Genomic DNA, 72,089 nt, shown 5'->3' on the forward strand with positions numbered 1-72,089 from the left:
AGATAGACATGGGAACAGAGAATTGGTGTAATTTATTCTGGAGAATAGCTGGGATGATGGTGTTGAAAGCTGAGCTGAAGTCCACAAAATGGATCCTTGCATATGTCCCTTGTCTGTTCAGATGTTGCAGGATATGATGCAATCCTATGTTGACTGCATCATCCACAGACCTGTTTGCTCGATAAGCAAATTGAAGGGGATCTAGAAAGGGTCCAGTGATGTTCCTCAGGTGGGCCAACACCAGTCTCTCAAATGATTTCATGACCACAGACCTCAGGGCGACAGGTCTGTAGTCATTAAGTCCTGTGATTTTTGGTTTCTTTGGGACAGGAATAATGATTAAGCATTTGAAGCAGCATGGGACTTCACACTGCTCCAGTGATCTATTGAAGATCTGTGTGAAGATGGGTGCCAGCTGGTTAGCACAGGATCGAAGACACGCTGGTGAGACGCAATTTGGGCCTGAAGCCTTCCTCGTCTTTTGTTTCCGAAAGACGCGGCTCACATCATCTTCACAGATCTTAAGTGCAGGTTGAGTAGCAGGAGGGGGGAGGAGGGGGGTTGCAGGAGGTGTTGGTGTTTGTGTGAAGTGAAGGTCAGAGTGGGTGTGGGGTGTGAGATTGGGCATTTCAAATCTGCAGTAGAACACATTCAGGTCGTCAGCCAGTTGTTGGTTCCCTACAGGGTTGGGGGTAGGAGTCCTGTAATTTGTGAGTTGTTTCATGCCACTCCACACTGATGCAGGGTCGTTAGCTGAAAACTTGTTTTTCAGCTTCTCAGAGTATCTTCTTTTAGCCACTCTGATTTCCCTGTTCAGTGTGTTCCTGGCCTGATTATACAATACTTTATCCCCACCCCTGTAAGCATCCTCTTTGGCCTGACGAAGCTGCCTGAGCTCTGCTGTAAACCACAGTTTGTCATTGTTGAACTTTAAATAAGTCCTAGTAGGAATGCACATATCCTCATAGAAACTGATATATGATGTAACAGTATCTGTGAGCTCATCCAGGTCTGTGGCTGCAGCCTCAAAAACACTCCAATCCATGCAATCAAAGCAGGCTTGTAGTTCCTGCTCTGCTTCATTGGTCCATCTCTTTACAGTCCTTACTATTGGCTTGGTTGATTTTAATTTCTGCCTGTAGGTTGGAAGAAGATGAACCAGACAGTGATCAGAGTCCCAAAGCTGCTCTAAGGACAGAGCGATATCCATCCTTTATTGTTGTGTAACAATGATCCAGTATGTTCCTGTCTCTGGTGGGACATGTGATGTGCTGTTTGTATTTGGGCAGTTCACATGTGAGATTTGCTTTGTTAAAATCCCCAAGAGTAATAATAACTGAGTCCGGGTATTGTTGTTCCATGTCTGTGATTTGATCAGCCAGCTGTTGCAGCGCTGTGTTCAAACACGAGTTTGGTGCGATATACACACTCACCAGAATAAATTAGGAAAACTCCCACGGCGAGTAGAAAGGCTTACAGTTAATAAAGAGCGCTTCCAAATTAGGACAGCACATCCTTTTTAACGTTGTTACATCTGTACACCAACTTTCATTGATATAAAAGCATGTTCCACCGCCTCTCGTTTTCCCCGTTATCTCCGCGTTGCGATCCGCTCTGAACAGCTGGAAGTCCGGCAGATGTAACGCGCTGTCCGGAATAGCTTCACTCAGCCAGGTTTCTGTGAAGCACAAGGCAGCAGAGGTTGAAAAGTCCTTGTTTGTGCGGGTGAGGAAATGTAGTTCGTCCGTTTTGTTAGGAAGAGAGTGGAGATTCGCTAAGTGAATACTCGGCAGCGCTTTTCGAAATCCGTGCTGACGGAGTTTGACCAGCGCACCGGTTCATCTCCCTCGCCTGCGTCTCTTGAACAGCAGAGCTGCGCCTCCAACTAAAATGTCTAGCAAAACGTCTGAATATTCGAAAACCGGGAAAAGATTGTCTGGTACATGCTGTCGAATGTTCAGCAGTTCATCTCTGTTAAAACTGACTGGAAAAAGATTACTAAACACAGGACCAACAAACAAAAACCACAAATGAACTGAGGAGCTCCACACCGAGGTAGCCATCATGATGATACAATCATGCGCACGTTTTTCTTTTTTCTGTTTTTTTGTTCTGGGGGCAGTTCGGGGTTCGTGATTGTTGCAATAATGTTGGAATTTGGTCTTTATAATTTTGTTTTTGACACACAATCAATTTTTTCTCATATATCAAAATGTCAAGTGTTAATATGAGCGGATTGTCCCTCTCCATGTGGAATGTGAATGGGTTGGGGCACCCCATAAAAAGAAGGAAGGTTATTTCTCTTCTTAAGCGTAAGAAATATGATATAGTGTTTCTTCAAGAAACGCATCTTTCCCCGCAGGAAGCTAAAAAATTTGGGAAGAAATGGGGTGGACATGTTTTCTTTAGTGCTGGCTCAAGTAAGAGCAGGGGAGTCATTACACTGATAAATTAGCATCTACAATTCAAATGTCTCAAACAGATTAAAGATAAATTAGGAAGAGTCATTATTGTTTTAGCAGAAATTCAGGGGCAAATTCTTATTTTGGCTAATATTTACACACATAACATTGATGATCAGGGCTTTTTTATAGATCTTGAAGGGATGTTGCAAGACGCTGGCACCCCTCATGATATAATATTGGGAGAAGACTTTAATCTTTTGATGGACTCAGTCCTTGATCATAGTGAAGCAAAAGTGTGCAAGCCCCCTAGAGAAAAATTGACGCTTCACAGGATGGGTAAAAATCTTGGTCTTACAGATATTTGGAGACTTTTGAACCCATCTGGTAGGGACTATAATTTTTTTTTTTATCAGTCCATAAGATCTATTCTAGAATAGATTTTTATATATATATATATCTAAGTCTCTCATTTCATCCATTGTTGATTGCTCAATTGGGAACATTTTAGTCTCAGATCACACACAGGTGAGTTTAGAGGTGTTGCCACATATGGAGAAAAGGAAATCATATAGTTGGCGTTTTAATGTATCCCTTTTGCAAAATTCTGAATTCCAACAAATGTTAAAGGCTGAAATCAATGTTTATATCGAGACCAACTGGTCTTCATTATCCTCTGTGGGTGTGGCTTGGTAGGCATTGAAGGTGGTTCTTAGGGGACGGATTATACAGTATGCCTCATTCATCAAAAAACCCAAAGCATGAGAACTCGTGGAGTTGGAAGGGAATATTAAAAGTGCCGAGGCAGAGCTGAACTGAATGTCATCTATAATGCTTTTAAAGAATTCTATCTTGATCTCTATAGTTCCACATCTTCGTCTACTAATGAGGATATTAGAAACTTTGTGGAACCATTAGAACTTCCTAAATTGATGGCTGAGCAAAAACATTCTCTTGATTCTGAGATAAACTTGGAGGAGTCTGGTGAGGTTATCAAGGCCTTGCATACAGGCAAGGCTCTGGGGCCAGATGGCTTTGCCGCTGAGTTTTTTGGATCTTATGCTACAGAATTGGCTCCACTTTTGCTAGAAGTTTATAAGGAATCATTAAATGGAAAGCTTCCACCAACCATGACGCAAGCCCGGATCAGTCTGTTTCTTTTTTTTTTTTTTTTTTCTGTTAATATTTTTTATTGATTCAAATAGTTGACAAAGAAAAACAAAACAAATATACATTGAATCAACATTTAACTCACTCTATTACCCCTCCCTGATCACCAACTCCACCCAACCCCCAACGAACATCCCCATGGTCACACATATGTACACACACACACAAAAAAGAAAAAAGTAATAAGAAGGGGGAAAAAAAAAAAGAATATAATAATCATACACATCTAAATCTACACCTCTCTCTCCACAGCTCCTCTTCGTGAGTCCCCCAAAAACTCCAAATAACTGGTGGAGGGGCAGTGGAGAGAGACGCATAGTTTTAAATGTGTGTGTGATAAAAAAAAAAAAATATATATATATATATATATATATATATATATATATATATATATATATATTTTTTTTTTTTTTTTTTTTGGTTTATGCAGGGTTGTTTGTTGAGGGTCAGGGTTAGGTTGGGGATTGAGGACAGGGAGGGGTAATAGTGGGGGTTAAATGTTGATTCTGTGTATATATGTTTTGCTTTTCTTTGTTATATGTATGAATCAATAAAAAATTATAATTAAATTAAAAGAATTCTGTCCTCTCAGCTGCATGTACTGCCAGTGTTACTGAGCAAACCAAAGTCATGAACATAATCCTATATTGAAACTGTACATGAAAATTAACTACTGTAAAAGAGGTTTCCACTCACTCATGGTGTGTAAATAACATCAGATTTATTGCTGAAACCATTACGTTCCTTCAGCCCAACACATTAACAGCTGTGACAAATAATGCTGTCAGGTCAGTTTGACACTCTCCTGTGGAAAGTCCATGCAATCCCTACAAAAACCACAGGACTAAATTCAATTAGCTCTATGCATGGGGATTTATATTTTGTGCCAACAAGACAACATTTGGTGCCATAATGCTGAATTTATAAAGCTGTCTGAAGCAATCTCTAGTCAAAAAATCCTAAAGGCATGTGAAAAATATTCCTATAGGATTCCCAGAATCATAATTTGGAACCAGTTCTAAAGCATCGTAATGGGAATTAAATTCAATAGCCCCGTTCACACATGCAACCAGGTAAATTACAGGAAAATCGTTGGATTGCCTTTACTAGTAAATGTACCACATGTGCTGTTCACACATACCAGCAATATAGAAATTTATAGGAAACTGACAGAGCAAAATTTACCAGTATTTTCAAAAAGGTAGTGTTCACACATGACTTCTAACCTGAAAAATGCATTAGATTTTCTGGAAAAGGCTGTATGTGTGAAAGGGGCTAATGGGAATTAAATGATATTCTGCTGGATAAACTGAAATTCCTTAAGAATTTTGTGCATTTCTTTTTCAAAACTTGTATTGTAGTGCAATAATATCCTGCTCCTGGAGCAACAGAGTTTTAAAATCCTGAAAGATATTCTTTAAATTCCTTTTGGTGTCAATGGCAACTGCATTTTATCTGATCTGGAATCACATTTTAAGAGTTGGTAATAATTGTCAAGTTGTGTTCTTAAAGATGGAGTTTTTGTTTTGTGTTGAAATCTGTCTTGCTTCAAGTACTTTGAGATCAATAATTCAACTTTCATAACAAATTTACTTCAAACGTTACAAATGAAAGATAAAATGTGCATATTAGGTTAAATTAAAGTGCATGCAGAATACGTTTTTAGCTGAGTTGACTGGAGGGTTAATAATAATAAAAAATACTGGACATGGTTGAACAAATATTATAATTTTATATTCTCTTAATTGGCAATATCAAGTATTTTGTGCACATGCTGACACTTTGACCTTTCCAAAAGCTCACTGATTTTACGATGTCTCTGTTAACACATTAATGTGAATTTTACCCCTTGGCAACTCTAAACATGGTTTAAAATAAAATGTATAATAAAAATTATAACCTCAATGCAGAGTCTACTTACATGACAAATGTAGCAAACTGCTTGTCATTAAAATACTTTACAGTACTCAAGAGGAGCTGCAGTATTACCACAGCAGAGTATTCATATACAGTGGAATCAAAAGTATTTGGACACTTAAATCACACTTAAAAATGTCTCATTGTCATTGCATTAAATAACAATACATCAAATCAAGCATATTTAAAATTATATAAATTATAATAATTATTAATAATTCATTAAGTGTATAAAAATATATATTTTTATGTTTTGTTATGTAATGCAATGAAATATGTGCATTTTAAAGTATGACCGCAGTGTCCAAATACTTTTGGGTCCATTGTAGGGACAGAAAAAATGAAGACGAACATTTTATTAATCAACGTAGTTAAAATTCCTAAAGTCCCTAACAAAGAACCGACAGGACAGACACAGTTTGGAGAGGAAAATAGTTAATCAGTCTATCATCTACATACATTATAGACCAACCCCCTTCATGTGTATGACGTGGTTCATAAAAATAACTTCAACAAAGACCTAAAAACAACCAAGCAGAAAAGAGTGCGTGATTTAAGTTCTGAAATATCTATATCCTAAGTACAGCAAAACAATCAAGAGTTATCAAGAAGAACTGATGAATGTCTATACTGTACCTTACTCACTGCAATGAGTCATTACAGACCTGGATAAAATCAACCAGCTCTTGGTCGGTGCAAATATTCAGATAATCACTGAGATGTTGCAAAAAGGTCTTTGATGATTTACAAGAGCAACTTTGACATTATTCAGTCCCTAGTAATAAAATACTCATTGCAGCACTAATAAACAGTCACACTGTCAAAGCCTATGGTTTGTAATCACTTTCAAAACAACACAATCGAATCATTAGACATGTGATCTTAATTTGCCTGGTCATTATTAAACAGCTCATGCTGTAGTGTTCATTAAACGTCAGAAACATTGCTATGACTTACAAATGGCTGTCAGTGTTTAAACCCTGCAATACCATCTGTAGTTTGTATTTGTACTATAAATATAGTGAAAATCTACATTACAATGCGTTTATCAGTTTACCCTTAAAAATAAATAATATAAAACAACAAAAGTAAAAAAAGACACAGACAGGCGAAATAATAAATAAATGCTCTAACATTTACAATAATAATATTAATAATTATAAAACTAATATTTATAATTAATTACTTTTGGGACATTTGCCTGCATGAATATTGCTTAGTCTGAATAACATTAGAATTTTTTTTTAAAACACTCAAAAAAAAAGAACAAATATAGAAGCAGACAATTGATGTGAAACTGCTCAAAATTATATAAAAATAAATAAAAAACATAATATGCACACATGGACAGCTCTATAATTTGTTTTTGGTTGTGCTGGATTTTAAGTGATTAAACCAAATGATGCTCATCCAAAGAACTTTTCATAAAAAGATCAACAAGAAAAGTACAGACATTAAAATAAAATTAATTTTAGATAAATAATAAACTGATTTATCAATCACCTCTGTATGTTTCATCATGAGCTTTTCTTAAGCAAGCCCTTCTGTTTCCATTCTTTGAATAATGCACATTAAAAATATCCTTATAAATAATGTCATATAAACATCATGTACATTTGAATCAAGCACCAACAAATGACTCCAGATTTTCTAGAATTCACAGTTTGCCATGGAGATCCATGTAGTCGGAACGACGAGGATGTCGAGATGATGAACTAAACCTTTTTACTTGTAATTATTTTGATGGCTACGATGCATACGAACCAGCATGGGGCACAAGAACATTAAAATCCAAGAGAAACAGTGGGCCTCATTCGTGAAACACAAGCATCGCATATCTGCATAAAACATTCGTAAAACTGTTGTTTTATAAATTGCTACAACAAATCTACGTAAATAGTCAATAAACCCATTGTTGTGTAAACTGTTGCAATGTTTCCTGCATAAATCATTCGTAAAATGATTTTTGCCTAAATCGTTGCAACGTTTTCTGCATAAATCGTATGTACAACCATTCTTTTGTACACTGTTGCAAAGATTTCAGCGTAAATTGATCATAAAAACATTCTTGCATAAATCATTGCAACAATTTCTGTGTACATTGTTCGTCAAACCATTCTTGTTTAAATCGCTGCAACAATATGTCAATCGTTCGCATAACCATTCTTGCATAAAACGTTTCAACAATTTCTGTGTAAATCGTTCGCAAAACCGTTCTTGCTTAAACCATTGCAACGATTTCTGTATAACCCCTTCGTAAAACCATTCTTGCAATTGATGCACGGGTTTTCTGCATAAATCGTACATAAAACCATTCTTTCATAAAATGTTGTAAAGATTTCTGCGTAAATTGTTGGTAAAACCATTCTCTATATATCGTTGCAACAAGTTCTGTGTAAATTGTTTGTAAAACCTCTTACGAAAACTGTTGCAACGATTTCTGCATAAATCTTTCATACAACCTTTCTTGCGTAAATCATTGCGACAATTTCTACGTAAATCATCTGTAAAACAATTCTTGCATAAATCATTGCGACAAGTTCTGCAAAGATTGTTCGTAAAACCATTCTTACGAAAATTGTTGCAACAATTCCTGCATAAATCTTTCATACATCCATTCTTGAGTAAATCGTTGTGACAATTTCTATGTAAATCATTTATAAATACTTCTTACATAAACTGGTGCATCAATTTGTGTAAATTCTTAAAAGAAAATTCTTGCACAAATTGTTACATCAATTTCAGTGTAAATTGTTCATAAAACCACTTATGTAAATTGGTGCATCAATTTGTGTGTACATCCTTCATAAAACTAATAGCTACACGACACACAGAATTACACACATTCGTACAGCTCGTATTTCACGAACGAGTCATAAAACCATCTTACGTAACTTGTGGCTTCAATTTGTGTAAACTGTTCATAAACAATTCTTGTGAGAACTGTTGCATAAATGTCTTCAACCTTTGGTTTCACAAACCATTTATCCAGAAATTAGTTCTGCTCACGTTTCACGAATGCAATACATTGTATGCAAATGCAGTCTGTGCAAAAGTATGCCATGTTGCAGAAGTGCTTCTAAGTGCTGAAAATGGCGCCCGCACACAACTTGGGAATCAGATACAGATTAAGGTCTTTTTCTGATGTCTGCCGGCGTCGTTGCGAGGGGAAATGTAATTTCCGCACAAGCCGAGCTGTCAATCAAAAATGCCGTTATGGAGATTAATGTATTAAATGTAACTGTATGGATGCTAATAAAGGTGACTGCCATTGCAGATGTTCACAGGAGGTGGCGTGGGACATTGCTAATATGAAAGCTCATCTTATGGTGATGGTGGTGTCCCGAGGAGTTTTGCAGAAGGCATTTAAGATGTCTTGTTCTTTGTGAAGTTAGGCGCTGTTCACTGTCCAGCATTGTGTTTGATGTGGGAGAAATGGCCATCAGGCAGCAGTCCTCCAGACAGTGGTGGTCTATGGTCTGTGAAACCTACAAGAGAGATCATAGAGACACTGGCATGAAAACACAACCTCCACTTAATAACCTTGTGAGACGTCTGAAGTAGGACGAAGCAATGATTTTCTGATTCCATTTGATTCTGATTCAGCCTCTATTTGATTTGACTTTTGCCACTGATTCAGCAAGGAATATTTTGGTTACAATGTAAATTTTATTTCGATATGAATTTGCTGTGAACCATACAAGGAACTAGAGTTCGACCGATAGTGGATTTTGCTGATACCATAACTAAGGTGGTGGGAAAGCCGATAACCGATTAATCTGCCAATAGTTTTTAAAATTGATTTATAGAATGTAAAAAAAAAAATTAAAAAAAAAATCTTATTCTTTCCTTACTATGATGGGCACAGACAAAGAGTCCTAAATGAAACAAATCCCAGAGGCAGTTTATTGTTCAACCAAAATCCCCCCCCCCCCAAAATAATTACGATTTGGTGCATAACGCAGAACACACCAGGGACTCTTATTTTGAAATGACAAAATGATGTCCATCAACTATCACCATAGATTTTTTCCAATAACGATAGTTCCAAAAAGCAACTATCGGCACCAATTAATCGGTAAAACCGATGTATAGGCCTACCTCTACAAGAAACCCTACCACTTGGTTCATTTCTAAAATTGTAAGTCATATCTGAAGTCACATAGTGAGAAAAGGACCCAAATTCGTTATTCACTGAAATCAGGGCTCCAAGCTGTGACTAAATGGTCATATTTTGAGAATGAAAAGACAAACAAAATAAAGCTAACTGGAACAATAATCAGCAGAGTCCAATGAACAGAGCTCTCTGTTACGAACTCCTGTGAGAACCCCCAAAATGTCTCTTTGATTAAACTAGTTTAAAACGAAATGCCCTGACATTCTAAACATCTTTAAAAAGGAAAGCAGGAGGGGCCTGGGAAGCACAGTGAGTAAAGATGCTGACTACCACCCCTGGAGTCGCGAGTTCGAATCCAGGGCGTGCTGAGGGACTCCAGCCAGGTCTCCTAAGCTACCAAAATGGCCTGGTTGCTAGGGAGGGTAGAGTCACATGGGGTAACCTCCTCGTGGTCGCTATAATGTGGTTCGCTCTCGGTGGGGCGCGTGGCGAGTTGTGCGTGGATTCCGCGGAGAATAGCGTGAAGCCTCCACACACGCTAGGTCTCCACGGTAATGCGCTCAACAAGCCACGTGATAAGATGCGCGGATTGACGGTCTCAGAAACAGAGGCAACTGAGATTCGTCCTCCGCCACCCAGACTGAGGCGAGTCACTACGCCACCACAAGGATTTAGAGCGCATTAGGAATTGGGCACTCCAAACTGGGGAGAAAAGGGGAGAGAAAAAAAAAAAATAACAAACAAAATAAAAATAATAATTACTAAAGCAAAACGTGTACATTTTTACAAAAGATCGCTGCAAGCAGCAATGATTGGGGCCAAGCCTCATTGGCATTCACTAAGCACAATGCAAAGTGCTCCAGTACAACAGATGAAAAACTGCAAGACAAGTGGAGGCGGGGTTCGAACACCCAACCTGCTGATATCGTCCGATTCCGCATAACCCAAGAAATCCCAAAAGACACTTTTACGTGGCGCTGTCACCAATCTTGTCAAGTATTCTCAATTCATGGATGCAATGATGCATTCCAAATTTTGTTATGATAGGACAAAGTCTTGCTGAAACACGGCCTGACGTGACTTCAACTTTATTCAGTAATGGTTGCGAAAATCGAAAATACATTGTATTGTGTGGCTTGGCCTGAAGATCATGAGAAAAATCTGGTGAAAATTAGACAGGATGAACCAGAAGAAAAAATAACTATTGTTCTAGGCCAAAGGGTTCAAAAGTAAGAAGCGAAAAAAAAAAGTGAAATTTTGCACTGATGGTGGCGCTATAGAGTTTGACTGGGAGACCCCAAATTTGGCCTGATGACTTTTGAGACCACCCCCAATCAGTGTGACAAATTCCAAAATTTTTCTACCTATGGTTTTATGGGCTGCCATTGACTCCCAGCCTGAAAAAGAATAATAATTGGTGCATGGCCCCTTTAAATAATAAATAATAATGCTAACAGATACAATTTAAAAAAGTAACAGTTCAAATTGTTAAATAGAATTGGTTGAAAAAGGATTTCAAAGTCAGTCTACTGGTGATTTCATGTAGGATTTTACATTTTTAACCAAATAAAACCTGTGATGTTATTCAGATTGTTGTCGTTCACCTGGTCAGATGTCTGCTGGACTCATGTACCTCCATCTCATGGCTCTTAAAATCATTCAGCTCTTTTCTGATGGCAGCCTGCAACGTCAAGAAATAACCAAGTAAAAAACAGTGAAGCTTTCAACACAGTTCGTGCATCACTACATCTGCCTGAAACCCCTTATAATATGCATACACACACAAAACATATGGTAAGATGCAGTATGTTGTTGTTGTTGTTTTTTATTTAACCACGGTTTTAGGCTTCTTGTGCAATCCCAGTAGTGCTAAGCATCTCTGTTATCCCTTCATTTATATAACAGTGTCATCATTACATAATGAAAGTTCAGAGTCGCAATCATCAGTACATGTACGTGTCTCTGAACACACTGCTGTCACCCGTGATCCATGATGTCTGCAGGATTTCTATTCAATTCTATTCTGTCCTGACCCTCAGTCAGCTTAAACCGTCATGACCGAATTATTGAATTTTTATGAAAGATAAACCCAGAAGTCATCCAGTAAGGTTCAGTGAGCTCAGACTGTATTTTGAGAAGCAGAGATGAAACCAGACGGGTGGATTTATCTGATTTGACATCCGGCACTTTCCATGAACTGGGTACAAACTGGAGAGCAACTCTTGAGTTCTAAAGAACGCAGTATGTTTTCATAAAAATGTAACTCTTATTTCAAAAGCTCAAGGAAAATATGATTCCTCACGACATGGCCCCTTAAAAATAAAGCCATGTTTTTAATGACAATGTGTCCTTTTTAAGTCTTAATATTTTAATAAATCAAAAAGGCACTCAAGGCAGTGCTATATTGTGAATATAGTTATTCCATTGCATGTCGTGTCTAACAACACCTGATTATACTCACAATATAGCACAATATTGAGCGCTTTATTGATTAATTCCTTAAACTCTCTGTGGGCAGGGTCAATAGTGTGTAATATGTCTACACTTAATCACTTGATCAAGTCCCTGGAGACATAAACAGTCATTTTTTGAGCTGGGTAATATAGCCAAAAATATTATCACAATATATTTTGTCATATTGTTCAATATCAATATTTATCACAATATATATTTCACACCATTAAGGGGGAAGGTAATAGTAAGAATGGATTAAAAATAACTTGTTTGTTTAAAAGTGAACTCAGGGTAAGCTAACATTTAATATGAAGTTCAAGAAGTATACTCCGTTTAGGATTTAATCCTACATAAGATGTGTGACCTCTTTTCAATTACGTTTAGCCCATTTCATCATCTTCAGTGGACGTTTGACTCTACTGAAAGACTTTCTTGTCACACTCCACACTCCAGCTCAGTAGGTGGCGGTAATGCACCATAAATTGGATTACCAACTGCCAATAAACATCAAAAGATAACGACAAAAATATTTTCTTGCCTTTGACACTGATATGGATCATCATTTTTTTTAAACTAAATAACACATAAATATACAGCAATGATGTTGATGTCAGAATTGTTGTGTTCAGTCGAAAGCTTATTCAGGAAACTAAAGCATCTCTTCCTTAGGCATCCAGTAAAAAAAAAAAAAAAAAAAAAAGAAAAAACATTTTGACCCCTGGTCTCCTAGCCAGTGTACCGCCTATAGAATGTCAATGGAACCTCAGTGTTATGCATCGCTTTGCTAATCTTGTAGGCTCCCTTGATAGAAGGGCTCTGATATAAAACAAAATCATATTAGCTGGATAGCTAGCTGCTAGCTAGCGGCTACCTAGCCTCATTACTGGTTTCCATGACAGCAGGGCTTATGTAGCCACTAGCGAGCTAATACTTCCTAACCATCTGATTTCATGACTGTGATTCAGTTAGCTAGTTGTGTGTATAACTTTGCCAAACTGCTTGCATTTTCAGTGACATGTACCTGATCTGATTGTCTAGATGTAGAACACAAGCAAAATATATCACCCAGCCCTTGTAATATGTGGTATCATTTGAAAGCTTAGATTGTGAATTTTCACAAATTTGCATTAATTAAATTGCATTTATGTTAAATAAAATAACAAGATCTGAAAACCTTTACTTGTAGTCCACTCAGAAGCCGAGATTTTTGACGAAAGAGTGGGGAATCGCAAAATAGACAATGTCTAGGGAGGAGCACATGGTGGTCTGTTTATTGTGATTTTAGATCTGTATATTGTTTCCTAGTATTTGCTGCCATCTAGTGGAATAAATAAACTTTTTGCAGGGACAGAGAGCAAACAGCCTGAATCACAGGCTTTCAAAGACAGGAAAAAAAAAACTAAACAAATGCATACTCATTATAATATTGTCAATATATGCAAAATATAATTTAAGAATTACAAGCTTTTTTCTGTAAAATGAGAATTTTGCCATTAGTCCACAGTATGTGTAAGGTGAGCTTTTAGATTTGGCTGTGAAAAATAGCAGGCAGTAGCCAAAATAATCTTGATGATCAAAATTATTGAAGTGGCACCATTCACACTCGCCTTGTCAGCTGCAGTGAGTCGTGTCCAGGGTTTGTCTGTGCGTCTGTCGTAATCCTGAGCGTCTGCCACCTCCACGTAATCGCAGAACTGGATCAGGATCTTGGCTTGACGTAGCTCCCCCACTGTGGGTCTCTGACTCAACTGAAACAAAACACTTCAGTGAGGTCACCACTAATCAAAAATTTCCTTCCCATTTTACAGCACAGACTCAAATCACACGGTCACTAGACACTGGAATGATCTGTTCATGTTTGTTCGTCATACCTTGCATGCGAGTCTGCGCCTAATCTCTCTCTTTTCCTCCAACTGCTCCTGCTCATTACGAGCTGCAGGACAGAAACAGGTCAGAGCTCAGACAGGGTCACATGATGATGAGATGACCCAGTACCAATAATCATGGAAAAACCTAAATTTCAATAACACACTTTGTTTTTACACTCTTCATTTTATTCTATGAGACAGCAGGGTTCTAAATGACCCAGGGCTTGGGCCAAAAATGCAACAAATTTGCTAAAAATGTGCTTGATATTTAAAATATCCAAAACTGTGTTAAAGTGCTATTAAATGCCATTTATCGTGAGAACAGCAGTGTTGGATCACGATTTAATGATTCATCAATCGTTTATTATTTGCTGTTGATAATTGAATTGATCAAAAATAGAAATTAAACAAACAATAGTAATTAAACCAGCTTTAGGACCCCAGAGCAGCCGACTTCTCTTTAGCTACAGAGCATGTCAAGTCACTCTGTGAAGATAATCTCAAGATCTACACATCGTATCACGCTTGCATGTGGGCTTTTTTTTTTTTTTAACAAGGAGCATCTGCTCTAAGTAACTGGTGCATTCATATTCTGCTTATGTTTCATGATGTTACTCGTGAAAATGTAACAAAAACGCAACTTCTGTTTAACTTGTATGTAATTGTGGTTTCACTTACAAATATATGGCTAATACTCGCTATACTTTGGTGTGCAAGTGCTTGTTGTATTCTACTCATTTAAAACGTTTCCTACAACATCTAACACATCATGACTAGCTGAACTGTATGATGTTTCGACATATATGGGTGTTTATTCAACTTCATGTTTCACGGGTTGATTTTTTTATTAAAACAACTTCAAATAATTAAACATTTTTTGGAAATCTATTATAAAAATACAAATTATTTTTGTACAAATTATCTAAAAGAGTGAAATAAACAAACCATTTCACTATTTAGTCTGTGAAATTATTTATATAATTATTGTGCTGATTGTATCTGTTAGTGTTCTTATTCTTCTGCTGTTGATGTCTATGGCAGCCCTTAGAACTGTACATAGGAAAGTTATGAAATTTTGCACACTGATAGAGGACACTCTCAAACTGACTGAAATTTGGTGTCTCTCACTCAAACTCTCTAGCGCCACCAACAGTTCAAAGCTTTACTTACGTTTCGGCCTATAACTTTTGAACCACAAATCCTAGAAACCAAATTATTTTTCCTCTGATTCCTTGGGTCATGCCACATGGGGACATATTGCATTGTTTTTCAGCTCCGCCCACTCGATTCTCTGCCATTTCAAATTTTCAGAAAAAAAACTCCCCCTAAACTATATGTCTGATTAGCAAAAATGAATCATGTAACATCTAAGGACACTCACGATAAAATGTTATGAGAATTATTAAGATAGACCTGACCGTTCTCGATCAAAAGCTTCAAAGAATTAGATTGTGAACATGCCAAAATAGACATGGACATGAGCACTGTTTTAACGTATTGACAAGAAACTTGACATGTCATCACAAGCATGATCTGACGGTACCTGTAGCGTTTCGGCACAGTGCCACCTAGTGGTCAGGAGAAATGAAAAATGGCTATTTTTGCTTATACTGTAACTCCTGAATAGTTTGGCCTAAAATTGAGGCTGGTCTCTTTAGATTTCTGGGGTCATGTCGAGTACGGTTATACCCAGTTTGCCATGGTCTGCCATAATTCCTGTCCGCCATTTTGAATTTTACAAAAAAACAACTTTTCCAACCTCCTCCTAGACCGTTTGTCTGATTCGCTTGAAATTTGTTGTGTATCATCTAGGGAGACTGCAGACAAAAATGTATTAAAAGCTTTTTGATAGACACACTGTTCGTGAATTAAACTTCAACGAATTAGACTGCAAGCACGCCAAAATGGACGTGAGGCTATAACTACGCAACGCTTTAGTGTAATGGCACAAAACTTTTCATCATAAGCATGACCTGAGTATACAGTCATATGAAAAAGAAAGTACACCCTCCTTGAATTCTATGATTTTATGTATCAGGGCATACTAAAAATCATCTGGTCCTTAGCAGGTCTTAAAATTAGGTAAATACAACCTCACATGAACAACAACACATGACATATTACAACATGTCATGATTTATTTAACAAAAATAAAGCCAAAATGGAGAAGCCATGTGTGAAAAACTAAGTACACCCTTACTGCTTCCATGGGAATCAAGAGGCTAAGTAGTAGCCAGGTGCTGCTAATCAAATGCCCTTGATTCATTGATCATCAGCAAGTGTGACCACCTCTATAAAAGCCGAAGTTTTAGCAGTTTGCTGGTCTGGAGCATTCAGGTGTGTGTTAACACAATGCCAAGGAGGAAAGACATTAGCAATGATCTTAGAGAAGCAATTGTTGCTGCCCATCAATCTGGGAAGGGTTATAAGGCCATTTCCAAAAAATGTAAAGTCCATCATTCTACAGTGAGAAAGAGTATTCACAAGTGGAAAACATTCAAGACAGTTGCCAGTCTTCCCAGGAGTGGACGTCCCAGCAAATTCACCCCAAGGTCAGACCGTGCAATGCTTAGAGAAATTGCAAAAAACCCAAGAGTTACATCTCAGACTCTACAGGCCTCAGTTAGCATGATAAATGTTAAAGTTCATGACAGTACAATTAGAAAAAGGCTGAACAATTATGGTTTGTTTGGAAGGGTTGCAGGAGAAAGCCTCTTCTCTCTAAAAAGTAGTCAGAAGATATGAAAAATATCTATTTTTGCTTTTAACTTCTGAAAAGTTTGGCCTAAAATCATGAGACATTTTTAGATTCATTAGCGCATACCAAGTTGAATGATACCCAGTTTTCCTATGTCAGCCATTTTGAATTGTCTTAAATTGCTACCTGTTACAAATGCAAATTTGGTATGTGTCTTCGGGGCCATGTCCTGAAGGTACTCAAAATGTTTGGGGACAGCACCACCTAGTGGTCAAAAGATATAAAGAAATGCTTATAACTTTTGATTAATTTGGCCTATTGTCATGAGACATTAGTCGTTAGCTTTCTTGGGTCATGCCGAGTATGTTGATACCAAATTTGCCATCGTCAGCCATACTACCTGTCCACCATTTTTAATTGAATTGAAAACCTACTTTTTCGAACTCCTCCTAGAACGCAAGTCCGATTTTCCCGAAATTTTGCTTGTATCATCTAGAGACACTTGTGACAAAAATATATGGATCTGAGGATCTGAGGTTGTGTCTCTTGAACACTTTGGTTTTCTGACATGAAACTTCATACATTGCATTGTGAAGCACTTATAATGCCATATCAATTTGGTGACAGTATCACCTATTGGTCAAAATGTATTAGCATTTGCATAACACTAAGTAATAAAACAAATTTTTTTTTTCACCACTGTGCTTAAAATCATTACTGCAATTCTATATTCAATCTAAATGTTTGCCATTGGTGTGCTTGACCCCGTAATAGCAGCTTGCAGACATATTTATAAAGAATTATGACTGTCCCACGGTTGTGGCATCATTTCCACACACCAAAATATTTGGCCACTAATAAAGTTTTAAAAAAAGTTAATGTGGTTGCTAACCAAGTGGACAAAAGTGTCAGTGAAGAGCATGCTTGAGTGGAAATATGAGAAAAAACAAAGAAAAATCAAGGCAAATATCAAATGTGAGCAGAATATTTTTATTGGGCACCATTTCCAATCAAGCTGTAATTTTGCCAAATTACGCAAAACAAAAATAGAAAATATTATTTTGTTGTTTGTATTTACGATACATCAAATGCTGTCTAAAGAGAAAAGAGTTTGTCATTTTATTTGAAAACTGTTAATTTAATTTTCATTAGCGTCATTTCCAGCACAGAACTCTATAAAACAAAATCCAGAATTTGAGATGTCCTGGAAATGACACTGTTGTGGGAAAAATGAAAGAAATTACATAAATCGCCTGTGATGCATGTACATGTAGTACAATGTTGGACATTGCTATTAGACCAAAAAAAATTAATTAAAAAAAATGAGTGTGATTTTTTTTCTGAAATGACTACTTTCTAGAAATCCAAATTGTGTTAAAAGTGCCCAAAGTTGAAGCAGCACACATACAGTCCAGCTTCTAAACTTTAAAATGCTGTAATACATTTTCGTTAACAGTTGTCGATCAAGGACACTTCTGAAAATGTGCAACCCTTGATCACAGTCATACTCGTTATTGTTGTATACAGTAGACTGCAGTATTCGACATGAGAACGGTTGTGTAGGATCACAGTGCGAGATGTTACTCACGTTTAAGGATGTTTCTCTGCTCCAGTTCTTCCGCTGTGGGTCTCTGACTCAATCTCCTGATTAACACACACAAACACAAGTTCAAAACTTCAGTCAATCTGACTGAATCTAGATCATTAAGCAGTTTGAGGTTTGGGTTCCGTTCCCTGTAAATTACAATCAATTAGACTTAATTAAAAAGTTTGTAATGGTTCTCATTGACCTACACCTGATAACCATTTTATACTTTACGGACATTATTAGGAAATACTTAAAATATACACCTAGAAATCACTTTTTCATTTTTTCACCAAAATGAAAATACACGGAATAAAATCCCAAAATGCACTTTCATTGCCAAAGTGTGTGTACCGTGTGAGTTTGGTTCCTATCTGCTGTCTGGACTGCAGTCTCTCCTCATCCGTTTGCACTGGTAAGATGTTCTTGTCTTGAAGCTCTCGCTCAGACGGTCTGTTACTCAGCTTCACTGCAAGAGAGTCTTTCCTCAAGATCTTCAATGCCAGCGTGCCTACACACACACACACACAGCAAAACAGATCTGTCAACAAAGCTTGAAAAAAAAGAGGGGTGCGCTTCAAATCAACTTTCCAAACCAAAGAACTACATCAACATTTCACCAACAGTACAGTCATCTGCTCTGCTCCACGGCAGAGTCACGATAAGCCTGTCAGAGTTTTGTAATAATTCCCAGCTGCCTGTACGTTATCCTGCTTATTCTGCAGCTACTTGCCAAATTACTAATTAAATGGACATGAATGTATGTGTTATTTTATTTCTAATTTGAAATATTTTATTGCTGATTTAAATTATATTATTTGAACATAATCTTTCCTCATTCAAGTATATGTGAGCAGCACTTGCATGACTAGAAAACAGCTGCCTGGTGACCTGACTGACCTCTGCTCTACTGTTCAGCGACACTGTTGCCATCATATGAGGACTCACTTGTGAAGAAAGAATCATACTCCTCCACATCTTCATCTTCCTCCTCATCCTCCTCTTTATACATGCTGGGCAGATCCTCATAATCGGATTCATTGGGAATGTTTTCTTTATCATCATCACAGTCAATCACCACTGATGGCAGAGGAACACTGTACTGCCCCACAGAGCTGCAAAACATTCACAAAAACATCAGGTTTACAGTAGTCAAATGTATCTCAGACAAAATTATACCAGAATACTCAAGCAGTGGTGTGTAGCACTTAAGCACATTTCTTTGAATATTTCTATATTATTTCAGTTGACTAACTTTTACTTTACTACATTTTGAAGAGAAAATTATTACTTTTACTCTGTTACATTTCTCCAGACCCTTTCGTTACTTTTGCAAAAAATAACTTGCAATTTAATGATCTGGACTCAGCGGGGCAGTTGCGTGGCGCCATGCGAGGTTTGGATGTGTGAACGGTGAGCTCTGTTGATTTTGCTAGTTTTAAAACTTTTTGTGTGATAAACCTGAGAGATTCAATACACCCTGTTCCATAACTGTTCTATGAAGACAATATGTCAAAGAATTCAAAATCCTCGGGCTCTGGAGACATTTAAAGACACTTATGTGCTCAAGCTGAGGCCATTTGTGTTTCTTTTTGTGTTGGTTCCGCCTAGCGGCTGGAGTTTATTTTGTGGAATAACACTCCTTTGAGACAGTTTGTGGATGAACCTGCACGTTCTTTGTGCTTATGCCTCCTCTTTGATGGAGTGTTTTGTGGAATATTTCTTGCAAATTATTAGAGTGATTAGGGCATCTTTTCCACTCATGTAACAGCCAAATGGGCCGGCTCACTGAACATTTGTTCGTCTTTTTTGTGCTGGTTCTGCTAGCGGCTGGAGCTTGTTTTGTGGAGGAACACACCTTCGGGACAGTTAGGTGGATGAATCTACACGTTTATTGTGCTTATTCTGCCTATTGGCTGAATTTGAATTTGTTTTATAGATTATTTTCTGTTGTGTAATTCTGTCTCACAAAATGTGTATAGAAGCACCGGACTTGAACAATTCATTGGCAAAGTTGTTGCGGGCACTCTCGTAGGCGTACATGGACTGTTTGAGTTTAGAGGGATGGACGCCAGTTGGCGCTGCCGTGCGCGGGGTTAATGCGCATGTTTTTCTTCTTTCTGTTTTTTTTATTTTCTGGGGGATGTTTGGGGGTTGATTGTTGCACCAATGTTGGAATTTGGTCTTTATAATTTTATTTTTAGCACACAATCTATTTTTTCTCACATGTCAAAATGTAAAGTGTTAATATGAGCGGATTGTCTCTCTCCACGTGGAATATGAATGGGTTGGGTCACCTCATAAAAAGGAAGGAAGGTTATTTCTTTTCTTAAATGTAAGAAATTTGATATAGTATTTCTTCAAGAAACGCATCTTTCGCCGCAGGAAGCTGAAAAATTTAGGAAGATATGTTTTCTTTAGTGCTGGCTCAAGTAAGAACAGGGGAGGCACTGATAAGTAAACATCTACAATTCAAATGTCTCAAACAGAGCAAAGATAAATTAGGAAGAGTCTTTATTGTTTTAGCAGAAATTCAGGGGCAATGGCTGATTTTGGCTAATATTTAAGCCCCGAATGCTGATGATCAGGGCTATTTTTTTTTATAGATCTTGAAGGGATGTTGCAAGCCATTGGCACCCCTTATGACATAATATTGGGAGGACACTTTAATCTTTTGATGGACTCGGTCCTTGATCATAGTGAAGCAAAAGTGTGTAAGCCCCCTAGAGCAACACTGTGTAAATATCTTGGTCTTACAGATATTTGGAGACTTTTGAACCCATCTGGTAGGGACTATAAATGTTTTTCATCAGTCCATAAAATTTATTCTAGAATTGATTTTTCTTTTTTTTTATTATATATATATATATATATCTAAGTCCCTCATTTCATCTGTTGTTGATTGCTCAATTGGAAACATCTCAGATCACACCCTGGTGAGTTTAGAGGTGTTGCCACATATGGAGGAAAATAATTCATATAGTTGACACTTTAATGTATCCCTTTTGCAAAATTCTGAATTCCAACAAATGTTAAAGGTTGAAATCAATGTTTATATGGAGACCAACTGGCCATCAGTATCCTCTGTGGACGTGGCTTGGGAGGCACTTAAGGTGGTTCTTAAGGGTCGGATCATACAGTATACCTCATTCATCAAAAAATCTAAACCTCGTGGAGTTGGAAGGCAATATTAAAAGTGCCGAGTTAGAGCTGAAGTGCCGAATGTCGTCTGATGGCCTCAGAGAATTGACCCGATTGAAATACAGATATAATACTATTTTGTCACGGAAGGTGGAGTTTTGTCTATTCAGGGCAAGACAGTCATACTTTGAGTCGGGGGACAAAGCAGGGAAGCTTTTGGCTAGATATATAAAACAGAAAGAGTATTTTTCTACCATTCCCTCAGGCCATTAATATTAATAATGCTTTCAAAGAATTCTATCTTGATCTATATAGCTCCACATCTTCGTCTACTGATGAGGATATTAGAAACTTCGTGGAACCATTAGAACTTCCTAAACTGACAGCTGAGCAAAAAAATTATCTTGATTCTGAGATAACCTTGGAGGAGCTTGGCGAGGTAATTAAGGCTTTGCATACAGGCAAGACTCCGTGGCCAGATGGCTTTGCCACTGAATTTTTTAGATCTTATGCTACGGAACTGGCTCCACCTTTGCTAAAAGTTTATATGGAATCATTAAAGAATGGAAAGCTTCCACCAACCATGACACAAGCCTGGATCAGTCTGATTCTTAAAAAGGACAAAGATCCAAGCGAGTGTAAGTGTTAACGTCCAATTTCCCTGATCCAGCTAGATGTTAAAATATTGTCAAAAATTCTGGCTAATCGATTAAGTAAAGTTATAACATCTCTTATACATATAGACCAGGTGGGGTTTATCCGGGGCCGCAGCTCTTCTGATAACATTAGGCGTTTCATCAATATCATGTGGTCAGTGGCGAATGATCAGACTCTGGTCGCTGCCATCTAACTTGACGCCAAAAAGGCGTTTGATATGGTAGAATGGATTATCTTTTTAAGATTTTGGAAACATACGGGTTTGGGAATATTTTTATTTGATGGATTAAGTGACTTTATAGACATCTGGTAGCGGCGGTACAAACAAATGGATTAATTTCAGATTAATTTACTCTGGATAGGGGCACCCGGCAGGGTTGCCCTCTTTCCCCATTATTATTCTGTCTTGCCCTGGAACCATTAACAGCTGCGATAAGAAAGAAAGATGATTTTCCAGGGGTGGTTGGGGGAGGTATGGCGCATAAGCTTTTGCTTTACACAGATGATATTTTGTTATTCGTCTCTGACCGCATTAGATCTATGCCTTGCCTCCACAGAATTATTCATTCCTTTTCTAAGTTCTCGGGATACAGAGTCAATTGGTCTAAGTCCGAAGCTTTGGCTCTAACAGCATACTGCCCAGTAACGGCTTTTCAGCCGGGCACCTTCCAGTGGCCCAAACAGGGCATTAAAGTATTTGGGCATTTTATTCCCAGCAAATTTGTCTGATTTAGTTAGAGTTAATTTGGACACTTTAATAAACAGGTTTGAGTGATGTGGGCAGGTGGGCTTAATTACATTTATCTATGATTGTGAAGGTTAATGTTATTAAAATGAATTGTATTCCAAAATTTAACTACCTGCTACAATCGCTCCCTGTAGATGTCCACCTCTCTTATTTCAAGCAATTTTATAGCATAGCGAAGTCCTTCATTTGGAATGGTAAACATACCCAGATTACATTTCAATTAGTTACATAGGCCGATTGACAAATGTGGACAAGGCCTACCCAAGATTTAGTTTTATTATTATGCATTCGGTCTCAGACATTTGGCTCATTGGTCGCTTCCACCTGAAAGAGCCCTTCCCTGGTTTTGTATTGAACAGGAAGTTCTTGCCCCTATTTTGCCATTGCAAAGCCTATCAAACTAATCGGAGAAATTAAGTTACACCCCGTTATCTCGCATTTGCACTCGGAATGGACAAAAGTGTCCAGAGTGTTTAATTTATACATTTATTTGTTGCCTCGAGCATATGGCAGAATCCAAAATTATGTATTAATAAGTCCCCTTTCTGCTGGTCAGACTGGATTGTGAGGGGGGGTTACTACACTCAGTGACCTATATGAGAGTGGAGTGTTGAGATCTTTTGAAAATTTGGTTCAACATTTTGGGATTCCCAGATCTCAGTTTTATAGATGTTTACAGCTACGCCACCTGCTCTGCACTATTTTTGGGAGAAGCATTCACCCCCCTAAAGCTGCAGATAATCTGGGAATGGTGTTTACTGCTTTTGGAGGCATCAGTGTATTACTCCCTGCTAATTCATACTTTGGGAGATGGAGCTTAACTTCTACCAAGAGATTATGGGAGAAATTTTTCAACTTGGTATTGGAGGATGGAGTGTGGGCTAGGATTCTAAAAAACATCAAGTCTGCATCTAAAGATGCAAGGGTGCGCCTTATGCAATTCAAGATTTTACATAGATTTTATTGGACCCCCTCTAGATTGTATGGGCTTGGTCTTAAAGACACCTGCTGGTGATGCCAATCAGAGGATGGAGACACGGCCCATGTTTTTTGGTGGTGTGTTGAGATCCAGGAGTTTTGGTTGAGGGTTCAGAGTTTTGTGTGTAACGTGTTGGGCACCTGGGTTTCATTTTGCCCCAGACTCTGTGTTTTGGGCGATAGGGCGGTCATCGATGTGGGGAATAGTCACAAACAGAATTGGGTTCTGACCAGTGTGATGATCACCAGGCAGATTATTTTGAGGGGTTGGAAGTCGGCTGGGGCACCCCATTTCGGGAGTGGTGCACGGAGATGGGGAGGGTGGTGGCTTTTGGTGGTGCACGGAGATAGGGTGGGTGGCGGCTTTTGGAAGATGGGGTAACTTGGATTGGTTTGTTGGGAAATAGGGTAAATATTTTGAGGGGGGCGGTGGAGAGAGAGGTGGAGGTATAAATGTGTGTGGCTAATATATATTTGTTTTGTGTTTGTTTGCTTTTTTGTATGTATAGTCATATGTGACCACAGGGATGTTTGTTGGTGGTCAGGTCTGGGTTGGGGATTGGGAGGGGTGGTTGTGGGTTTTAAATGTTGATTCCATGTATACATGTTTTGCTTTTCTTTATTTAAATGTAGGAATCAATAAAAATTTTTTAATTACAAACAATATATATATATATATATATATATATATATAATCCGGACACAGCAGTTAACAGCTCACTGGAGGGGAAGATTAATGACTTAAATTTGGGTCTGATCTTCACACAAAACCATCGTATGACTTCAAAAGACTTGGAATATAAAAGCAAATGCAAATGCAAATGCAAAAGCTGGATGAACCACTTTTATGGTGTTTTTATTAGAGGTAGACCGATATATCGCTTTTACTGATTAATTGGTACCGATAGCTGCTTTTTGGAACTGTCGGTTATCGGAAAAAAAAAACTATTCCTCATCAATAAACCTATAAATACTTGCATATAGAGCATTGTAACTAGGTAAACCGATAGTGGATTTTGCCGATACCCATAACCAAGGTGGTGGGAAAGACCGATAACCATTTAATTGGCTGATAGTTTTTTTAATCTATTTATAGAACGTAACTTTGAACCTTACTATGACGGGCACAGACAAAGAGTCCAAAATGTATAAAGTCCCAGATGAAGTTATGTAGTATTGTGCAATCAAAATCCCAATAATAACCAGAAAAATTAAGATTTGGTGCATAATGTTGGACTTTTAAGTATAAACAAGCCTGATACAAACCGGGAACTCTTATTTTGAAATGACGAAATGAAAAAACTAAACTATCGCCATAGATTTTTCCAATAATCGATAGTTCCAAAAGGCAACTATTGGCACGGATTAATCTGTAAAACCGATATATCAGTCTACCTCTATTTGTAACAGAGCCAAGTCTCTTATTTCAAAATAAAAGTCCCCAATGTACTTCAAACTTTTTTATAGTTAAAAGTCCTGCTTTATGCACCACATCTAAATTTTTCTGATTATTAAAGGGATTTTGGTTGCACACACTGCTTTTGGGATTTGCGACTCTTATGGCCTCAATGTCTGTGCCCTTCATAATAAGGAAAGACTAAGAACATTTTTTATCATTCTATAAATCAATTTAAAAAAAAACAATTGGATGATAAATCGATTATCGGCCTTTTCCACCACCTCAGTTATCTGTACCGGGTAAATCCACTATTGGTCGACCTCTATTATTTTTTTTTATTATTATTTGAAGCCAGTCCTGGTTCATTTTCATTACATGGAAAAGAGTGGCCAAGATATTCTTACATTTTGTTTTCGATAACGAAATCACAAATCTAACACGCATCCACTGGTGGGATATGCATTAAATAGAGATTGGCAGACTGCTGGCTATATGATACAATGCCAGTCTGATACCCATCGGGTAATTACAGAATGCAGCAGTGCTGTTAAAGTGGGTTATGAAGTGTGTGCTGGTGTGTAAACTGGATCAGTGACAGCACTGGTGTAACAGAGAACATCCTGGACTCTGTAGGAGTTCTACGAAGATGTTAAAGGAACATTACAGGTTATTTGAATTCCTTACTTAGTATTTCATTTTAAATCTCTGTTATTTGAGCTGTAAATTCATTGATTTTGAGGTGGGACAACTTTCTACATGTGGGTGGAGTCTGCTCCTTGTAAACAGTGCTTTATGGAGAGTTATGTCTAGGGAATCATAAAGAACTGAACAATTCTGGTCCATATATCTCTTAACAATTCCATTAAATATTTTTTTCTCCCCACACCCAATAACTGATCCTAACAAAATATTAAACAAAAATACTTTTTCATTTAGTAGGCCTAAATAGTTCTAAAAACCATCAGTGTTGGCTAGTGACATGTTACAAAAACATTAGCACTTGCAAATAGAGTACACTAATTCCTTCCATTCCCTTTTAAAATGTGCATAATCAGATAACAAGTTACTTTTCTATGGATTATGTGATTACTTTTTTACTACATTACCAATCAGCCAATGAACTGACTACGCTCCTGAAACTGAACAATGTGTGGTCTGGTTCCTCAATAACAGAGAAAAACGGTTGAGCAAAGCAATCTTAAAATTAAACATACTGTACATGCATGTTATCATTGTCTTGCATCTTGCGGAAAATAGTTTCAGGCTTTCTGGTGTCCATTTAAACAAGCTCAATGTGGACAGTCATGTGTTTTTGCACTTTAGGGACAATAAATGCTCTTTTTGGACTAGGGAGGAAGTTTTGAGTTCTGAAAGTTACAATATATTTTCATTGTACAATGAACTCTTGTCTCATAAGATCAAGAAGACCAAATTTGAATCATTTACACACATCGGCAGAAATAAACGTGTTCTTTGAGGACGTACCTCTCCAGTCTGTGCAAGGTGAGCGCCAGCGCCTTCTGGAGCTCGTCGATGATGCTGCTGGATGTGTGAACACTGCCATACTGCAGCTGCAGCGGCTGACCATACTGCAGGAAGGGTGGGGCTTTCTGCATGAATGACAGCGGCGAGGAAGAGGAGGGCGGTACATAGATCATGACTTTTTTTGGAGGTAGAGGAGGAGAAAGCTTTCCCTGTGTACATGACAACTTCAACTGACAAGAGTCTGAAGACACAAAAGAGAAAACGTATACACATGAACAAACCTAAAGTAATTGTAGAGCCGAGGAGGGCGAGGCCGGGCTGGAATGATGCACGCCCGGTCCCCAATCAGCCTGATGGGGCGCACGAGGGATAAAGGCGGCCGGGCACGACAGTTCAAGAGAGAGAGAGAATTACAGGCAGCTGTACTGTGTGTGTTTATGGTTGTGTGTTTTTGTTTAAGTTGTTCATTAAATTATTATTTAAGTTCTCAAGCCGGTTCTCGCCGCCTCCTTTCCACCGAACCCCCTTACACTGGTGCCGAAACCCGGGAGGGAGGAGGGATTCTCGTCGCAGAGTCCTCGACGCTGCCGTCCACCCAGGGGAGCGCCGCTGCCATCTGACGGGGGACGGAGTAGCCCGACCACCCGGACACGGGGAATGGCCGCCGTCCACGAGGCAAGTGGGGACCGGACTCCCCGACCGCCTGGAGCAAGGCAGCCACTGCCGATGATGGAGGAGTGCCCTGCCGTCCCCCGGAAACGCGGAGGGGTCGAGAGAAGACCGCCGTCCGCGGGGGGAGGAGGGAAGCGACTCCCCGACTGCCTGGAGTGGTAGGGCCGCTGCCAGGGGCGGAGGAGTGTAAGGGGGGTTAGAGGGAAAGGAGGTGGCGAGAACCAGCTTGACAACTTAAATAATAATTTAATGAACAACTTAACCAAAAACACACACAGGGCAGCTGCCTGTAATTTTCTCTCTCTCGAACTGTCGTCCCCGGCCGCCTTTATCCCTCGCGTGCCCCATTAGACTGATTGGGGACCGGGTGTGCGTCATTCCAGCCCGGCCCTGCCCTCCTCGGCTCTACAGTAATATTCCCAAAATATCCAAGATGATCTATTAAAAATACAAGGCTTATTCGTTTATTTTGTATATGCTTGTTAATTGATATGAACAACACATTTCACAAATGCACCCTATGCAAATACTATTTCAGTAAACTTCACATGATAATAACACTTAATATTGGGGCTCAGCAACAGAGAAAATGCAATTATATTGTAATATATTTTAGCCTTTTGACAATATTGGATATATACAGTGTTGGGTAGATTTCTTCTGAAATGTAAACCATTTCTAATTACAAGTCACATGGCTAAAATTGTAATCAGTAATGCAATCTATTAAATTACATTTTTAGGTAATATAATCAGATTGCATTTGGATTACTTGGATTGCATGTTTTAAAATTAATTATAAATGTATTAAGTAAACATTAGTAAACATGAAACCAAACAGCACCTTGCTATTTAAAAAATTTCACATGCAATCGAATTACAAGTACTTAATTTTTGTAATGTGATTACACAATCCATGTAATCTGTTTCTACCCAACACTGTGTGTGTGTGTGTGTGTGTGTGTGTATATATTTTAATACTGTATATATCAGAATCAGAATGAGCTTTATTGCTTTTTTGTATATATACACACACACACTACCAGTCAAAAGTTTTGAAACACTTATTCTTTATTATAATTTTTTGTTCACACTTTAGAATAACAGTCATCAAAACTATGAAAAACATAAATGGAACTATGGGAAAAATCCAAAATAAATCAAAACTGTGTTATATTTTAGCATCTTCAAAGTAGTCTCCCTTTGCCTAGAATTTGCAGACATGTACTCTTTGACATTTTCTCAACCAACTTCTTGAAGTATATTTTCTCTATTAGAGCAACACATTGACGTGAACATCTTTTTAAAGACGCCTTTCCATCTTTGTGTGATTCCTGGATGCGGTCGTTATCTCTCAGCCTCTGACGGCCACAGATGCTGCCTCGTGTCTGGGCCGCGATCCCACTGAGGCATCGTTCGTGGATGGTTCATGTTCTCATGTACTCCGGCGGAAAGTCACTCCAGCCGCCCCCCACACTGGGCCTTCTACCTATGGGTACGAGGCCGGCCTGGCTGGTGCTGGAGGCAATTTGGGGATTCCAATGGGCGCGGTCTCGCCGGGTAAATCCCCGCGAACCTCCCATTCCCCAGCACGCTCATTTGCCCCGTCGAGCTCCGAGATGAGACCAGCTCGCCTCGCGGCCAGATTAAGGTCTCTTTTGGGGCTCGTGAGCAGGATGAGTCCTCGATCGCTCCATCAGAGAGCGCACTGGTGATGTCAGACGCTGAGGACTCGAATGGGCTGCCACCTTCGGGTCTGCCCGCCCAGTCTGAGTCCAATGCAGAGCTGACTGCCTTGCTTGCACGGGCCGCTGCAAGTGTCGGGTTGGACTGGAACCCTCCACCCTCCCGAGCCCTCGCGGCTAGATGATTCGTTCCCCGGTCCCTTTCTTCCCGGAAGTGCACGACGAGCTGACGAAGTCGTGGAGGACACCTTTTTCGGCCCGAACCTGACTTCCCAGTACGTCTGCTCTCACTACCCTCGATGGCAGGGCGGCCGACGGGTACGCGGAGATCCCTCAGGTGGATAAGGTGGTTGCGGTGCATCTGTGCCCGCAAAACGCCGCCACCTGGTGGGATCGCCCGGCGCTCCCCTCCAGGGCCTGTAAGACTACGTCCTCACTGACAACCAAAGCCTACAGTGCCGCTGGACAGGCCGCCTCCGCCCTGCATGCCATGGCCCTCTTTCAAGTCCACCAGGTCAAGGAAATGAAAGAACTGTACATGGGTACTCCTGATCCCGATGTGATACAGGAGCTGCACTCGGCGACGAAGGTCATGGTGCGCGCACTCGGGCAGGCGATGTCCACCTTGGTGGTCCAGGAGCGCCACCTATGGCTGAAACTGGTTGAGATGAGGGACGCTGACAAGGTTCGCTTTCTCAACGCGCCCATCTCCCAGATCGGCCTATTCGGTGACACCGTCGAGGACTTTGCCCAGCAGTTCTCGCCAGTGAAGAAGCTGACGGAATCAATACAGCATATCTTGTCCCAACGCGGCTCAAGATCCCGTATCCCGTCTGCTCGCCAAGGGCGTCCCCCTGTGGTGGCGAAAGCCCAGGCGGCTCTGCCACAGCCCGAGTCCAGTCCTCGGCCCCAGCTTAGAGCCCCCCGCAGGAAGCTGACGCCCCCGCCTCATGACCTGGCACAAGGACCCGGAAGGCTCCTAAGCGCCCCTGAGACGGATGACCCAGGGAGGGAGACATCGACTGGAACCATCGAGCTGGTATCCAGACCTCTCCATCCCCCAGTGGAGGGCCGGGAGGAAAATCTTATGTTCCCTTTTATTTGTGTTTGCCATATATATATAAAAAAAACTGTTTCCTCACTCCTTGGGTCACACAACCAGTGTTTACGACCGCCGTCATCACAGTGCCGGACACCGAGCACCTGCGACTTGGACACCACAAACGTGGGACACCTCGCACTTCACGCGCCCGACCGCACCACACTCACACTCACACCCACAGCCAGGCGGTTGTGACTAGCTATGAGGACAGTCAAAGAGTCCCTCCTCCCCTGTCGCCGACCCCCCCTCCCCCCCGACGCCAGGTACATGGAGCAAGGTAAGTGCTTCAAGGGCCCCCTCAGCACAGCCACGAGTTCAAGAGGAAGCAAGGCTCCTCAACATGGTGTCCCCTGCTCCCCCGCCACGAGGCCCCACCCACATTCCCCTTAGTGCCCCTCGCCTGGAGCTTGGATGCGTGATTAGCGCTTTCCAACCTGTCACGGTGGCTGGCACAGGACCATCCGACACGGCTACACGCTTCAGTTTGCCAGACGCCCACCCTAGTTCAGCGGCATCCACTTCACCTCAGTGAAGGGCAAGAACGCCTCCACTCTACGTGCGAAGATCGCGACCCTTCTGCGCAAGGGAGCAATAGAGCCTGTCCCTCCAGCCGAGATGAGGAAAGGGTTCTACAGCCCTTACTTCATCGTACCGAATAAAGGCGGTGGGATGCGGCCAGTCTTGGACCTGCGAGTTCTGAACTGGGCCATACATAGACTCCTGTTCAAGATGCTGATGTAGAAGCACATTCTGGCGTGCGTCCGACATCAGGATTTGTTTGCGGCGGTAGACCTGAAGGATGCGTACTTTCACGTCTCGGTTTTACCTTGACACACGGTTTGCTTTCGATGGCCAAGCGTATCAGTACAACGTCCTCCCCTTCGGCCTGTCCCTGTCCCCTCGCGTCTTCACGAAGGTCACAGAGGCAGCTCTTGCCCCATTAAGGGAAGTGGGCGTCCGCATACTCAACTAGCTCAATGACTGTGTGATTCTAACACACTCTCGAGAGTTGCTGTGCACACAGGGACCTGATGCTTACACACCTCAGCCGTCTAGGGCTTTAGGTCAACTGGGAAAAGAGCAAGCTCTCCCCAGTTCAGATCATCTCTTTTCTCGACACGGAGTTAGACTCGGTCTCGATGATAGCACGCCTCACAAGCGAGTGCGCGCAGTCGGTGCTGAACTGCCTGAAGTCATTCAGGCGGAGGACACACTGAAACACTTTCAGAGGCTCCTGGGGATATGGCATTGATGCATACGAGACCGCTTCAGCACTGGCTTCAGACTCGAGTCCTGAGAGGGGCAGGGCGCTGCGGCACACATCGTGTGGCTATCATGCCAGTCTGGCGCCACTTGTTCAGCCCTTGGACAGACCTTGCGTTTTTGCAGGCAGGAGTCCCCCTACAGCAAGTGTCCAGGTGCGTCGTGGTCACGACAGATGCCTCCAAGTTAGGCTGGGGTGCCGTGTGCAAAGGCCACAGCTGTGTTGGCACATCAACTGCCTTGAGTCGCTGGCTGTACTACTCGAGGCTATTGTCGTTGATCCAGGGCAAGCACGTGTTGGTCCGCACAGACAACACAGCGACGGTAGCATATATAAATCACTAAGGCGTCTTATGTTCTCGTCGCATGTCGCAACTCGCCCGCCACCTCCTCCTCTGGAGTCAGCAGGGACCGAGGTCGCGGCAGGTGATGCTCAGGGGAGAGTGAAGACTCCACCCCAGGTGGTCCAGCTGATTTGCTTTCCGGGAATCCTCCCACTGCCCGCTCTGGTATTCCCTGATGGGAACCCCCCTTGGGACAGATGCGCTGGCACACAGCTGGACCCAGGGGCTGCGCAAATACGCGTTCCCCCCAGTGAGCCTACTTGCACAGACCCTGTGCAAGGTCAGGGAGAATGAGGAACAAGTCACCTTCATGGCCCCATATTGGCCCACCCAGACTTGGTTCTCGGACCTCACGCTCCTCGCGACAGCACCTCTCTGGCAGATTCCCCTGAGGAAGGACCTCCTCTCTCATGGATGGGGCACCATCTGGCACCCGTGCCCAGACCTTTGGAACGTCCATGTCTGGCCCTTGGATGGGATGTGGAAGACCACCTTGAAGGTGTATGTGGCCACCATAGTGGCACACCACAATGCAGTGGATGGTAAGTCCTTAGGGAAACAAGACCTGATTATCAGGTTCCTGAGAGGCACCCGGATGCTGAATCCTCCTAGGCCACACCTCTTTCCCTCATGGGACCTCTCCGTGGTCCTCCTGGGCCTTCGGAGAGCCCCGTTTGAGCCGCTAGAGTCAGTCGAGCTGAAAGCCCCATCTTTAAAGAAGGCCCTTCTGATTGCGTTCACCTCCATCAAGAGGGTTGGGGACCTGAATGTGTTCTCTGTCAGCAATACCTGCCTGGAGTTCAGTCCGGTCGACTCTCACGTGATCCTGAGACCCCGGCTGGGCTATGTGCCCAAGGTTCCCATGACCCCCTTCAGGGATCAGGTGGTGATCCTGCAAGCGCTGCCCCGGGAGGAGGCAGACCCAGCCCTGTCGTTGCTGTGTCCGGTGTGTGCTTTGCACATCTACTTGGATCGTATGCAGAGCTTTAGACACTCTAAGCAGCTCTTTGTCTGCTTCGGCGGACAGCGGAAAGGGAATGGTGCCTCCAAACAGAGGCTTGCCCACTGGATCGATGTGGATGCCATCGCTCTGGCATACCAGGCCCAGGCCGTGCCCGCCCCTTTGGGAATACGAGCACATGCTACAGGGAGTGTGGCATCCTCGTGGGCACTGGCCAATGGCACCTCTCTAGCAGACATCTGCAGAGCAGCGGGCTGGGCAACACCCAATACCTTTGCAAGATTTTACAATCTCCGGGTTGAGCTGGTTTCGTCCTGTGTTCTGTCAGGTATGAACAGGTAAGTTTGGGAATACGGGACATCTGGCCAGGTGTATCGCTTGAGTATAGCGCCTTTCCCCTCCATGAGGCGAAGACGTGCGCTTCTCCCATGCGAGTTCACGAACCTGTGAACCCTGGATGTCCTTCCTCCCTAACCCTGTGGCTCGCAAATTCGGCAGAGGAATTCGCAGCCGGACCCAGTACGTATGCTAATATGCCCTGTACTGTGATAGGTGCTCCACAGGTGCCAGTTACTCTGGTAACCCCCGTGATGTATTTTCCACGGTACGGTCTCCCTGTCGGCAGACCTGCATCTCCCTGGGGCAGAGCTCTCTCTGCCCCCGGTCCATGTGTTTGTAGAGCTCCTCCCCTTCGAGGCAGGACCTACCACCGCGCCTATTCCATGTGCGGCTGGTAAGCCCACGTGACGTATTGCCACGTTACCTCCCCGTCGGGCAGGATGTGGTCTCCGCGGGGTCTTTTCGCCCTGAAAGAATAGGAAAGGAACAGAACACCTTCCCTGATGCGTATAATAGCGTTAGATGGCCCCAACCGAATCTAATACTCTGTGGAGAGACAACAGAGAGAAAAGGCCGAAGCTGGTGCAGCCTGCTCCCATGCTAGTTATGTCGCTTCCCCCCCTCAGAGGTGTGGGGAACTACATGATGTCTTTTGGGGTGTTGGGGGAGGCCACGTGCAGACTGATACACCTGCTATTACACACGCAGCAGCTTGCTTGCACCTGCATCACCAGTTCAAGTAACACAGTTCAGCTGTTGTGGCGTTTTGGCATAGGGACCCCTAGTGTCACTACATCGACACAACGTCGAGTTACTGTCGTAACCTCCATTCCCTGATGAAGGGAACGAGACGTCGTGTCCCTCTTGCCACAATGCTGTACTACCCGCCGGAATGTCCGGGACCCTGTCTCGGCTCCTCAGCACAAAACCTGAATGAGTGGTTGCGAGCCAGCTCCTTTTATACCCGTATGTCCGGGGGAGTGGCATGCAAATTCCACTCGCCAATTTTCACTGGCCTTTTCTCAAAGATCAGAGGTGTTTGGGGCTCCCAAGAGCAACCCCTAGTGTCTCTACATTGACACAACTTCTCGTTCCCTCCATCGGGGAACGGAGGTTATGACAGTAACCAAGATGTTTTCAAAGTATTAATGCAATGACCTTTCTCAGGAAAATATAAAATTGTGCTTTGCGCCACTTCATTAACCTCACCAAAATAGAACCACTTTTCTCTTCTTCTTTTTTCCTTCTCTACCATTATGTTGTTCTCTGCTCAGCTTAGTTGGGATGTTTGTCATGTTTGGTGCCTTGTTTGTTGTAAACTCAGCAAAAAAAGAAACGTCCTCTCACTTTCAACTGCTTTTATTTTCAGCAAACTTAACATGTGTAAATATTTGTATGAACATAAAAAGATTCAACAACTAAGACATAAACTGAACAAGTTTCACAGAAATGTGACTAACAGAAATGGAATAATGTGTCCCTGAACAAAGGGGGGGTCAAAATCAAAAGTAACAGTCAGTATCTGGTGTGGCCACCAGCTGCATTAAGTACTGCAGTGCATCTCCTCCTCATGGACTGCACCAGATTTGCCAGTTCTCGCTGTGAGATGTTACCCCACTCTTCCGCCAAGGCACTTGCAAGTTCCCGGACATTTCTGGGGGAATGGCCGTAGCCCTCAACCTCCGATCCAACAAATCCCAGACGTGCTCAATGGGATTTAGATCCGGGCTCTTCGCTGTCCATGGCAGAACACTGACATTCCTGGTGGCATTGTCAAGCTAGAGGGTCATGTCAAGATGAGCCTGCAAGAAGGGTACCACATGAGGGCAAAAGATGTCTTCCCTGTAATGCGCAACGTTGAGATTGCCTACAATGACAACCAGCTCAGTCTGATGTTGCTGTGACACAACGCCCCAGACCATGACGAACCCTCCACCTCCAATTTGATTCCGCTCCAGAGTACAGGCCTCGGTGTAATGCTCATTCCTTCGACAATAAACGCGAGTCCGGCCATCACCCCTGGTGAGACAAAACCACAACTCATCAGTGAAGAGCACTTTTTGCCAGTCCTGTCTGGTCCAGCAAAGGTGGGTTTGTGCCCATAGGCGACGTTGTTGCCGGTGATGTCTGGTAAGGACCTGCCTTACAACAGGCCTACAAGCCATCAGTCCAGCCTCTCTCAGCCTATTGCAGACAGTCCGAGCACTGATGGAGGGATTGTGCGTTCCTGGTGTAACTCAGGCAGTTGTTGTTGCCATCCTGTACGTGGCCCACAGGTGTGATATTCGGATGTACCGATCCTGTGCAGGTGTCGTAACACGTGGTCTGCCACTGCGAGGATGATCAGCTGTCCTTCCTGTCTCCCTGTAGCGCTGTCTTAGGTGTCTCACAGTACAGACATTGCAATTTATTGCCCTGGCCACATCTGCAGTCCTCATGCCTCCATGCAGCATGCCTAAGGCACGTTCATGCAGATGAGCAGGGACCCTGGGCATCTTTCTTTTGGTGTTTTTCAGAGTCAGTAGAAAGCTCTTTTTAGTGTCCTAAGTTTTAATAACTGTGACCTTAACTGCCTACCGTCTCTAAGCTGTTAGTGTCTTAATGACTGTTCCACAGGTGCATGTTCATTAATTGTTTATGGTTCATTGAACAAGCATGGAAAACATTGTTTAAACCCTTTATTGTAAAGAACTTTAAAATACAGTGTCCTGAAAAAGGGATGTTTCTTTGCTGAGTTTATATTTGAAATGTTTGCTATAAAAGAAGCAACAACAAAAAAATCCCTACATGCATTGTGTGTTCATATTTAAGACACATAACACAACACTCTTAAGAGAAATGCAAACCATTTTATTTAGTTAATTTTCTTAGTTTTTTTTAGTTATCATTTACACTGAACACGGAACACAATATTTACAGGACTGCCTCATTCAGAGATAGGCTACATGTTTTCACTCTCTATTGAGCTGAAGCAGTTGTGGACAATGTTGCGTTTGTGCTGGTTACCTCTCGTGTATGGAAAGTGCTTGCAAAAAAAAAAAAGAGGTGGCAACATTGCAAAACAGTGATGTAAAACAGCTTAAAGATGTCAGACATGCATGCTAACTCATAAAATTTAAACAAATGTATCTATTACAGATAGACATTTATTGACAAACAGCTGCAAATGTAATGTTATATAAAAAAAGTGAGTGTTTCCCATGATTTACAGGAAGGGGGTGGGTTGGGGGTTTCAGTTGGATTAGGGTTGAGGTTGCTGACCTTGGTGACCCCTCAAAAAAAACAGGTGCATGATGCCCCTGCTTGTGTGAACATTTTTGAATAATGGCACAAACATTTCAATTAGTTAAATCAAAGTTTTCAATCGATTCATGAAAAAACTGTTCGAAAGAACTATTTCGCAGAAATTTTCACAAAGTTCTCAGCATTATTGCTGTTGAAATTTAAATAAGGCATTATTAAAACATCTGAAACCAAGATGGCTGAAAAAGTGGGCAGGCACTTTTGCGCACTATTTCATGGCGTCAGACATCAAAGTGTGCTGTGATTGGTTAGTCAGGAGAAGGGTTTAGTTCTTACCTGTGCTATAATTGGTCAGTCTGGGGAAAGGTTTCGGGGGGAGAGCCGGTGGTTGTTTGTGAATGAGTTGAGGTTTGGCAGGAGTTTCCTGAAGATCAGCAGGAAAGGTGACTGATTTCTTTGGAGGAAGTGTAAGAGATTTCTTCAGTGTGTTGTCCTGAGCACAGATTCCTCCATCCAAAGACGGCCGGAAGTCAATGGTGACTGAAAAAAAAAATCAAAAAAGCAAAGTAATATTTTATTTTTGCAATTAACACTTTTTATTGATTCCCATACATGATAAAGAACAAAGCATAACATACACATACAGAATCAACTATTATCCCCTTTCAACCCCCATTATTTCCCTATCTCCCTCCCAATCCCTAACCCTCAACAAATATACCTGTGGTCAAAGCCTGAGTTGCGCGCGCGCGCACACACACACACACACATCTATATATTATTTACAGTTGTGCTCAAAAATGTGCATACCCTTGGAGAATTGGTAATATATGTACCATTTTTAAAGAAAACATGAGTGTACAGGCAAAACACATACATTTTATTTATTATGAGATTCATATTCAACTGTAAGTTATTACAGAATGGCACAATCATAAAACATGGCAACAAAGAAAAAAAATGAAATGACCCCTGTTCAAAAGTCTGCATACCCTTAGTTCCTAATACTGTGTATTGCACCCTTTAGCATCAATGACAGCATGCAGTCTTTTGTAATAGTTGTCTATGAGGCCCCAAATTCTTGCAGGTGGTATAGCTGCCCATTCGTCTTGGCAAAATGCCTCCAGGTCATGCAAAGTCTTTGGTCGTCTTGCATGAACCGCACGTTTGAGATCTCCACAGAGTGGCTCGATGATATTAAGGTCAGGAGACTGTGATGGCCACTCCAGAACCTTCACCTTTTTCTGCTGTAACCACTGGAGGGTCAACTTGGCCTTGTGCTTAGGGTCATTGTCGTGCTGGAAGTCCAAGAGCGTCCCATGCGCAGCTTTCGTGCAGAAGAATGCAAATTGTCTGCCTGTATTTTCTGATAACATGCTGCATTCATCTTGCCATCAATTTTCACAAGATTCCCTGTACCTTTAGAGCTCACACACCCCCAAAGCATCAGTGAGCCACCACCATGCTTCACAGTGGGGATGGTATTCTTTTCACTATAGGCCTTGTTGACCCCTCTCCAAACATAGCACTTATGGTTGTGACCATAAAGCTCTATTTTGGTCTCGTCACTCCAAATTACAGTGTGCCAGAAGCTGTGAGGCATGTCAAGGTGTTGTCGGGCATATTGTAACTGGGCTTTTTTGTGGCATTGGCACAGTAAAGGCTTCTTTCTGGCAACTCGACCATGCAACTCATTTTTGTTCAAGTATCGTCGTATTGTGCTCCTTGAAACAACCACACTGTCTTTTTCCAGAGCAGCCTGTATTTCTCCTGAGGTTACCTGAGAGTTTCTTCTGGCAGTTGTGGCTGAAATCTTTCTTTGTCTACCTGACCGTGGCTTGGTATCAAGAGATCTCCGAATTTTCCACTTCTTAATAAGTGATTGAACAGTACTGACTGGCATTTTCAAGGCTTTGGATATCTTTTTATATCCTTTTCCATCTTTATAAAGTTCCATTACCTTGTTACGCAGGTCTTTTGACAGTTCTTTTCTGCTCCCCATGGCTCAGTATCTAGCCTGCTCAGTGCATCCACGTGAGAGCTAACAAACTCATTGACTATTTATACACAGACACTAATTGCAATTTAAAAAGCCACAGGTGTGGGAATTTAACCTTTAATTGACATTTAAACCTGTGTGTGTCATCTTGTGTGTATGTAACAAGGCCAAATATTCAAGGGTATGTAAACTTTTGATCAGGGCCATTTGGGTGATTTCTGTTATCATTATGATTTAAAAAGGAGCCAAACAACTATGTGATAATAAATGGCTTCATATGATCACTATCCTTAAAAGAATAAAAGTTTTTTTTGCATGATCAGTCATATTTTCAAAATCATTGTCAGAATTTCACAACTTCTGCCAGGGTATGCAAACTTTTGAACACAACTGTATATCATCACTGATCCTCCACCAAATTTCACAGTGGGTGCGAGACACTGTGGCTTGAAGGCCTCTCCAGGTCTCTGTCTAACCATTAGACGACCAGGTGAAGGATCGGTGATGATCTGGGAGTGTTTCAGGAAGGCTGGAATTGGGCAGATTCGTCTTTGTGAAGAACGCATGAATCAAGCCAAATACAAGGGTTATCCTGGAAGAAAACTTGCTTCCTTCTGCTCTGACAATGTTCCTCAACTCTGAGGATTGTTTTTTCCAGCAGGACAATGCTCCATGCCACACAGCCAGGTCAATCAAGGTGTGGATGGAGGACCACCGGATCAAGACCCTGTCATGGCCAGCCCAATCTCCAGACCTGAACCCCATTGAAAACCTCTGGAACCTGATCAAGAAGAAGATGGACGGCCACAAGCTAACAAACAAAGCCAAGCTGCTTGAATTTTTGCACCAGGAGTTGCAAGCCGAGGCCTGAAAACACAGCATCATTTTTGTTATTTTAACCAGTTGTCATTTTCTGAAAATAAATGCTATAAATGACTATATTTTTATTTGGAATTTGGGAGAAATGTTGTCAGTACTTTATAGAATAAAACAAAAATGTTAATTTTACTTAAACACATACCTATAAATAGTAAATCCAGAGAAAGTGATCATTTTGCAGTGGTCTCTTAATTTTTTTTTGAGCTGTGTGTGTGTGTATATATATTTAAAATTGAGAAAATAAAAATATTAAAATCAACAAAGAGTGAAAAGGAGAAAAGAAAAATTCCACAAAGGATACAATTTACAATTTCAACCATAATCGTGTTTCTCTCCACATGGTCCTCACTAAGAATCTTCCAGAAATGTCAAGTATTTGTCCCAAGCTGTTTATATGACATCTTTTCAAATGCTGCCACCCTGCCCAATTCGGTGAACCATTCTTGAAGAGGGAGCACCATTTGACTTTCATTCTCCAAGAATTATCTGTCTGCCAATCATTACACTAGTTTGGACCCAGCTTTTTGTATATTTGTCACCTACTTTAATAACCACCCCATCATCAAATATAAATAGTCTAGGGCAGACTGAAATTTGAGTATCTAAAGCCTCACAAATGAAATTATGGACTTTTACCCAGAATTTTTGAATCTTAGCACAGAAATGTAAGCGCAGTGTAGTTCTAGCAGTAAGACTAGCAGCTGTACATCATCGCACCATTAGCTAGGTAACTCTTAGCCAATCACATGTAAGCCATTGCTTTATATGTCTCCTTACAATCTATCACATTGCTGTTTCAGTGTGCTAACACGGCAACCTCCACCACCCCACCACCACCAGTTGAGTCCTGTCCTGCACGGGGGGGTAGGCTCCTCGGCAGGATATGACGGTTCCGAGTATAACTTCTTCGGTCCGCCAGACAGGGCTTATACCAAAGAGAGACATTACATTTTTGTTTTATATTCATTAAATAAATGTCATCTTAAATTTCACTCAAGTCTGCAAGTCTCCTGATAGAACAACAGCGCATGGGCCATGTCTCCATCCTCCAACTGACATCGCCAGCAGATAGGTGTGTCTTTTAAACCAAGCCTAAACAATCTAGAGGGAGTCCAGTAGAAACGATGCAAGATCTTAAACTGAATAAGGCGTACCCTTGCATCCCTAGTCATAGTTTCCCCATCCTCCAATACCAAGTTCAAAACGCTTCATGCCCCTTTCCAAAGGCTGTGGCCACCTTACAAAGAGTGTCTGCCTTAGGTGTGGTAGGGCTGTGTCCTACCACCCAAGATAGTACGAAGTAAATGGTGCAACTGTAAATTCCTTGAAAAATAGACCTAGAAATCCCAAATATTATATTTTCAAATGATCTCTAAGCTCCATTTTCATAAAAGGTCACCAAGTGTAGCAACACCCCTCTTCATCCATTCTTTCCAGCAAAAGGGGGACTTGTTAATACATAATTTAGGGTTCAGCCATATACTTAAAGAAACATTTAGGTAAGTATCAAAACTGAACAGTGTGAAATAATAGGATGCATTTTTACTTCTCTAGGCAATTTAATAGAAAGACTTTGCAATGGTGAGATTGAGGCAAGGACCGCTTGTTCAATGTTGTACCAGGGAGGGGCTCTCTCTGGTCGAAGAGACCAATGGGCCAAGTGTCTAAGATTAAAAGCATAGTAATGAAATCAAATTTTAGGGAGGCCTAAATCTCCTTTGTCAATTGGTCAAATGTAACTTCCTGAAATGCAACCAAGGTAATTTAACATTCCAAATAAAAGACTTAGATATTCTATCAAATTGTTTAAAATAAAAGGAACTTCTAGAGGAAGAGACTGCAGTAGATAATTGAATTTTGGGATACTATTCATTTTTATAACACTGACCTTCCCAGCCATAGACAAATGTAGTAAAGCCAACCTATCAACATCGCACGAGAACCTTTTCATTAATGGGTGAAAATTAAGTAACTAAATCTCTCAAATTTGCTGGAAATAAAATGCCTAAATACCTAATGCCTTCCTTGGGCCATCGAAAGGTGCCAGTTTGGGCCGATTTAGACCAATTCACCCTATATTCTGAAAATTTGGAGAAAGAATAAATAATTCTATGGAGGCTAGGCATTGACCCTAGAAGATCTGAGACAAATAATAATAATAATAATAATAATAATAATAATAATAATAATAAATCATCTGCATCGAGTAGAAGTTTATGCACCACACCTCCTGCTACAATACCAGGAAAATCATCCTCTTTTCACATTGCACCTCCTAATGGTTCCAGGGCAAGACAGTACAACAAAGGGGAGAGAGGAGAGCCTTGCCAGTTTCACTCATCAAGAGAAAAATAATCTGAAATTAATCCATTAGTTTGTACTGCCGCTAACGTTTGTTTATAATGTAACTTAATCCACCCAACAAGTGTTCCCACACCTGTACATTTCCAAAATCTTAAAAAGATAGTCCCATTCCACCATATCAAACACCTTCTCTGCATCAAGTGAGATGACAGCGATCGTTTGCTACTGACCACATAATATTTAAAAAACGTCTAATATTATCAGAAAAACTACGACCACAAATAAACCCCACTTGATCTGTATGTATAAAAAAATTTAATTACTCTGTTTAATCGATTAGCCAGAATATTAGACAATATTTTTACATCTAACTGGATCAGTAAAATTGGACGATAACTTTTACATTCATCTGGGTCTTTATCTTTTTTAAGAATGAGACTGATCAGGTCTTGCGTCATAGTTGGCAGTAGTTCACCTTTCTTTAATGACTCTGTGTAAACTTCTAACATAAGTGGAGCTAGTTCTGTGACATAAGATATACAAAATTCTGCTGCATCAGAGCGTGCGCGAACCAGCTGGCTGGTGTTTTTACGGACATTTTCAACCTTTCCCTCTCTTTGTCTGTAGTCCCCACATGCTTTAAAACATCCACCATTGTGCCTGTTCCAAAACAATCGAAAATAACTTGTTTAAATGACTGGCGTCCTGTTGCTCTGACCCCCATCATCAGCAAATGTTTTGAGAGACTAATCAGAGATTACATCTGCTCTGTATTACCACTCAATCTTGACCTGCTGCAGTTTGCATACCGCAACAACCGTTCCACTGATGATGCCATTGCATCTACAATACACACTGCTCTCTCCCACCTGGAAAAAAAGAACACTTATGTGAGAATGTTGTTTGTAGACTACAGCTCAGCATTCAACACCATAGTGCCCTCCAAGCTAGATGAGAAACTCCGGGCTCTGGGCTTAAACAGCTCGCTGTGCAGCTGGATCCTGGACTTCCTGTCAAGCAGACGCCAGGTGGTTAGAATAGGCAGCAACATCTCCTCATCACTGACCCTCAACACTGGAGCCCCGCAGGGCTGTGTTCTCAGCCCACTACTGTATTCCCTGTACACACATGACTGTGTGGCAACACATAACTCCAATGCCATCAAGTTTGCTGATGACACGACGGTGGTAGGTCTGATCACTGACAATGATGAAACAGCCTACAGAGAGGAGGTGCACACTCTGACACACTGGTGTCAGGAGCACAACCTCTCCCTCAACGTCAGTAAGACAAAGGAGCTTGTGGTGGACTTCAGAAGAAAAGACAGAGAACACAGTCCAATCACCATCAATGGAGCACCAGTGGAGAGAGTCAGCAGCTTCAAGTTCCTGGGCGTCCACATCACTGAGGAACTCACATGGTCCATCCACACTGAAGTCGTTGTGAAGAAGGCTCATCAGCACCTCCTTCTTCCTGAGACGGCTGAGGAAGTTTGGAATGAACCGCCACATTCTCACACGGTTCTACACCTGCACTGTAGAGAGCATCCTGACTGGCTGTATCTCCGCCTGGTACGGCAATAGCACCGCCCACAACCGCAAAGCACTGCAAAGGGTGGTGTGAACTGCCAGACACATCATCGGAGGTGAGCTTCCCTCCCTCCAGGAAATATATACAAGGCGGTGTGTGAAAAAAGCTCGGAGGATCATCAGAGACTCCAGCCACCCGAGCCATGGGCTGTTCTCACTGCTACCATCAGGTAGGCGGTATCGCAGCATCAGGACCCGCACCAGCCGACTCCATGATAGCTTCTTCCCCCAAGCAATCAGACTTCTGAACTCTTGATCTCCCACGATCAAAATACATCAGCCCTGCACTTTATTACTCTTTTATCTCACACCGGACTGTCATAAATTATATTACTGTTATTATATTATGTCTCTCTTAACAACTGACTATCAACCGACAGCCTGAATGTCAATACAGTGCAATACTGTACATTCTATACATATATATATATATATATATATATACTTTTTTTATATATATATTTTAATTTTTATTGAATAATGTGTATCTACATAGTATCTATATAGTAAAAAACAAAAAAACAAAAACAGCATATTGTATACTGTACAGTGTATGTTATTATTTGTATATTGTTGAGTGTAATTATGTGTATAACAGATGTTTAAATTGTGTTGTGTTAATTTGATGTTTTAAGTTGTGTAATTATGTATAACAGATGTTTAAATTGTGTTGTGTTAATTCGATGTTTTAAGTTGAGTGTAATTATGTATAACAGATGTTTAAATTGCGTTGTGTTAATTTGATGTTATTGTAAATTGGTATATGTCTCATCACTGTCACGACTGCTATGTTGATCAGAACTGCACCCAAGAATTTCACACACCATTGCACTTGTGTATATGGCTGTGTGACAATAAAGTGATTTGATTTGGTTTGATTTGATTTGAAAACCATCTGGCCCTGGTGCCTTACCTTTTAGCAAGGCTTTATTTACCTCAACAAGCTCCTTCAAATTAATATCTGAGTTAAGAGTCTTTTTGATCGTTTGTCAATTTAGAAAGTTCTAATCGCTCTAAGAAATTGCTAACATCCTTAACAATAGACAAGACATGGAACTATAAAGATCGAAATATAATTCTTTAAAGGCCTTATTAATATCTGTGGCAGAAGTAAATATATTTCCTCCAGAAGACTTCAAAAAAACTCTCTGTTTTATGTAACTGGCAAGAGGTTTTCCTGCCCTGTCCACTGACTCAAAGTATGTCTGTCTTGCCCTGAATAGCCAAAACTCTACCTTCTGTGACAAAACAGTCTTGTACCTATATTCTGGCTAAGTCAACTCTCCAAGACCATTGGATGACATTCGGCACTCCAGCTCTATTTCAGTACTTTTAATACTCTTTTCCAATTCCATGAAATCCTGTGTTTGATCATTTTAATAAGTGAGGTGTATTGTATGATGCACCCCTAAGAACTGCCTTAAGTGCCTCCCATGCCACACCTACAGAGGATTATAAATAAACATTAACTTCTGTCTTTAACATTTGTTGAAATTCTGGGTCTTGTAGAAGGGATGTATTAAAGTGCCATCTATATGATTTTCTTTTCTCTCTATGCGCCAACATCTCTAAAAACGCCAAAGCATGATCTGAAACAAAACATTTCCCAATTGAGCAATCAGTGGCAAATGGAACAAGTGACTTGGATATCAAGAAAAAATCTATTCAAGAGTAAATCTTATCAACTGAAGAATTTTTTTATAAACCCTCTCATATGGATTCAGAAGTCTCCAAATGTCTATAAGTTCAAGATTTTTACACATCCTCTGTAGTGCCAACACTGCTCTAAAGGGTCTACACACTTTTGCATCACTATGATCAAGAAATCTCCACCCAAAAGCATATCATGGAGGATCCCAGCTGCTTGTAACTCTCCCACAAGATCTGTAAAAAAGTTCTGATCATCAGCGATGGGTGCATAAATATTAGCCAAAATAAGATTTTGCCCCTGTATTTCAGCCAAAACAATAATGACTCATCCTAAATTATCTTTGATCTGTTTGAGACATTTAAATTGTAAATGATTACTTATCAGTGTGATGACTCCACTGCTCTTACTTGAACCAACACTGCAAAACACATACCCACACCATGCCCTACCAAGTTTTTCAGCTTCCTGTGAAGAAAGGTACGTTTCTTGAAGGAACACTATATCATATTTTTTTAAGCTAAAAAAATATACAACCTTCCTTATTTTTATAGGGTGCCCCATCCCATTAACATTCCACATGGAGAGAAACAGTTTGGGGTCACTTGCCTGAAATGTTTCTCATGATCTTAAAAACTTTTTGATCTGAAGGCATATGCTTAAATGTTTGAATTTAGTTTTGTAGACAAAAATATAATTGTGCCAACATATTAATTTATTTAATAAAAAAAGTTTTTGAAATGGATGACTTGGACCAAATAATTAAGAGAAGCAGCCACTAAGTGCCCAGCATATAGATGGGAACACCTTCAATACTGTTTAAAAAGCATCCCAGGGTGATACCTCAAGAAGCTGGTTGAGAAAATGCCAAGAATACATTTCTGCAAAATCTAGGCAAAGTGTGGCCACTATGAAGATGCTAAAATATAACACAGTTTTTATTTATTTTGGATTTTTTTAGTCACAACATAATTCCCATATTTCCATTTCTATTATTCCATAGTTGTGATGACTTTACTATTATTCTAAAATGTGAAAACAATAAAATAAAGAATGAATAAGTGACCCTAAACTTTTGAACAGTAGTGTATATTAAAGTGTGAACTATTGACATGCAAAGAAAAATTGTGTACCCATGGCAAAATTATATAGACCACTTTCCAACATTGAAGAAACCATAAAATCCTGAATAACCCACAAAACAGAAAAAAGATGCGCTTCAACCTCATGCATAACAGTCTCAACTAGTGTCCCTGCCCTGGGATATCTGATGGTCAATGCACACTCATGAGATTTTATGCAACACTACTGCTACAAGACTGCTGCAGTCTGGTGTTTTTTTTTTTATTTCTTTTTTTTTTTTTTTTTTACGTAAACCGTACCATTGAATTATACATAAATATTTTCAATGAAATAGGCCCCAGTATACATCGAACCCACAAAATTAAAAAAATAAATTCAACAAATCAATAAAGGGAGAGAAAAAGAAAGTGAGTAGACCGAGAGAGACCATGAACAGCCAACAGAATAACAAACACTCTCAAACTATATCAGCAAAATGTACGATGTGTAGTCTATATTGTTGATTAAGTCCAGTCAAAATTTCCCATTCACTCCATTGATTTAATGAAGGTCATAGCTTATCATGGGCATGTAAATGTCTTGCATCCATCACTGGCATCAATTCTCAGCTTAGCAGGGTAAAGCAATGGGAAGTTCAACTTCTGTTCATGCAGTAATTTCTTACACTCTTTGAAACTATCCCATTTCGCTTGTGTAGCTATGGTGAAGTCCGGAAAAACCATAATGCTGTACTCCTCCCAGCACAACTTGCCTTTATTCCACACCGCTTGCAGAACAAAGTTTCTGTCTGCTGACCCCAAGAATCTTGCCAGGCCTGTCACCCACTTTGGGAAGCTGACCGAGAGCTCTGTGTGCGCACTCCACCTTAAGTTGGCGGCCCGCCATGTCAATCAAATTTGTTATGAGCCCATCCAAGAACATGACCACATCTTGATCTTCCTTTCCCTTGGGGAATCCAACGAAACGAACATTATTACGTCTGCTTCGATTTTCCATATCCTCTATTTTATCCCACACCTGGTCCAAATCAGCTTTGGTGGCCGGTGGGTTAGTCTGCAGCTATTTCTCGGCCTCTTCCAGAAACTTGACTCGCTTTTCAACCTCGTCTATTCTTCTGATCAAGGTGGAAATTTTCAGTTCCACAGATGTGGCCGCTCGAATTATATTTCTGCGAGGCCCTCCATGTCGGTCGAGATTTTCATTAGTGCTGCATAAATGGTCGCAATATCTTGACCTACATTATGAGGCTCGCTGTCATTTTCAACTAGACCCCTGCCATCTTGATCTTGAGAGATGTCAGGCGTGTGCGAACGTAAATACATTTTACTGTCCCCACAGGCCGACGATTTCAAATTTTTCGACATCCTCCACTACCAGCACAGTTTAACAATCAAAACTATTTCAGTTCTCACCGGTTAATATTGATTAAAAGGATAAATTGTAGCAAAGTGCAGTGGAGCTTGCCACTAAGCGGTCTTCACTCGCATAGCGTCACGACTCCCAAACAAAAGTAATATTAATTACATTTAAGAACTGCATTTCAGTGATGACAAATGATGCTACTTATGAGATTCCAAAATATTAATTAAGAAAAGACAGCAATATGACCCACAAACCTCACAGAACTCATAATGGAGAACAAGAATGCCTTAGAAGGATGCCTTATAAAAGCTCTTCCATGTAAACCTCAGTTTTTGTCCTTACCATCCGTCACCATGGTTAAGACAATACCTCATACAAGCTTTACATGAAAAGCACTACATGAAAGAGAGCAAGCATTTCACTGGACACAGGAGAAGTGCATTATTCAGCTCAATCACTTCATTATCTGTTAATTAAAGAGAGTCTGCAACAAAAGAGCCATTAGCTAAAGAATCCCTTTAAATGTCATTTGAGCATTTTTATGCTTCTTAATGATCTGGGCTCACTGGCTGAGGTAAAGACAGATCACATGTAGATAACAGAACTGTTTCATAAAAATCAGTGCACATAATTGGCTTTTAAGTTGCTATGCTGATGTCCTTAAAGAACATAGTGAGGTGATTCTTGTACCATGTAGTGCTTTAGTCTGTTCTAGGTCATGTCCACACTAATCCGTTAAAGTCTGAAACCTCACTATGAATTCTCAGTGGAGGAAAATGCCATTCCAGTGTGGACAGGATTTGCCCTAGTCTGCGCCTCTGGATTTCTTTCTTGTTTCATGAATTGTAAAGGGCTTATGTAGTCTCATGAATCTAGACTTTCTTAACTTTCAGCATAAAATCTGGTTCACACTGCAGCTTGTTTTGGCCAAGAACTGCCCACTTTGATAGGAAGAGACTGTCTGACCAACATTTAAAACATTCAACCATAGCCATAACTTAACTTCAACCATAACTTCTTTGGCAGCATTTGTTAGCACTTGCTTTGATATTCTGTATCTAATGCAATAACGGTCATAAAATATGAAGTGTGCTTTCAGTGTCCAAATGCTTTTTGTGAGCTACTGTAAGTAATGGACACATAATACAGGGTGCTGTGTTTGTTTGTTTATTAACTTTTAACACCATGTCAGAAACAAGGCTACTACTCACAGGGTAAACAAAAAATATGTACAATTTACAAGGCTATATAAGACATTTGAGATTAATACAAGATAAAAATTCTAAAATACATTCAGGTGATACCTTTCTAAATATTTCCATTAAGTATGTCTCTAAAATTGTTCTCCGATAGTTTCAAAGGCATTAAAGTCCAGTAGGATGTGTTTGATAGTCAAAGGGGTTTGACAGGGAAGGCATAATGGAGGATCTTCACCTATCAGCAAAAATGGCGTAGCAGCCAGGGGGACACTAATGCCAAGCTCCTAATGCCAGACATATTCCCTGATGATGTATGTATCTAGTATCCGTGTATAAGATTTCCTTGCCAGGACATACACGATGCTCCTGTAATCCAGTCGGGATCTAACAAGTACTCTATGGAGATGTAAGAGAACAGTGGAATCTGCACCCCATTTTGTTTTTGCCAGAACTTTTAAAATATCCATTGTTTTAAAACATCTTTTCCTCAAGACTTTCATGTGTGGGATAAAAGTAAGTTTGTCACACACAAAACCTAGGAATTTTACAGAGTGCTGTGACATGATAACCATTTATGATTAGCACCTCTTGAGGCATCATCAGGAACACACACACTCACCCGTCCTCTGTGCGTCTGTGATATCTGCTGTCCTGTCACAGTCTAGAGCACTGGGTACAGACCCTGACGTCAGCCCCGTCTCCAAACGCCCATCCTGTTTCACGACAGGAACCCTGCAGTCTGACAGCACAAAAATGGATCATGTGACACGACTGTTGACTGGTGCTCTCTGTTCTTTACTGCACTTATTCAAAAAAATGGGTCGGCATCTTAAAAAAAAAAAAGTTCTATTCATGAATATAAAATATAATACTCATGTCATTAATTTAATATAATAATATTATATTTTATAAATAATATTTTATATCAATAATAATATTTGTCAAAATTCGAATATTTGTCAAATTTAAGATCAAAATGTACATTTGAATGCAAAAACAAAGTATACCCGTGCCTTTAAATGGATCTCTTTGGCCGTTGCATCTTGCTTTCTTTAGCGTTTTGTCGCATAAGCAATGCGCTTTAAAAGGCAAATTTTGAAAAGCGTGTTTCGAGATCCCCATGTGCGTTCTGTTCCATTCTGTTGCACTCCATCAAAGTCCACTCGGCAGCCATCTTGAGAACGCTCCCGGGCAGATATTTTCAATATTTTGGATTCTCCAAAACGGTTGGTCAAGATTATGATCAAAGAACACACTGTGCTTCTTTAGCTCAGATAGTGCTAAAAATATGCTATTTTTCAGGCTGGTCCAGCTAATGCGCATTCTCGAGTTGACTGCTAGGTGATTTCTGTATTTCAAAGAAGATTGGCTCTTTTACCTGTAAGGCAGGACTTCCTTTTTTACATCCGCAATATTGGCCATTCCAATCTCTCCCTTTCATTTTAATATTCATTTGGACTTGGGCTAAACAGTATTTGGCTGCGTCTGAAACCAAAGGTAGCTGTCTTGTTGCCTCGCTGACCTATCACTCAATGACTCAACAGACAGTGTTCGTGTACTAAGGTACCTCCAGAAACTGGTTTTGGACTGAGGCAGCATAACCTCACATCGTTGCCAGGATACCAGCAACTAATTATCGCCATCTGATAATCAGATCTAAGGCAACGCGTCTGCTTCATTCATCAAACCGAACCACAATGGTCTAATAATCTAGAACAAAATCAGAAGAGTTTTGGCAATAACCAAGTGTATATTCCATAACTACAATACTAATTTCTTGCTAGAAATGGAAAAGTTGGGAAAAAAAGTATATTTATACACAAATTGGCTATCAACTGCCTCTTCCACCGGCATTTTTTTTTCTTCAGCTCAACCACTGTGGAACGGTGCGTGCACAGTATTGTGGGATTTCATAGGCAGCAAAGGATATATCTTTCTCAGAAAACAGGATGTGATGTGAACATTGGATTTGGACATGCCTTGATCCCTTCCTACCTCCATAGGAGGCAGAATTTTCCTGGATTCGGTCACACCCTTTGACTCCTTCTAGCGTCCTTTTGAACAGTCCTTTACAAAAATTGTTGTTCAATACAATTTGGTGTTCAATACAATTTTTGTATTATATTTGATTCAAATTTATTTAAATCTAATTTTAATTTCTATATTTTTATACAGATATAAAGATAACATGACTATGATATCGAAGCATTCAGAATGGCCTTGGGTTAACAATTTCAAGTTTTAGGGTTCCCACCCTTGTTTACAAAGAATTTCCATGACTTTTCCAGTTTTCTGAATATGCCCGTCTGCCGTTGGTCAAACAAAGAGATAGTCCCACCACCAACTCACAGCATTTGTTGAGTAACGTTGTTGGGACGGGTCTAAGCAGGTTGCTTAAAACAAACAGAGCAGTTATCATAGCGCCACAGAAAAAAGAGCTTACAGTTTTTCAGGAAATTTACCTATGAATGGCTTACAGCTGTCTCTGCATTTTAAGCTTGGATAGGAGAAAGTATTTTAACACCGAAAAAGTGACACACTTCAGCTTTAAGATTTTAGTCATTTCCACAACATTTCCAGGCCTAGAAATCACAGTAATAAAATTCCCTGATATTTGCAGGTTTTTAAAGAATAATCACTGTTGAAAAGAGACTACACAAACTTTACACTCTAAAGCTTATAACGTGCAAAATTAAATGTGTAGACTACACACTACTGTCAGAATAAAAAATAATAGAAAATACATTAAGTAAAAGAAATATTATAATGTATTCAAATGAATAATAAAATTGAAGGAATTAGTGTTTTATCAAACAATTGTGCACAAAACTTCAGGTAACTAATAACCATCAGATCCTCATTAAAGCTCATGGATTTGATATGACTGAGCAGAAATAAGCTGGTTGTCATGACATCTTTAACTATATCAATTCAAGTCAGCAGAATGTGAGATCTCTTTCTGAGCACTGCTCACTGCTGACTCAAAGCAGTGACATTTCACTTATAATTAACGTTACCTTATTGAAATGAGGACCAGATAATCACACTGCACTAAGGAGAAAGGTCATTATTAATGAGGTCAGGGGTCAAATGCACAAACCTTTCTGAAAGATCTCTTTGAGCACACCTCGTTTGATGAGCTCTTCTCTGCTCTGATGCATCGACATCTTCTCCAGAGCTGAAGACACACAGACAGACACATTTCCATCATTTCATTTTCAAATCATATGAACAACACTTGCATAATATCTGATTCAGACATCTGATCTAAGTCAGACATGCAAAACTGCTCAAACGTTCTCTCTAAAGCAGTGCTTCTCAACTGGTGAGAGGATTCAGCCCATGTCATGTTCTGCCCTATGTAGTTCACATTAAATATACATGATCATTTTTGTTTACTTTCATATGATAAACAATTTTGGTACTGTGTTTGCTTGCAACTTAATTTCCAATGTCAAATCTTTGTCCTGAAGCCACAGCTATAAGCGAACAATTATAAATAACTGCATGTTCTTTAATGGGATCTCACATTTTCAGAAGTAAAAAAAGTTAAAAGACTGCAAGTGCTGCAGTGCGTTAAATCTTACAATAAAACGTTACATCACAGATAAATCTCAATGGTGGCTCTAACCTAGTTTCACATAAACAGCAGTTTAGGGGTTTAAATGTGTTTCTCTCTCTGACTCAACCACTAGTCTGTTGACACATTAATAAAATAAAAAATAACTCACTTAGGAACGCGAAACAAGAAGTCAAATGACTCTTTCATTATTGATTTTATGTTGCAAACATAATGCTGACCTGAATTTCAAAAACAACTTCCTGCACATTTAAAAATATTTTTTTACCATCAGAAACAGGGAGTGTAAAGTTGTGTACAGTAAGGGAGACTTACTACTGTGAATATTTCTCAGGGTAGGTTTATTTTTTTAAAGTCTGTCTAGACACATACCTTAAATTCATGACTACAAAAAAAAATAAACTACTGAACATTTCCACAGTTCTTGCCAAGGAAAACAAAACACCTTTCAATATATGGGGTATGTTGTCACAATGGGAACCTGCTGTTTATCAAATCTGACGCTAATTTGAAAATAACTTTTTATTTGAAATGTGAATATTAATCTATTTTGGTTTTATATAATGAGATAATTAGACTTTTGGACTTGCAAATGTGACAACTTCCCCATGTGACAACTAGCCCCGGTCTTCCCTATATAGAGTTAGAGTGTAACGTACATGTTCATGAAGGTTAGCTGCTGTTCTGTCATGAAATAACACATTCATAATTGACATCTGTAGAACATTAGCCAAACTGTTTTTTTTCCTTTATTACTGCTCCTAAATTAAGGGATTAATCAGTAAAAGCACATTTAAATTCATTAATAAAGGCCCAAGTATTCTGGAAATTGTTTCCTCTGGCTAGAACCATAGAGGAACAAAATAAGTTACTTTGCTTTAACATTTACACTTCATTAAAACAACTTTGTGAGAGAAGACAAAAAAAACAAACATAAAATTTAGTTTTAATTGTACTGCTTTCAGCAAGCACAAGCTACAAAATTAGATTACTAATGCAGCTTTAAAAAGGCAAAAAGCTTTTTAAATTTCAAAAGCAGCAGACTTTCCTTTACATGACAATTACATATTTTATTTCTTAGTTAATAATTATTATTTAAGCAATATTTTTATTGATACAATTTTAATAAGCAATATTATTATATAAGCAAATCATCAGCAAAATATGTTGTCAACTACCGATAATTAAATATTATACATCCTGGCACATCTGAGGATCTCAGCTTTCCAACGGCACCTATTAAGCTTCTAGTCCACTCAGAGGGCGAGATATTTGATGAAACAGTAAGGTGCATGGGATCACAAAATAGACAATGTCTATGGCGTTCAGCTGCGTTAGAGTGCCACCTGCATTTCAGATCTGTTTATTGTGATTTTAGATCTGTATATTGTTTCCTAGTACTTACTGCCATCTAGTGGAATGAACTAACACTTTTTGCAGGGACAGAGAGCAAACAGACCCTGAATCACAGGCTTTCAAAGACAAAAATAAATAAATGTATGTTTATCAAAAGATTGTAAGCATATACACTATTACTTATAAATTATCTGTATCTTTTTTCTATTTTTGGTAGTGGAGGGAAGGTTCTGTAAAATAAGACCAATATTTTGCAATTAATCCACTGTATGTGTGTAAGGTACGCTTTTAAATTCGAGAGTGAAAAATTGCAGGCAGTAGGCAAAATATTTTTTAAGCTTAAGGAGTTAAAGTGTACCTGAATGCATTAATGCAAATGCATTAAATCCAAAGTAATTTGGAAATTTATTGCAATTAAATGTTTTGATAGATTTCCAGTGCCCACTTATTTATTTTTACCTGTGGATGCTTGCTTGAACTTCTCACTCCTCTTCTTCCTCCACTTCCAGGGTTTGAAGAGCCGTTCCAGTGTGCTGAGCTTGCTCCTGCAGTGAATGGGAGGCGTGTGTGTGCCAGACACCAGGGACTCAGAGCGAATGGAGGCCAATTTCTCCACCTCCTCTGCTGTAGGAGAGGAAAAAAAAAAAAAAAAAAAAAAGGCAGAGGATGTTTATCAGGTACAAACATAGTCGACCTGTGACATCACAAGAGGTTCAGAGCACTTTCACATTGATTTCTGGAAGAAAATGTCGGCCAGCATACTGTATCTCTATGTACAAGGTATTGTCATTTCCAAGCCAACCGGATGCATTTAAATCACACAGCTTCTAATGCATTCACAGAAGTAGGTCAAATACAGAGGTAATGCTCAGTCTCTACTGACATTCAACACATGCACTTTTGCTCCGGTGTAAAGTTAAAACATATTGCAGCAGAAATATTAGATAGTTGACATTCTTAAGCAGTTCTCCAACCCAAACGCTTGAAAATGGAAGGGCACAATGTGGGAATCTCTGAAATGAAGGAAATATTGTGTGCAACTGGGCATGTGATGTTCACGCAGATCTAAAGCCATTAGGGTATTTATAGATACAGCCTAGTCATTTTAAAATTCTGATTAATCAAAGGGGAGTTTAATGAAGAGCATTAAATAATCGGATTGAACATAATGACATGTTTTCTCGTGCTCTGACTGTATGATCTACACTGCAAGCGCGTGACAAAACAGAACACTCCTGTCCTGTTATAATCAGCAAAGTTGCGTATAGGCCTAAGGCTAGGTGATATGGCCAAAAATATTATCCCAATATTTTTTTTCTCCATATTGTTTGATTTCGATATTTATCACAGTATACATTTAATACTATTAATGGGAAAGGAAATGCATTCCTTGTTTGTTAGACCTCAAGAATGAATTGAACATAATTTGTTTACAAGTAAACTCCACAGGGTTCAAGAAGAATACTCAGTTTAGGATTTAATCCTACATAAGGTGTGTGACCTCTTCTTAATTACATTTAGCCAGTTTCAGCGTCTTCAATGGCAGTAATGCATCATAAATTGGATTGTCCACTGCCAATAAACATCACAAGGAGAAGAAATACGTTCTAGCCTGTTACAAGGCTATGGATCATGATTTATTTATTTTTTTTACTAAGTAGTACTGTAAATAAACAGCAATGGTGTTGATTTTGGAGTTGTTGTGTTCAGTCGAAAGCTGTATTGCATTGCCAGTGCTGTCTTGTTGGATATTTAACAGTATCATATTAGCCAGATAGCTAGCTGCTAGCTAGCAGCTACCTAGCCTCATTACTGGTTTCCACGACAGCAGGGCTTATGTAGCCACTAGCGAGCTAATACTTCCTAACTGGCTGATTTCGTGACTACGATTCATTTAGCTAGTTGTGTGTATAACTTTGCCGAACTGCTTTTAGCGGCACGTACCTGATCCTATCGTCTAGATGTAGAACACAGGCAAAATTTTGAAAATTACTCAGTTTATCATCAGTATTGAGGATTTAGTTATCACCCAGCCCTATGTATATCACAAAGCACAACTTTGATTAGCATTTAATTGATTATGGCAGGAGTGTCTAGTTTTGTCGTGTTGTATCATTAGCAGTGTAGATGGGGTGCAAGCACGGGAGCGCATGAACAAGTGGCAGCATACTAAATAACAATCGGCAGAAACGTTCATGATGTGACAAACTTCAGTGCTACCATTATAATGGAAAAAAAAGCTGCACGACTTTGGTTCAGTTGATTATAAAGGAAGCGTTTGGTTGCATGCAGTCATTGCATGAAACTTAGAACAGATACCCACACTAGTGAATATGTTCTTGAGTTTAAGAACAGCTAGGCAGAGTGCAACTTCAGCCACATTTTTTTGCTTTTAATTTCACATCACGTCTTAAGCAGCATTAATGGCATTAACTGCAAGCAGCCAAAGATGTCCATGTGACACATATGTATAGACCAACAATTATTATTTTTTTGAATAGATGGAAAGCAAGAATACATCCTGTAAACGGCCTCTAACTTAACACGTGATCTTTAAAACAAGCTGAAATAAATGGCGAGGCACACTGCAATGTGTAAACAGAACATGAATTTCAAAAATAGCGAAAACATAAACATCTGAGAGAACGCCACCTTAAAGGCCATTCACACTGGACAAATTCTTTTGCAGTGTAAAAGAATGCAATTGAAAAAAAATGCATAAATCAAGATGCACTTTTACAGTTGAACAGTTCATTTTTTTTTTTTTTTTAATTAATATTTTTATTGATTCCTAGACTTATCGGAAAGAAAATACCACAACATATGTATATAATGAATCACATTTAACATTAAAACCCCCACTATTACCCCTCCCCCATCCTTCTGCTTGACCCCTCCTTGAAAGCAGGGTTAGGGTTAGGGTCTGCCACCCTCCCCATCTCCACACAACACTCCGGGAATGAGGGCACTCCATCTGACTTCCATCCCCTTAAAATAACCTGCCTACCAATCATAACACTGGTCAAAACCCAATTTTTTGTGTGTTTATCACACAAATTTATGACCGCCCCATCTTCCAAAAACAGAGTCTGGGGCAAAACAAAATTGTCACACACAAAACTCTTTACCTTCAACCAAAATTCTTGGATCTTACCACACCCCCAAAAAACATGGGTTGTGACTCCATCTTCTGATTGGCATCACCAGCAGGTGGGTGTGTCTTTAAGCCTATACAATCTAGAGGGGGTCCAACAGAATCTATGAATAAATAAATGTCTGAATTAAACACTCTGGACACTTTTGTCCATACCGAGTGCAAATGCGAGATAACGGGGTGTAACTTCTCCGATTAGTTTGATAGAAATGCTTTGCAATGGCGAAATAGGGGCAAGAACTTCCAGTTCAATACAAAACCAGGGAGGGGCTCGCTCAGGTGGAAGCAACCAATGAGCCAAATGTCTGAGACAGAATACATAATAAAACAAAATCTTGGGTAGGCCTAGCCCACCTTTGTCAATCGGCCTATGTAATTTATTGAAATGTAATCTGGGACATATGCCATTCCAAATGAAGGACTTTGCTATGTTATCAAAATGCTTGAAATAAGAGAGGGGGACAACTACAGGAAGAGGTTGTAACAGGTAGTTAAATTTTGGAATACAATTCATTTTAATAACATTAACCTTCCCAATCATAGATAAATGTAATGAAGCCCACCTGTTCACGTCGCTCGAAAACCTTTTTATTAAGGGGTCAAAATTAACTAACTAAATCACAAAAATTTACTGGGAATAAAATGCCCAAATACTTAATACCCTGTTTGGGCCACCGGAAGGCACCCAGCTGGAAAGCTGTTCAGTTGAACAGTTTTTAAATGAAAACCCAAAGTTCATGGTGCGAGATGCAAAAACATGGCAAAAACTAAACGGAATAAAGGGCTCAGTCTTGAGCTGTCAAAGTTAACGCATTAACGCACGCAATTAATTAAAACATTTAACGTATTAATTTTTCTAAATTGCGATTAACGCATTTACCGGTTTGACATTTGATTCTGGTATTTTTATTCAGCTCTGTGCGAGTTTTGAAAACTGGTTGGAGTAGGGCGAAACCAGATGGGACTTGTGACAGAAATCACATTTTTGCAGCCTATGTAAGGTGCAATTTGATTACCATAGAAGCACGTCAAGCCTTTACTATCACAAAAAGGCAGAATGAGACGTTGTCTGCAAGCGCTTTTCATGTGGAGTTCAAAGCGGCGCTTGACGCTGACGCTCTGATGTACATCATGAATGCGGCTTCATGATTGCTGTAGCAAAGCAGAAAGCCACAGTCTGCCAACCAATTAATATCAAGGAGGATCAGAGTTTAAAGAGCCCATATTATGCTAATTTACAGGTTCATAATTTTATTTTGGGGGTCTACTAGAATAGGTTTACATGCTTTAATGTTCAAAAAATACATTATTTTTCTCATACTGTACATTGCTGCAGCAACTCTTTTCACCCTGACTGAAACACTCTGATTTAGCTCCTGTCTCTTTAAAGCCCCCCTTTCCAAAAAGCCCAGTCTGCTCTGATTGGGAACTGCACCATGTTTCAGGAGAAACTGTCTAGAAAATCCGGCATTGAATGGGGTTGTACTGCTGAGGAATAGTGGTAAAAATACATTTTAGCCACTGATTCTTCCATTCGTCTGCCTTTGGGAGTCCAAACAAAGAGGTATTGCCTTTGCAGTGAAGAAAGCAGCGTCTTCTCGACATGGCGACAACACTAACCCAACTCATTCTGGCGGGCGGGCCAAAGTAGCCCCTAGGCAGGCATTATGCAAATGTGTTACATAGTGATATAGATACTTTATGGAAGAAATGGCTGAACTACAAACCAGGCATTTCGTGTAGTTCAGGAGCAGTGCTCTCTGTGGGAGAGAATAACACCCTTTTGCATTGACTTTGTGCTTTGTAACTTTGCAGACCTTTTACATGCACAAACAGCTATATTACACACTAAAGGTAAAATCCCCAAAAGCATAATAGGGCCTCTTTAAGAGATTTAATGCTCATTCCAATGAATACTCAACCTACGGGGATAGCTCTTTTAATTAGTCAACCTCCCACTTAGATTTTGAGAAAAGTTTAATTTTATCTGAATTGGTGTTATTTTAGTGCATTTCTATCTTTATACTGTGGAACACTTTGCTTGAAAAATGTTAAAGTATTATTGTTGCATTTTGTTTTATTTTCTTAAGGAAATAAATGCATTTTGACAGAAAAAGTAGTAAATATATAGTCAAATTTAAGCACTTTCAAAACCTGCAATTAACTATAAATATGCGATTAAAAATGAATCGACTGACAGCACTAGTTCACCCTTAAAACACTCATGGCACAAGATGCGACGAAACATCCAAATGTCCATATAGTGCATTTGTACAATTCACTGACGAATAAGGTTGTTGGAGGTGATACAAATTTGAAATCTTTTTTAAAATCTAGCTTAAAACACGTACGTCAAGTTTGTTAATTTTGTCACATTACAACAAAATTGCAACCTGTATGTTGGTTACACCACCTGGCAAATACTGAAAACTGTTGTTTTTTTTTGTTTGTTTGTTTTTTTGTTTGTTTTTCTCATTATTAATACTTTTTAAAGAAATAATAAAATATTTTTCCAGACTACTTTTTTCCCCCAAGAATGTCAGCTTTTAATAAGACTTTTATTTCTTTATTTTTACTGTCTCTGGATGGTTACATCTGTGAATACATTTTCAGAAAATAAAATATCAAAATAACTTTAAACTCAGAAATCGAAAACAATTTCATCATAATTGTTTTGTGGGAATTGCATTTTTAATCTGTTTGAATAACATAAATCCGCTAACCAAAAAAAGCATCAAGTCATTGGCCAGTACATATTTAAACAATCCAAAGCGAAAACGCCTCCTGTGTGAATGCCGGCTAAACTCCTTCTTAAAACGCGACCACCAAAGACGTCCATCTAGCATAGCATGTTTATAGACTAACAATTTAAAACTAACGAAAACTCGACGCAAGAACGCGCATTGGAACACAGCAAGCTATATTAATCAAAGTCACGCTGATGCCTCTCACGCCGTTTGTTGATTGCAATAGGTGCGTTATGGTTTAGTCGCGTCGATATACGTATGCCAATGTATTTAATGCTGAGAATATATATGTGCCGAAATGTATTCAAATCTTTACTCACCGTCCTGTTCATGGCTGACGCGGCTGCAGTTGCTGCATATGTGTTTGATCTCTTTGCCAATGTGGCAGTGAATCATGAAGGGCATGTTGCTGTGATGCTGCTGCTGTGGATTCGTATTATTCCGCTTTCTGTAATTCAGAGACATGATCCTGACCAGACTGAAGCCTTTCTTCTGCGGCTTCTCCATCCCGTTCCCCGCGGATGTGTTACTGCCCCAGATACCCTGCATGGCCGTATGACCCGCCATAGAGAGATGAGAATGATGATGGTGAACGTGAGCAGGCTTGAACACAGTCTGAACGCCAGCAGAGATGTGCAGTTTACACACTAGGGACGGGCGGATCGATCCTAAAGTATCGATACTTCCGATACTGATGCTGTATCAAAAATATCGATCCTCACAGAAAAATATCGATTCTAATTTTTATTTTTTTTTATTTTTTACTAGGTATATTATTATTTGGTTACCATGAACATGAACAATAATAATCAGCTTCAAAGAGAAATAAAAAGGATTAGGCTATATCAGCAAATACTTGTGCAGGATGGGAACTATTTCTTCTTCCGCTCATCTTAACAAGCATGCTGAATGACACAAGCAGATGAGCGCTTGCGCCATCACAAGACTCGTTCAAACAAGAGGGATTGGTGCCTTGTAGAGGTAATGATAGAAAATCAGAGAAACAGATTCTGGACAGTAGTGTAGTCTAGGGCATACGCACGCATATGCCGTATGCCCAGCTATCTTTCTTAGGATTTTGCGTATGTCCACCTGAAATAAGTGATGATAGCCTGCCAGAACAACGAGTCTTTTGACCCAGAACTTTTTCAATCTGCTAACGCGATGCCGCAACACCGTTGAGTCAAATGGGTATATGTACTGTATAAATACAAATATATATATATATATATATATATATATAAGTGTACAGAGATTCTCTCTAAGCGCGCACAGAGCTGCGGGAGCGTAACTGATCCAGTGTTGCCATCTAGTTTCAATGGAAAGTAGCTAAAGCCTGCTCAAAAGTCGCTAGATGACGTCATACGCTAATTAGCATATTTGTGACGTCATCGCGTCTCATTTGCATTTTGCATAGTGTCCGCCCTTTACACGTTTGCTTCTCTGTGCTTACCGTACATACTGTAATACCCTATTAATTCCCTATATCTATCAATCACTCAAAGAGTAAGTTAGAAGCGACAGAAACTTTCTTATCTTTTCTCTCACACAGCGCTCAGCCATAACAAACCACTATGTGCATATTTACAAAAAAAAATATGAGCATATTTACAAAAAAAACTAAGTGCATGTTTAGAAAAAACTGTGCATATTCACAAAAAATACTATGTGCATATTTACAAAAAAACTGTGCATGTTTACAAAAAAAATCTATGTGCATATTTACAAAAAACTATGTGCATGTTTAGAAAAAAAACTGCATGTTTACAATTTTTTTTGCATATTTACAAAAATACTATGTGCATATTTACAAAAAAACTATGTGCATATTTACAAAAAACCATGAGCATATTTACAAAAAAAAACTATGTGCATGTTTAGAAAAAAACTGTGCATGTTTACAAAAAATTGTGCATATTTACAAAAAAACTATGTATATATTTACAAAAAAAAAAACTGTGCATGTTTCAAATTTGTTTTTGCATGTTTACAAAAATACTATGAGCATATTTACAAAAAAAAACTATGTGCATGTTTACAACAAAACAAACTGTGCATATTTACAAAAAAATCTATGTGCATATTTACAAAAAACTATGTGCATGTTTAGAAAAAAACTGTGCATGTTTACAATTTTTTTTTTGCATATTTACAAAAATACTATGTGCATATTTACAAAAAAAACTATGTGCATGGTTAGAAAAAACTGTGCATGTTTACAAAAAATTGTGCATGTTCACAAAAATACTATGTGCATATTTACAAAAAACAATGTGTTTGTGATTCTGATCTAATTCCAGATCACTCCATGAGGGTGCTGAAACAGACTTCATCATCGTACACAGGATCCATAACCTCAGTGCTGTCCCCCTGTGGTGCGATATTGGGTGCAAAGGAAGAGCTAGAACCTGCTGCAGGACATGTTTTAAACAAATAGGCAGCTGAAGTGCCAAAGAGCTGCAGCACCTTATCTGGCAGTTTGTGCTCATAGCATGCATCTCCAGACAGCCTCAAACCATATCTAATATAAAGAATAGAGCTGAGGGTCTGAAGGGACATACGATTCCTGAGTTTGTTTTTAATTACACCCATTTGACTGAACAGCCTTTCTACCTCAGCATTTGAGTGTGGGAGGGAGAGGACAGAAACTGCAGCAGAAGCCAAGTCTTCATATGGGTTTATACCTGTTGAATCCTGGTGTTTCTTCACCTCAGCCCAGAATGCCATGGTGTTTGTTGTTTCCTCCCATTTCTGTAGATGAATAGACCTCCACTGATTAATAATTTTCGTAACCCCAGACCACTCCATCCCCCATTGGAGGGCCGGGAGGAGAATCTTTTGTTACTGCACGCCCCAGAGGCTGCGGTACCCAGAAGTTTGACAAAAGAGTGGTTTTCTCGTTTTCTGGGTCACAGGTCCAGCGCGCACGCCCGTCGTCACGAACACCGTCCACCATCCCGCTTTTGCAGGTATGGCACTCCAGCGGCGGACCCCCCGCCCCTGTGGACCCAGCTGTGGCACAAATACGCCCACACAGGGTTGGTTTCGGTGGACTAGGTTCCTCCCCCCCCGGCCAATCTTATGGTGGGCGGCAGGAGCCAGGTAAGTGCTTCGATGTCCCTGGACTCAGCACGGCCACGGGGCTCGAATACCCTCGACGTGGCACCTCGAGCTCTGCCCCGCTGCGAGGCCCCACCCGCCGGTACGTCCGACATGATTATTCTGTCCCGGACTGTCCGATTCGGTTATGCGATTCAGTTCGCCAGGCGCCCGCCCAGGTTCAGCGGTGTCTGCTTCACCTCAGTGAAGGGCGAGAACACCGCTACCTTGCGTGCGGAGATCGCTACCCTTCTGCGCAAGGGCGCGATAGAGCCTGTCCCTCCAGCTGAGGTGAAGGAAGGGTTCTACAGCCCTTACTTTATCGTACCAAAGAAAGGTGGTGGGTTGCGACCAATCCTGGACCTGAGAGTACTGAACCGGGCTTTGCACAGACTCCCGTTCAAGATGCTGACGCAAAAGCGCATTCTAGCATGCGTCTGGCATCAAGATTGGTTCGCGGTGGTAGACCTGAAGGACGCGTACTTCCACGTCTCGGTCTTACCTCGACGCACACCCTTCCTGCGGTTTGCCTTCAAAGACCATGTGTACCAGAACAAGGTCCTCCCCTTCGGCCTGTCCCTGTCTCATCGCGTCTTCACGAAGGTCACAGAGGCAGCCCTTGCCCCGCTAAGGGAAGTGGGCATTCACATCCTCAACTATCTCGACGACTGGCTGATCCTAGCTCACTCTCGAGAGTCACTGTGCGCACATAGGGACCGTGTGCTTTGGCACCTCAGCCGACTGGGGCTTCAGGTCAACTGGGAAAAGAGCAAGCTCTCCCTGGTTCAGAGCATCTCTTTTCTTGGTTTGGAGTTGGACACAGTCTCGATGACAGCACACCTCACGAACAAGCACGCACAGTCGGTGCTGAACTGTCTGAAGGCGTTCAGATGGAGAACAGCAGTGGCAGTTGAGTTTGCGGAGAAACTTGCTGTCGGCTCAGTAAGTGCGCTAATGAGGCCCTGTACTGAGGTAGGTGCTCCGCACGCAAAATCATTTCCCTGTCGGTAAACTGCGTCTTCCTTGGGCAGGGGCCCCTCTGCCCCCGGTCGCCATGCTTTGTAGAAACTCCTCCCCCTTTGGGTAGGACCTACCATGGGACCTCTCCACATTACATACTTCCGACAAGGCTCGGTAAAGACCGTGTGACGTATTTCCACTCAAAATACCCCCCCCCCACACTTGGACGGGGTGTTGTGTCTGCGGTGTCTTCCCCTTGGGAGTGACACCCCCCCAACGTAGACACTTAGGCAGTTAACAAATTCCACTCTTTTTGGGGAGAAAAGAGAAGGAAAAGAGGCCTTGGCTGGGCTAGCCTGTCCACCTATTTGTTGGGCAGTCGACTTGTTCCTGAAGGACTGTTCGACGCTCATAAAGAACGTTGGGGAAGGTTACGTGACGGCCTGGTGCGCTGGCTACGAGGCATACAGCAGTCTGCCCATCACACATCGCCACTTCACGTAACACCGTTCAGTTAGTTGTGGCGTTTTGTATAGGGACCCCTAGTGTCAATACATCGACACAACGTCGAGTGAGTGACAGACAGGGAACATCATGGTTACTTTCGTAACCTCCGTTCTCTGATGGAGGGAACGAGACGTTGTGTCCCTCTTGCCACAACGCTGAACTATCTGCTGAAATGGCCGGGGCCTTATCTCGGCTGCTCAGCATAAAACCTGAATGAGTGGCTGCATACCAGCTCCTTTTATACCCGTATGTCCGGGGGAGTGGCAAGAAGTCCCTTGAGATTAAATCTCTTTTTCGAGATATATGGAGAGCTGGGTCCTGACCGGCGTGATGATTGGCAGGCGGGTAATCCTCAGGGGTTGGAGGTCGTCTGGTGTGCCCTCATTTTTTGAGTGGTGCGTCGAATTGGGCAGGGTGGCGGCATTTGAGGAGATGGTATATAGAAGGCTGGGCAACCTGGATATATACATCAGAAAGTGCGGCGGCTCTCTGGACTTTTTGGAGGGTTCTTGGGGAGGGGCAACAGAGAGAGACTAGTGGGTTTTATTATTTTATTTATTTTTTATGTCTCTTAATATTTTCTGCTGTTTTATTGTCTATTTGTGTGTCTTTGTCAGTTGGCTTTTGACCACTGGAATGCTTGTTTGTGTCAGGTGGGGGGGTTAATGTTCAGGGGGAAAAGTTATGATTTCATGTGGTTTGATTTTGCATTTTCTGCTGCATGGAATCAATAAAAATTGTTAATAAAAAAAATAGTAGTATTCAGCTACTGTTTAGTAACATTTCAAACAATAGTATACACTGTTATCACATGATCTAATTACGTCCATGTTTAATTCCTTGAGTGGCATCTAGTTTTTGCATTTATTGTGTAAAAATTTCCTACTTAACAGGTTAATCATCATAACCTAAACTATCTGGTGTCTCAAGTACATTGGTAACAAAAACTGCAAAATGGTTTGATGTGTCATATAGGGAACAGTCTCGAAAAATAAGGACAAATATGAACAAACTGCATTAAAATAAAAAATGGGGCAGATTAACACTTTACAAAATACTGTGGGTGCGAAATGCCACAAAAGTACATCCTCAAGAAATGCCACAAAATTAAATCAGCACCTCAATGACTCAACATAAACTGTACAGCAATGCCACTGAGAAATGATTCACCAATGAGTCACCAGTCTCCTACATCTTCATTATGTTTGGCAAATTTACACTTTTAACTCAGGGCTGTCAGTGTGTATAGCAGGATGTTGCATCTACCAAACCTTGTCTGTCCAGTCAGTTAAGTTTTAAATGAACCCATTGTTTCAACACAGAGAGAAAAGGAAATTTATCAAGTTTAGTAAATGTGATTTCACCGCACACTCATAAGCATAGTTTTGGGCTCTGTTCCAAAACCAATAGTATGCTGTCTATGTAGGCAACATTTAAGGCATCATAGGCACACTCCAGATATCTTCTCCAAAAGACCAACTAAGATACCTCATTTTGGCCGAATTCTACGTCAACTTCAAATGTATCATTCACAGAGAGGACAATCCCAGATTCAAAAACTAAGAGAAAAATTAATTCGAGATGGCGGATGAAGTAAGAGAATTAAAATAACTTGTATTTCATTCAACACTGAAAACTGTGGAAAAGTATGAATAAAATAGTTCAGTCTAATTCAAAATGAACTGTTTCACCCAATATTTGTACGAACTATGAATTTTACTGGATCATACTTTTAAATATCAGTATTAGCAGTATTATGTCGTTAGCTTAGTGACATGCTAACATCAAACTTTTGGAATAATTTGTGGATGTAAACAGTGACTTTGAATAAAGAAAATTAATGCAGTAATTTCTGCTCTGAACCGCCATGAAATTGCCATTGTCATGACATCAATGCACATCTTGTTTTCTGTTCAGTGTTATTGTCACCAACGTTTTTTGATTTCGCCAACGATAACAAAGACAAGACAAAAAAGACACATCATGACGATAATTAAACAATTCTAATTCCAACATATTGTTGACGAAAATATGACGAGAAAAAATAGTACTGCAAGATATTAACAGTGCATTAACAATGGTTTTTTTTTTAAGAATTGATTCAAATAATCCAATCAGAGTTTGAGCTACATGATGCTTTGTTGTTGAAATCCAAACTTAAGCACGTTGCTATTTGCTTGCTGAGGCACTCTAGGTGTTTTTGGCACATTGTGTTCATTTTATGTGGTTGCTAAGTGGTTGCAAGGCTGTTCTGGGTGACTGGCCCAAGTCACAAGAGTCCACTTCCAAGTCTCTATGATATCCATCTTGATGTGGCGCAAGTCCCTCCTTCATTGTAAATCAATGGAATATTCCACGCTCATCCCAAGCACTCACAAGACACACTGTCAAATGGCACAAAGACACAACCAGACCAATCTGACGCGTCACGCTTGAATTGAAAATTAGAGTGGAATACTGGTTCGATTCTGCACTTACTGACGGTGTTTGCCTGCAGCTCTGCAGCTCTGCAGAGACGTCTGTCATCTGAGAGGAAACTCATTTTAAGCCTTTCAGTACTGTAGAACTCAACTCACAGCTTTCTGCTCTAGTAAATGCATCCTTTATGTGCTGCATCTTTTCACATGAAGGTTGTGGATTCTCTTTCTTCCTTTGTCACCTTTCATCCCTTTATTTGTGTGTCCAATAAATATGAATATTCAGCCCTAATATTGATAAAACGAATGCATGTGAGTGGTTGGTGCAGGAGACAATGCTACTACAGTATACTGTGTATGATGCAACTCTGGTTTGACACGTGGAATGGGGAATGGGGTGGGCATGTCGGTTATACGAAGTACAAACACACATTTTGACACAAAACTAGTTTACCAAATTTTGGAATTTTCATTTTAATTACACTAGGGCTGTCGATTTAAAACGTTACAATTACACATTAATCATACCCCTGACCCGTAAACAAATTTCATAATAAAAGTACATATTTTCCTACCATTGGAGCAATTCAAGCTTGAAGGACATGTAACTTTGTGTTTTTATGAGTCTTGTCAGCAGGGGGCAGTGAGCGCTATTTGTCAAACCAAACACAGAATGAGAGAGATGCGCTCTTGACAGCTGGATGAAGCACAACAGAATGCAGGAATCTCCAGACAATTTTTTAAAAGTATTCACTTGATGCTCAGCTGATCATGTCTACAACTAGAATTCTTTTTAAGTCCTCCATTCATTTATTTCTCTCAGCTGCCATGGATGCTAAATGCACTTAACATCCTCCTCCATCCCCAGCTCCACTTCTCGTATGACAAACTCCTTTAAGGTTGTATTGATTCTCTCTCATTACAAATTTTTTTTGTAAATTCTCTGGTAATAAATATGGGTGTGACGAGATCTCATGCCACGAGATCTTGCGATATTAAAACGTGACTGTAAAGAAGAGGCGAGAAGCAGCTTTTCCTGGTTCAGGTAAGCGTTTATTTTCCTCACTGCAGCAAATACAGTCTTTCAAGGCTTTTACGCTGTTCAATAACTCAGTCTAAAATCCACAAGCTACTTTACAAAATAAACTCTCAACTTTGCAACAATAAACTCTTGGCTTCACAATCAGTGCCCAGGCTCTCTCTCTCGTCTACTTGCGGTCTGGCTCTATTTATGCCGCTCTCCCCGTGCTCACTGAAATTAGAGACAGGTGTTAGACATAATTTAACTCAGGTGTAAGCGCCCTTACCGCTTTCTCTCTCCGGAGAGATGCTTGACCACGCCCCCGCTGCCACATATCCCCACCGCCCGACTCAGGCCGGGGCGGCATCCGGCCTGCCTACCACTCCCCCCCCATTCTTGGAAAGGAAGTCGGCGACAGCCATCTGCGCCCCCGGTCTGTGGACCACCTTGAACTTAAACGGCTGAAGAGCCAGATACCAACGGGTGATCCGGGCGTTAGTATCTTTCATGCGGTGGAGCCACTGGAGGGGGGCGTGATCCGAGCAGAGGGTGAAGACCCGCCCCAGCAGGTAGTATCGGAGAGTGAGGACCGCCCACTTGATGGCGAAACACTCCTTTTCCACGGTGCTGTATTTAGTTTCCCTTAACGAGAGCTTACGGCTAATGTACAGCACCGGGCGCTCCTCCCCCACCACCACCTGCGAAAGTACGGCCCCCAGCCCCCTGTCTGAAGCATCTGTCTGTAAAACAAAAGGGAGAGAGAAGTCAGGTGAATGTAAAAGCGGCCCCCCGCAAAGTGCGGCTTTAACTTGCGTGAACGCCCATTGACACTGCTCCGTCCACTGGACCGGATCTGGAGCTCCCTTTTTAGTGAGATCAGTCAGCGGGATGGTGACGTCCAAATAATTAGGCACGAACCTTCTATAATAGCCAGCCAGCCCCAGGAACTGTCTCACCCCCTTTTTGGTCTTGGGTCTCGGGCAGGTCGCAATCGCCACTGTCTTGTCAATTTGGGGACGCACCTGCCCGTGGCCCAAGTGGAACCCCAGATACGTACCTCCACCCGTCCAATCGCGCACTTCTTTGGATTCGCTGTGAGTCCCGCTCGGCGCAGCGATCTCAGAACCGCCCTCAGATGTTGCATATGCCGCTGCCAATCATTGCTATAAATGATGATGTCGTCTAAATAGGCAGCGGCGTAAGCTGAATGCGGTCTGAGGATTCGGTCCATGAGACGCTGAAACGTAGCCGGGGCTCCAAACAAACCGAACGGAAGTGTCACAAATTGGTGTAATCCAAACGGTGTGGAGAAGGCGGTTTTCTCACGGGAAATTGGTGTCAAGAGGATCTGCCAATAACCCTTCGTTAAATCCAATGTCGAATAAAAACGAGCAGTGCCCAACCGATCGAGCAACTCATCAACGCGAGGCATTGGATATGCATCAAATTCAGACACCGTGTTGACTTTCCTATAATCCACACAGAATCACACAGACCCGTCGCTCTTAGGTACTAGAACAACTGGACTGGACCAATCGCTGTGGGATTCTTCTATTACCCCCATATCGAGCATTGCATCCAATTCTTCCCGAACAATTTTCTTTTTGTGTTCGGGTAGTTGGTAGGGGCGGCTACGTACCACCACCCCCGGCTCGGTCTCGATGTGGTGATGGATGAGGTTTGTACATCCCGGTAGAGGGGAGAACACATCTGCAAACTCCTGTTGCAACCTAGCAACCTCCGCGAGTTGGCTCGGTGAGAGGTGGTCTCCGCAAGTGACCGGGGTGAACTGTTTATGTTTTGATCTCACCTCCGGTCTGAGCTCCGCCTTCTCGGGAACTACCATAGCCAACGTAACGGGAACCGCCTCCCTCCACAATTTTAGGAGATTGAGGTGGTATATTTGACGTGCGTCCCCTCTATCAGTTCGTTTAACCTCATAATCGAGATCTCCCACTCGTCGTGTGACCTCAAAGGGTCCTTGCCACTTGGCGAGTAATTTAGAGCTCGATGTGGGAAGCAATACAAGCACTTTATCTCCTGGTGCAAATTCCCTTAGCTGAGTTCCCCTGTCATACAGTCGGCGCTGTCGTTCTTGAGCTTGGAGCAAATTTTCCTGTGTTAGTTGCCCCAAGGTGTGGAGTTTTGCTCTAAGATCAAGAACGTACTGAATTTCATTTTTACTGTTTGAAGGTCCTTCCTCCCAGGCCTCTCGCATTACATCAAGCACGCCGCGTGGGCATCGCCCATACAGCAGCTTGAATGGGGAGAAGCCAGTGGAGGCTTGCGGAACCTCTCGTACAGCAAATAGCAGGGGGTCGAGCCATTTATCCCAATTTCTAGAATCATCGTGCACGAACTTACGAATCATGTTTTTGAGGGTTTTATTAAATCGTTCCACCAGGCCATCCGTTTGAGGATGGTATACACTGGTGCGAATCGATTTAATATTTAATAACTCGTATAGTTTGCGTAGTGTTCGTCACATAAATGTTGTGCCTTGATCGGTGAGGATTTCTTTCGGAATCCCCACCCGGGAGATTATTTTGAAGAGTGCCTCCGCAACACTGCGTGCTGAGATGTTGCGAAGAGGCACTGCTTCCGGATATCGCGTTGCATAGTCCACTAGGAACAATACAAAGCAATGTCCGCGTGCTGACCGTTCTAATGGCCCGACGAGGTCCATTCCAATTCTCTCAAAGGGGACCTCGATCAGAGGGAGAGGGCGCAATGGCGCTTTTGGGGTGGCCGGTGGGTTAACCAGCTGGCATTCGCGGCATGCCGCACACCACCTGCGGACATCGCCGCCAATGCCCGGCTAATAGAAACGGGCTATTAGACGGTTCAGTGTTTTCCTTTCTCCTAGGTGACCTGCCATGGGATTATAATGAGCCGCCTGGAATACCATTTCCCGACGGCTCCTTGGAATCAACAGTTGGGTTGTATCCTCTTTGGTCCGAGTGTCATGTGTCACTCGATACAACCACTCATTTATAATTGCAAAATAGGGGTATGAAAGTGCGATGTCAGGCTGGAGTCGTTGACCATCGATGACTCTCACTTGGTCAAAGGCGTGTTTGAGGGTTTCGTCTCGCGATTGCTCCAAAGGGAAATCCCCGTCAGGGAATTCCCTGAGAAGGGGAGGGGCTGCAGCCTCTCCCCCTCTCTCGTCATCATGACGTGGAGCTGTCGAGGACGGCCCCGGCTCCGCCTCCCCTGCCAGAGCATCGCACATCACACATCTCCCTATTTTCACACAGGACCCATCCACGCAAATTCCCTTTAATAAAACTCTAAAATCAAGCCAATCAGTCCCCAAAATCAGCGGATGGGTGAGGCGAGAACTAACCGCAGCCTCCACTCTATGCTTCTTCCCCCGAAATTTAATTGTCAGGGTCACCACCGGATACTTGTGAATATCCCCGTGTACACATTTCACCTTCACCGTTTTAGTTGTGACCAATGCCTCTGGTTGAACCAAGCGTTGGTGGATAGTGGTTTGATTACACCCGGTGTCCACCAATGCTTGGTGAGTACCCCCCTTGACACTTACCGGTATCCGGTACGCTCCGGCCCGGTTGGGGGCAGCCTGTGGGAGGTCAGAGACCCGCACCACTGTCCCCAGCACCATCAGAGGGCACTGATCTCGGAAGTGGCCCGGGTCTCCGCACCTCCGGCAGGCCGGCCCAGGCGCTACGCCCGCACTTGCGTCGGCGGGCGCCCCCCCCCTGAGGAGGAGAGCGGCGGGGCATTGGTATAGGGGAAGGTGACGCATCCCACACCCGGGGAACTGGTCTCCGTGGCTGAAGTCCTCCTCGTCTGCGTGGGGCAGGAACAGGACCTGGAGAGAGAGCAGAATGAGAGGAGATAGGGGAGGGGAATGAGACAGGGGGAAGAGAGAGAGACAGGGTGGGCTCTTCCGCCCTTGGGATCGCCGCCATGTGGTCCTCCGCAAGCCGGATAGCTTCCTCCAGCGACGCCGGGCGGTGGCACTGGACCCACTCCGCCGTCCCTTTTGGCAGTTGTCGTATTAATTGCTCCAGTACCACCTGGTCGATGATCGCGTCGACGCCGCGGTCCCCCACTAGCAACCATCTTCGGCAGGCGTCGCGGAGCCGCTGGGCGAAGGCAAACGGGCGGTCGTAGTTCTCCAACTTCAGGCTCCGGAAGAGCTGACGACTTTCTTCCGGACTCCGGCCAACCCGTTGCAGGATGGCTTTTTTAGGCCAGGAGGCTCATCGCTGGTAGTTGTTGAGCCGCAAGCTGGGCTTCCCCGGACAGTAGCGGAACGAGTCGGGCCGCCCACTGGTCGAGCGGCCAGCCCCAGATCTTGGCAGTGCGTTCAAAGAGATCCAGGAATGCCTCTGGGTCATCCACTGCCCCCATCTTTTGTAACGCAGGTGGGGGTAACGGCGTGTGGGTGTCCGGGGTCGCAGCTGGGGTTGCCTCCTGGCTGAGAAGGCTCCGGATCGCCTGTTGGTCCTCTGCTTGAGCGCGCATGAGCTCCACAAACCGGCGGTCTTGATCTTGCTGAAGCTCAAGCAGGGATTGCTGGTGGCTCCGATGTAGGCCAGCGAGGGCCTGGAGGATCTCCGCCAACTGGGAGGACTCTATGGGGCGACTTCCATCCATTTTCAACCAAACTTCAGTCCTGAGTTTCGGCACCAGTGTAAAGAGGAGGCGAGAAGCAGCTTTTCCTGGTTCAGGTAAGCGTTTATTTTCCTCACTGCAGCAAATACAGTCTTTCAAGGCTTTTACGCTGTTCAATAACTCAGTCTAAAATCCACAAGCTACTTCACAAAATAAACTCTCAACTTTGCAACAATAAACTCTTGGCTTCACAATCAGTGCCCAGGCTCTCTCTCTCATCTACTTGCGGTCTGGCTCTATTTATGCCGCTCTCCCCGTGCTCACTGAAATTAGAGACAGGTGTTAGACATAATTTAGCTCAGGTGTAA

The 72,089-nt window shown here is 41.3% G+C and overlaps 1 protein-coding gene across 2 annotated transcripts; it reads right to left on the minus strand.

Moving 5' to 3' along the window:
• Positions 1-4,086: 4,086 nt before the first annotated feature.
• Positions 4,087-59,789, minus strand: LOC127440753 (phosphatase and actin regulator 1-like). 2 transcript variants are annotated; one of them, XM_051697587.1, is made up of 13 exons: positions 59,448-59,789; positions 53,686-53,850; positions 51,418-51,468; positions 48,910-49,029; positions 36,564-36,767; positions 26,620-26,860; positions 19,160-19,326; positions 18,566-18,722; positions 18,215-18,270; positions 13,932-13,993; positions 13,668-13,808; positions 11,211-11,287; positions 4,087-8,977 (listed from the first exon to the last, which is right to left on the minus strand). In XM_051697587.1, exons 1-13 carry the CDS (start codon positions 59,692-59,694, stop codon positions 8,962-8,964), a joined length of 1,704 nt encoding a protein of 567 aa, XP_051553547.1. In that variant the 5' UTR covers positions 59,695-59,789; the 3' UTR covers positions 4,087-8,961. The 2 variants fall into 2 exon arrangements, with proteins under 2 accessions (XP_051553547.1, XP_051553546.1); XM_051697586.1 differs by having other exon boundaries at positions 51,391-51,468.
• Between the last annotated feature and the right edge of the window lie 12,300 nt (positions 59,790-72,089).

Source organism: Myxocyprinus asiaticus, chromosome 5, assembly GCF_019703515.2.
Source record: "Myxocyprinus asiaticus isolate MX2 ecotype Aquarium Trade chromosome 5, UBuf_Myxa_2, whole genome shotgun sequence".
Lineage (NCBI taxonomy): Eukaryota > Metazoa > Chordata > Actinopteri > Cypriniformes > Catostomidae > Myxocyprinus > Myxocyprinus asiaticus.

Coding starts and splice junctions, on each gene's coding strand:
- LOC127440753 (XM_051697586.1), bottom strand. CDS start 59,694: ATGGCGGGTCATACGGCCATGCAGGGTATCTGGGGCAGTAACACATCC. Junction 13,809..13,931: donor GGCGCAGACTCGCATGCAAG/GTATGACGAACA, acceptor GTTTTGTTTCAG/TTGAGTCAGAGACCCACAGT. Junction 11,288..13,667: donor GACTCACTGCAGCTGACAAG/GCGAGTGTGAAT, acceptor TTGACGTTGCAG/GCTGCCATCAGAAAAGAGCT.